We start from the raw sequence: 72,089 nt of genomic DNA, 5'->3' as shown, positions 1-72,089 counted from the left end.
AAGAAATCAATTCGCACACCACGCCAGTTAAAAGAGATTTCCCGTTTTGAAAGCGATGCCAAGAACCCGAGCAGAACTCTCCAGTAAATTGGATCAATGCTCAGTCTTTAAAAGCCGAAAACAGGCACCTCTACAGACCAGCTCCAGCAAGCTCTTAAAATCAGCTGCTTTCACCATGCCTAAGAACCCACAGACCACGTCATTATTCATTGGACTTCTTGCATGCCGTCCCATCTATTTAATTGATGTAGGCGGAGGAGTATCATAAATGTGCCAGTGTTTAGCCATTTGAAATAGAGCTCTGCAAAGGCCGAGCCGTAAAGCGCAGCATCAATGACATTGCCAGCGCACTTGAGGCTCCCATTCCTTTGAGCCATGCCCTGGGCATTTTACATGTATGGCAGAAAAAGACAATAAGCTGTGCATTAGTATTCCCTCGGCTGCCTCCTGCCTCCTTTTCTTTCCTTTGCAATGAGCCTAATGTATTCCTTTGCAAATGCATCCCTCGCCCACTTGATAATGTCAGCCTCACATTCTTTACCAACAATAAGATCAAGTGATATCAGGTGACGGTTCAGAATGCTCACAGAAAGCACCGCAAGAGTCACGAACTGGCAGCAGCCGTTCCACTAGCAGGCTATGGGTGCTCAGGGAATGTTTTCATCAACTGTGCTCAATCTCTTCAAATGGCTAATTACACTCCAGCAGGTGTTTACAGCTTCTGAGGTTACCCAAGGACGGATACAGAGCAGCCAACGACAACGTTACCGACTTTCGATGTACGGATGCAAAAAACGTCTGCTAGCAGATAAGCTGAGGTCCGTATGAAGCATAACAACAGGATATTCCTCCCGGAAAAGGAGCTTTCGGCTCTTGCTCTGCCTCGGAGCCATTCTGCGTTCTGCGTCCTGAGTTTCTGCAGTGGCTTCCGCATTGTAACTCCCTGGGTGTGTGTTTTTCAGAATGGGCTTTGATCAGTCTCAGATTCTGGCACTGTGGTACGCTCCTCCAGGCCTTCTCCTGCCTGCCTCCAGCCCTCCCTCGCAGATCTGAACAACAGCCATTTGCCCTCCAGGCCCCAGTTATTGAGCTTGGGGGGAGACAGGAGAACTTCTCTGGCTGGAGCTCAGCAGCCTGGCCCCTTATGTACCCCCCTCTGGCCTCCGAGGTAAATCCCACCTGTAAACCACCATCTTTAGTTGAGTGTTTGCCATTGTGTAGGTGTTTGTGTGTGTGTGTGTGTGTGTGTGTGTGTGACAGAGAGAAAATGCTGGAGATCAGTCCTGGTGGTCTAGCTCAGCTCTGGTTACCGCTAAAGCCGTTCTGTATTTTCTGTATTATTTAGCCCCTGCCCGGATGCCGGAGACATTTAAGTCTGTTTAATTGAGTGCAAGCGGTGTCTTAATTCCAGTTAATCTACTTCTCCGTCTCCCCAGGTCTCCCATTATTTATTTATTTATTAATTCATTTATCCATGAGAGTGCAGTAACCGTAGTGATGCAGCCCTGCCTTGGCTTTATTCCCTTTCTCCCACAGCCCTTAAGTGAGAGTCTGGCTACATACCGGATGTGCAGCTGTTTGGATCTGTGTATCGGATAATGTTCGCTGACACCCTCATAGTAATCTGGTGGCCAGGTCAAAGATTCAGAGCTACCTGTGGGTTTAGCCCATGCAGTGTCTCAGGCTGGGTTTGTAGATTCTGTTGGTAGAACACATGTAGAGTCACTTGGTGACTGGTACTAGGTATAATGACAGTTATCTTCTCGCTACTGGTCCCATTTTCTCCTGCAGGGTTTGTCAGTGAAATAGAGCTACAGGTCCTTGTTCCCAGGCCTAGCAATGCCATTAGACCTTGAGAACAGACCCTTCACTGGGCCCACTGTGTAATGACCCTCCACTCTCCCTCCTACCAGGAGTTCTGAGCTCCCTTATTAGCGACTCATTACTACACCTAGTGAGAGAAATTAATGTGTTACCTTTTCAAGGGGATAATGGCCCTAATCACAGCGGAGAATGTATTCCTAAAATAAACCCGATGAAGATGGTGATAAAGGCAGAACAGAAAATTAAGCAATTATACAGATTAGACAACTGCAATTAGGCCCAGGACAAAATAAACCCTTTATCACTGGTCTTCATGCACTGTACATTGATAAGAATTTAGTTACATCTGATATATGCATTAAATCAGTTGGAGTTTAAATCAGTTGCAGTTAGCTACATGCATGCTATAGTGGACTGCATGTTCATAATATATCATTTCTTTCCACTATTAGCCCAGCTTTTCTGTTCCTATCACGTGTTGGTGCTTCACTACTCTTGATGCAATTCATCTCATTTCCATTGCTAGAAGATGTGGTCTGAGCCTGTTCTTTCAATTAATAAATTTGCCAGTTTTAGCAATGATCACTCTGCTGATTCAGCAATCAGCAGCCGATTCATTTTTTAAACTTGTGTAAAAATTGTGCACAATGTGCTAGCATTCAGTTTGTGCATTTCATGTGAACTAAAGATATATGCAAATCTTTATAACAAAAAGATGACACTGACACCGATCTCGATTCCTTGGTTAAAGCAGTATTCTTGTTAATAAAGCAAAACAATCAAAAAGATGTTCAGGTCAATAATCAAACATGGCAGGTTCTCTGAAGCCACCGTTTGTTGTTCACTGGCCAAAACTGCATTAAACACAACTACAATAGACACTGAATTCTTTGCCAGCCAAGTGAGCATGATAACAGCGCACAGTCAAAACCCTGACTGCAGGGAACCAGTGGAATGAGACTGTCTATCAATGAAAAGTATCCCTGTTAATTTGAATGCATGTTATGGATGTCACAGGACCAAAATGCACGGTTAATGACATACTGTTATACACAATGGTAACAAGCTTTGTAAAACAATCCTCCTGCTGAAAAAAAAAACACACTTTGCACAGACAAAATCAGCAGCGCTCCCACATGGCAAAGCCAGAGTGGCAGACTGTGGAAGAGTCATCGCTGAAAAAAAAACAAAAAAAAAAACAAAGAGAAGATGAATAAAAGGAAAGCGTGACAAACCTCCAGGTTGCCATGAGACAGGGTCCTCGTCACCACTTTACGGGCACATGCACCACACGCTGCCGAGGCCCCTCTCTGTCTCCCGATCCCTCTGCTCTGGCACGAAGGCGCCGAAGAAACCTCTGAGAAACGTACCCCAATCTTTCCCCATCTGCCTGAAAGCGCGCAGCCCCTGAGAGAAGCTATTTTCAATGTATGAAAACACGGGGAGAGGTATTGCCACGCTTTGATTGGTTTCCGCCTAATCCACTTATTGCGTTTTCATGCTGGTTTATTTATAAGTGACATATGTTGCCTTTCGCCGGTGCTGCGGCGGACTGAGGTAACGTGAACTGTTTGCCAGCGGGGTGGGGATGAGCGGGGCCAGCGCGAAATCTGTTTACAGATGCAGGCTCTTTAATTGAGGGAATGGGTGCCTGGATGTAAACAGACAGTCCACTCAGAGTACATCAGTGTAGAGCTCCAGATTCAGTAGTCCTGCGGGGGGTGGGGGGGTGGGGGGCAACAGAGGGACACACAGCAGCAAGGGGGATAGCAGATGTCCTGTGTCTGACTCCAAATGGAGACAGTGTGCTATATGCACAGGGTTGCGCGCTTTGTGCCTGAGTTGAAACAGTGCTCACGTCTTTGACCATTTAGGTATAGAAACGGACAGCAATTTAAGCACTGCACTGAGGCGGGTCCTCCCCTTGGAGACACTGATACAGAATGACTAATGGGTAGCGGAGTACATCTTTACTACAGAGCCGTTGCCATAAAGACAGCCGCCCTTTTAGAGACGTGATGAGTCTGAAGGGGAGGCGGATGTCCTCCAGCTTGTATCTTGTCTGGCCAACTATTGACACTTGCTGCGCTTCTTAATGTTGCTGACTCCTTATGTGGCTCTTTGCTTGTGTTGCGCTATGCCTCACTTGTAAATCGCTTTGGATAAAAGCGTCCACCAAATGAATAAATGTAAATGTAATGTAAACGGATATGGCACTTCCCTTTGAAATGAATTTTCCATACGCCACCTTTCAGTAGACCAATTAGAACGTAACGGGCAGGATCTGAAAGGCGTGTAACTGCTCCCTGTAAGAGGGATTAACACCCTACATGTGTGAAGCATTTACTCTTTGTTCAAGGGCTTGACCCCCTGTGCAGGCAGAAGGGCCAGTCAGTCTGGGTCACGCAGGGCAGGGGTTGCCGTTTGCGTGCGTGTACGAAGGGTTAAGACGGAGAGGCACGGCGGAGGAAGTGGGCGGCGCTGAGAGGGAGAGCCGCAATCGAACCGATCCGTCGCGGCCAGGGTACCGCATTGACAAGCTACATCAGTCGCCATGGCTACCGACTGCACTGCACGTCAAAGCTGTCACATTTCAACGCGAGGGAGCCGCGCGCACGGGCGGAGCGAGAATGGGAGAGAGCGGGGAAGGAGTGAGGAGAGGCTGCCAGTGCGGCAGCCAGAGCTGTGCACCTGTGGTTGTTCAAAGAGAAAATAAACCCAGGGAAAGTGCTTGACTGGCCATGCTAAATATTTATGGATTGGCCTAGTAAAAATCAATCTTGCAAACTTTACATGTGCCTGATATAAGCTTGACATAAGCAGCTGAACACTTTCCCCAGGGTTCACGTCCCGTTCTTGTTGACATTTTCTGGAAAACTATGACTTATAAATTTTTCACAAGTTGAACTAAATACGTTTTTCACAGAACTGTAGCTACTGCGTTACCTCCAGCATCTGTGTAAGAGTAAAGGATGGACGAGTATGGCTAAGTGGGTCTAAGCATGTCCTGTGACTTAACCCCCATCTCACCAACAGAGTACCAGAGTTTCTGTGCTCCCTTATGAGCTGCATGTAAGTCAGCTTTCCACTTCCCACCATGCAAAGCACATGGGTCACACCATGGAAAAAATGCAGTAACACCAAGAGGAAATCCTTTGCTGTGAGATGCTATGAATCAGCTGTGGGAATTTGTGGAACCGTGGTACCCAGAGATCACCACATTTGTGTTGCTTTTCCTTCACTTTTTCTGGGCCCTAGAACATGACAGGCAGGCTTTAGGGGGACAGGTGGATGTGCTAAAAAAGGAGCAGGTGTGCACAAGAAGGTCACAATAGTGCAGAGAGGGTGGAATCCGAAAGTCTCTGGAGATCCAGAGATGCTGTGGACACTGCACTGCATTGGTGTGTGGGGGGGGGCACAGCCCACAATTTCCATAGAGGATTTCTGGTTGGCTCCCATTTTCAGCTGTTAGCTCAAAGGTAAAGTTACTGTGGTTTAAGCTCCGCTGCCCAAGGGAGACCACGGCTGTGCTGACAGTTGGAACATTTACTTAATTATCATTTTGGATTCGGAGAAAGGCAGCATCGCAAGATGGAAACTGCCACAACAGCTTCCTGTGTACAGATGGTCTACCCACCGTCCCGCCCACCTACCAAACACAGGACTTTATCCATTAACAATAACTGCACATGCTAACCCAAGTCATTACAGTGCAGTACAGCATGAACCACGATAACAGAGTGCTGTGTTCACGGTGCAAGATGAAGAAATGTGTGTGTAAATGTAAAGGCTCTAAGTGTGTGTGCAGCAATGTGCCAGAAATAGACTGCGCTCAGCACTGCGCCCTCCTGCAGACAAAGACTAATAAACTAGCTCACTGAGCTAGCGCGCTCTCCCTGTCACGCACATAAACACACACACACACACACACACACACACACACATAAACACACACCCAAGATTTCTTTCTGTTGTCCACTATTATAAACTAGTTCACGGGGTAATACAAGCCTCTCCAAAAAGGAAAATATCTAAAGATACCTAAAACAAAGATATGGAGGAGAGTCTGCACTTTCCCTCAATACATCAGAGACTTTGCAGATAAAGCAGGGATCAGACAACCTTCTCTGTCATTTTGCATATTATTATTATTTTTTTTTTTTTTTGGGGGGGGGGGGGGGGGGGGGTATTTGATATTCAATATGTCAGGGAATAAAAAATGCACACAGAGATACAGAAACTGGGCTCCCGAACTCTTGTGAATTACAAGCCATCAACGAGATAGAAATGATATGCTGACAGCTTTCACCAACCATAAGATTGCATTCATACTCTTCCGCGTATACACTATTACCATAAAAATGCACTGAGTTTGAGTACTATCCTAATAAAGCACTTTGTAAAAAAGAACAAAACCTGAATGTTTTCACATTTGTCATGCATCAGTTGTGACGGTCTGCTGGAAGATTCCTGTGCTGTACTTTCTGGGGTGTTCAACAGTGCGCCTGTGACTGCCGGTGCAGAGGCCAATGGCAGAGGCAGTGCCCTGCGTTCCAGCTGATGTCTCTGTGCAGCTGAGTGGCATCTCTCCACATCGCAGAGCCAATCTGAGCTCAGCTGCACAGCTCTCCAAACAGACATGCATTTTTAATAATGCGTTTTTCAAACGCAAACTGTCAGCAGAAATTAAGCTAGATGAAATTAAATGTAATAGAAAAAAAACAAAAACTTATAGCGATGTTTCAGTTCAATTAAATTAAATTCCACTGTTATAAACTGTACTATCATAGGTGAACAAGTGGCAGCTTATAAGTACCAGCAGATGTAAGACATACAAATGGAAATGTTACCTGCATGCCAAAGTTGAGACGCTGAAACTGAGTTTGAAGAGCAGAAAGTGCAGAGCGTGATTAGCCTGAATTTTTTTTTACTGTACGTGTTATCATAACAGTGTTAGGCAGCCTGAGACTTGAGACCGAGTAGTAAGCCCTTGTGTCCATGCACTGAGGGCCAGCAGGAATTCAGGGAAGATGGGGAATTAGATAGCCAAAGAGCTCTGGCTGTTTCTCCATACTAGTAACATCACTCAGAGGAGTCAAATACTACAATCCTGCTCCTGGTGTTTGACTCCACAGATCCCCCTGCCTCCAAAACCAGCTCCCCCCATTCCATGAGCACTTTCAGGTTTTTGGGATGCCTGAGTAAAATCGGGGGGTATCCTTCAATCTCCCTAAATCTGCTCAGGGACTCCTATCATTGAAGCGATTTGCTGGGAACAACCTTTTAGACAGTGCTTTGAATTCATCATGTGTGACAGCACCTTCAGATTCATATGAGACAGCACCGTGAGCCAGAAACACTCTAGACCAACGGCGAGAGGGAGAAAGCATCTGCAGCACAGTTAATAAACATGGACACAGAGCACGAGTCTCACTGGGGTCAGGTGGTCGCCGTCTCATGAGAGTACGAAAACTAAACAAAGAGAACTCCACAGACAAACAGTTGTCCACTGAGTCAATGAACACACTCCTAGTTCGTAAGGAGGACTTTCGGATGACTGATACATAAACTGGTAGTGACAAAGACTGCCATTGTTAGTTTTCTGGAGACATATTGATAAAAATAGCCTCTCAGCGTTCAGGAAGTCTGTTATTTTCAGACCATCAAAATGACATTTTTTCTGAAAGAATGTTTGTTTTTACAGACAAACCAAATTGCTACAAATTGGAACTGTGTATCACCATTCATCCCCATTCTATAAAAAGGACTTTCTACTACATTTACATTTCACACAGCTATGTCAATGCAGTGATGGCGACATGTAGCAGTGATTTATACCGTCCTGGTTCTTGTTCATGCTTTTCAAACTTCAGCGGCACAATTGACTTGCTATTACCCACCTATTCACATGAAACAACGCTGTACAACTACAACTACACGCAAGAGTTTCTCTATGACTGGCACGGACACTGCGTGCACACAGGAACAAATGCGCAAACAGACACACGCGCTCCACCCTGTGTTGTTTTATGATCGATGTTTCACTAATGGACCATGCATGACTCGCGAGTCCAGCACGAGTAGCAGGTAATCAATTCCTCTTTCTTAGGAGTCCGATGGTCCAATCTATTCATGAATCAGCCAATCTGTCTGCTGGTGCAGCCTGCTCACTGTCACAGGGCAGGGAATGTTTACGACCAGGGAGGGCTGAAAATCGTGACTGATATGCATCATCTTTCTCCATCTCTCTGTGTAGATTTGCGCTGTTTTTTTTTACGTTGTTACATTGCAGCATTGTCAACAATTACTACACAGCATACAAGGAGACATAAAAATGGGAGGTGTATTTGAAACGGACAGCGCATAGGGTCAGAGCACCTCCTGACTTCTGTGATGAGATGTGAAGCGGCTTGACACACGGATATCGTACATCCCATGGATAGGAACCGAGCCTGCCACAGGGTGATTACCCCAATTTCTCATACTGTAGGGGGCCATGCAGGGAAGCAGCGGGTACCATTTTTAAAGACTTTGGAATTACCCAGCATGGGAGGAACTCACAAACCACCACAGCTCGTCAGACTATCGAAACCGCAGGGGTATCCAATCGTTCAGGTAACACAGACCAAGATGTGAAGACAGATAAGAGCGCTAAATAGACCAGTTCCCATGAAGTGAACGCTACTCTCATTCCATCAACTCAAGGATGGAGGAGCAAAATCCTCCAACAACACAGAGCGGCAGCACAGCAGTTCCCTCGGGTCCTTGTGCAAATAAAGGTGTTTACTGCTCTGAGTTATCTATATGAGCCTGGAGTAAAAATCGCACAAAAAATCCTGTCCCGAGCAACTCTGCCGCTGCCCTGCAGGGGTGAAAACAGAAGCAACGGAGATGGAAGCACTAATTCATTCATTAAAGCGGAAAAAAATGACAGCAAGACCACCAGAGCTAGAAGTCACCTGGCAGCTACACAGCCTAGAGATGGAGAATCCCTGGGCAAGAAGCCCTTTTTCTCCAGATGACCAGCCAGCTAAACAACAGCATGTTAAGCATTCCCCATCAACTGCCAGGAAGCCAGAAGTGTGCGAGCAGAGATAAGTGGATCCGAAGCAGCGTCAGCGTACGAGAGAAGCACTGTTAACTGCATCAGGGATTCTCAAAGTCCTCTCTGTCTCTCCAACTCTGACTCCGACAGAGGTTGTCAACCCCCCAGTCCCTCCTCTTTCCAAGCTCTCAGACCCGTCCACCCCCACCCAAGTGCACTCTAACACCCCAGATTGACTCCAGAAAGACAGAACAGAGCAGAGACAGTAACCATAGAAACACACAGCTGCGGCTTACCTGCTCCTGTATGAGCTGAAACAAGGAACTCCTATCCATATACTGGCCAGGAATTTGAGAGGGACCACCGAGGACGAGGGCAGAGGGAGAAGAGGTGAGAGGGGGCTTAGGTTGGGCAAGGGTCGGGGGGGGGGGGCCAAAAAAAAAAAAAAAAAAAAAAAAACCGTCAGCTCCCTGAATGCTGTGTCCCAAAGAAAGACAGAAACAGAAAAAAAAGATGATTCCTAGTTCGCAGGTCAGAGAGGCCCTCTCATTCCCTGGCTGGAGGAACAGCAGCACGAAGACAGGCAGTGACAGCACGGGCAGTGCAGGGGAGAGAGCCTGTGCAGAGCCAGCTCCTGTAGCACTCGCACTCTCTCCTCTGCCCTCCACACACAGCGCGCTGCCTGAATACCAATGAAGCAGGGGAGGGAGGCGGCCAAGCTCGGCCAATGGGATCCGGAGGGGGGTGTGGTCCCCGCAGCTGCAGCTCTCTGCTCTGGGCAGGGATGGGCGGGGGAGGCGTCTTGAAGAAGCAGGGAGAAGGAGCCAGACTGCGGCTTCCGCGCTGGCCCCCCGTTTTAAGAAAGGTGCTAATCTCTCCGTCAGAAAAACACACACAGACACACACATGCGCATGAACGCACACACATGCACATAGACACACAAACACACACATGCATGCACTCTGTCTGCTTGTCTGGTGCTCCCTGTGTGCTGCTATCGATATTGAGACAACCTACATTGGATAGCCTGATGCTAAGGATAAGATAAGGATGCTGATTATGACTTAACTATATATTACAGAAGCCTTTGTTAAAAAGCTCTGTGGTAATACCTTGTTTAAAACCATGGTTTTCATTGGAGGACCACATAAGACTGTAGCTTTTAAGCCATTGAGCTAAAGCAACAATGAATAGAATATTTAAAATAATGCTGAAAAAAGAGATTTGGATAGAAAGATTGGTACAGGCAATAAGGCTCCTGCTTCACCAGCTGTGTTCCCTGCCAGAGTGACTGACCCCATCCTCCTGGGCGCATTCCTGATGCCTCAGCTGAACACCTCTCCTGACACCTCTGGAACCGGGCTCCAGACTGCCTCCTGGCCAATGTGGCACTATGTCTGGTGACAATGTCACCTGCAGACACAGTAATGACTGGCACTCTGCACTGCCTATAATTACCTGCTCATATTGCCCGCTGAATTAAACCTTTCTGATTGTCATACTCTTTTTCGGTTTTATAACCCACCATGAGTAAACCTACATAAACAAAGAACAGCCACAAAAAACAGGTTTTTGTTCATGAGATTCTGGTGTCTTGTCATGTCAATTGGCATGTGTAGACTGAATTCACTTCCCTATCTTATCTAGCCATTTTTACCTGTCAAAATGGTATATGTATATAAGTACAAACAAAGCACAAAACACACTGTGCAAATGCAGCTAAATTATAATCACCACCCCACGTTACCCCTGACTACCACAACAACACTGCCACCTGTCACTGTGAAACCATGAATATTACAATGCGCAGAATACATAGACGAGCTCAAGTAACCCCCTGGGAGATGATCAGTTTACACTGGAGATAATGTACTCCTGATTGAAAATGTGCTCATATGAAGAGGGAATATATGCCAATACGTGGTAAAATACTAGATGCAAAACAAATGCTAAAGAAAATCACCAAAGGTGCGAGTGCCTGACAGCTGTTTCTGAGGCCTCTTCATAAATGCACACCTGACTGCAAAGCACTCTGCCCCTCTCTTCTTAAACCAGGTGAAAGCAGAATCCTGCAAACCCAGCAGTATGTGCTAAGGGCTGCTGAATCAGACCTGTATTGTTATGCCATCAGATAGGCTTCCCATCTGAGGTAATTCTTAATCTAACACTATCTTCCAGTTGCTAAACAATGGTTAGATTTATTGTAATATGCATTTTATAATTCTGTTTCATAATTTGATCTGGTGTTCACTTTCTGCCCACTTTGTTCATTTCTGTCACTCCCACAGAACAAATATTTAAATGAATTAACTTCTGAAATACTGCCTGTCCTGACTGAGCAAAGGATTCAACAGTACAACAAAGACTCTGGGGAGCCAGTAGGGCAGTGACAGGAGTTGGCAGGGGTGTAATGAAGAGAAATTAAGCCTTATCGGTGTTGCTAACAGGTGAAACTGGGGACCGCTACACTGTCACAAGCACTATCTCTCCTATGAGCTCTGAGGTGGAGTGCTTTCCTGTCAGACACAGCCCTTCAGCTATAGGTCCAGGTGAAGGGAGACCCCCTATAATGGGGTCAGATCTAGGGTCTCAGCTTGAACCTGCAACTTGTTTGATTTGAGGGAAATGAGTTTAAGGACAATAAGTGATGAGGGATTTTTAACTAGCTCTTAATGTATGTAGATCTATCTATCTATTCCCTTGTTCAAAATGTTGCAGCACCTATTCATATTTGTTAAGATTAACTGCTTGCATAACAGCATGGGAAACATAAACAAGGCTAAACCATGGATGGGGGCCCAGAGAAAAATAATGTGGGTGGATAACCACACCACACTTCCTTGTAGTAAATCATGTCTAAAGGCTTAAGTAAAAGGTAACGCTATGTATATACAACAAAACAATGGAAAGCCCAAACCTGACACAATTCAAACCTCAACGTCAAATTCTCAATGAGACAAACTCATGCACGTTTGGTGATAACATGTGAGGATATACTGGATAAGATTCAGGGAGGTTCAAATTAGGTAGACACAAGAGACAGCCCCAAATCAACTGGTGACCAAATCAAGAACTGGCAGAGACCAGATGTGGTAGACCCCAAAAAACCCACTCATCACGCAAGACCCCTTGATGACTTAACTAGTATCCAGTTAAAATACCAGTGACCCCTGTCAAAGTCTGAGGTGCAGATAACCTATGCAATACTTACAGACGCAGGCAGCCAAACCCAGGGAAACCCTTTCATGACCACCTTTATCACCTACTTCACTTGTCTTAAGGAGAACATACCCCCTGTCTCCACATTCACCCACTCACAGGTAGCTATGATTCCGAGGGTCTGTCAGGTAACTTAATGCTGGGCTTATGAAATGTCTTCAGCAGCATGTCAATCCTTAGATATGTTACAAATGCCTCTCAAAGGGTGTTGGATGTGTCAATTATGTATAAAGATCTCTTACAGTGCAGGAGTATTTAAGAGTTTGAATAATGATGGCATCAGGGAAACATGCTTGCACCGCACCTGTTTACAGGAACTGATATTCAAATTATATGACAAGGCCAGCTCTGACCCCCGAGTGGTGCTCCACAGAGATTGGGTGAGATGTTGATGTAATGTAACAGCTTGGAATAATAGCTGGTATTGTATGCATGAAAGGCTGCCTGAATAAGCTACTGTAATTTCGAAATTGAATACACAGTTGTTCTCATACCTTGCCAAGCAGTCTGAGACCTTACAAAATAATTGAGTGGTGACTCATGCACGAAATAGCTACTTTCTTCTTATTTTTAAGGTCTGATGGGGAGCTGTGTTTTTTCCTTCTAAATTTCAATTTGATTTTGGTTGTTTTGGGTAATGCAGACATTTCAATTATCGGCAGCTGAGCCCAAAAGGACAAGGATATGGTTGCTGCAGATTGGCGATGAAGGTGGTTCTAGGCCAGGTATATCACATAGCAGCTTTGTCTGAAGAAGGTTAAAATGATAATGCAAACAGAAATATCCAAGTGTGACAGTAATACAGTTATACACTGCTGTAGTTCCCACAGTCTGAGATGTTTCAGTAATATTTACATGTGTGTGGGTGTGTGTAAATTTTTTAATAAATGAACATATATGAAGCCAAAAATGCCAAAACCATACATCAGACTATCCTAAATAGTTTAGGATAGTCTAAACTGTATAGTCTGATGCATACTGATTTTGCATACCACCTCCCTACTTAATGAGCCTCACTTGCCAAGACCTATTACCCATGGTTATAAATTCTTCTGAGCTTGACATTTTTATTAAAAAAAAAAAAAAAACATTCATACAGGAAAGGCCTACTTGGAGAATTAATTGTTGCTTTAAGATTGTTACTACTAAGATTTCAAACCTGGCACCTTGATTGATCACTTTGTCCCAGTTTTTTTTTTTTTTTAATTTGCAAGAAATATCAGCCAAACGGTCCTTCCTGGTCAACAAAATAATTGAAGAAAATTACACCTTTAAACAGAACTGCCATATAAATGACTTTCATCAATTAATGCATTGGAATTTTGCCATACAATTTGTTGCAGAATTTTCCCCATGGATTTGGGAGAACAGAACTAGAACTCTAGCCAGGACTACAAAGACACTTTCTAAAAGTAGCTGATATATCACCAAACAGCATAGGGAAATGGGAGTGCCTTATTTGCATAAATGTAAGTAATTTACACCTAAATATTGAATGAGCAGCCAATTTGGGTCAAATAAATATTTTCAATCAAAGAGGCCTAATGTGAAAAATTTGAACACGCTTACATTTATGAACTTCAGACCCCAATACCCGCTTGAATTATATGCCCATTTTCTATTCCCCTTCTCTGTCTTGAGAAAAGGAATGTCTTCTGCTCATAATGACTAAAACTCCTATTTGCTATGGTTCAAAGAGATACAAATAGTTGAACTGTGACACGACTGAAGAAATCATTTAAAGCAAATATTCATGGAAACAGGGTTTTTAATGGTTGCAATATTTTTTTAAAATTTCATCAAACATATCATCAAAATCTTCAGTGAACAGTTCCTTCATATTTCTTGGAATGTGAATCACAAGGCGGTCCACTGGACTATCAGTTAATTTAATAGGTAAACTCCAGGGGAATTCAAAATGTGTATTGCTAAAGGGCCTGATTCTGAGAAAAATGCATTTCTCATAATTGTGCTTCAAGCCATGGAAATATCTAGGGTCTTCAGTAAGCACATGAAAGACAGACTCTTAGGGGAAAATTGCCAACATATGCATACATGTAATCTTTTGTTTCAAGACCTTTATAATCCTGACCTTTTATATTGCTACTTCTAATCTTCACAGCTTGCATTTCAATTGCAAATATAAAAAGATAAAGAGATAATGGCAGTCCCTACCTGACACCTTTTGCTAATATAAATCTTTCCAACAAATGATCATTACTTGAAGGGTAACAATATAGGCCATTGAATCAAAGATTATCCAAATGAAAAAGCAGACACTTGTACATGAAATTCAGTTTTACATTATCAAAAGCCTTTTCAAAGTCTGTGATGAACAGTAAGCCTGGGTTTTCTTCTTTTTCACATTTTCTAAATTCAGTGGTTTCAAGGAGGATGTTAGACATAAACATGTTTGGTCATAATCAATAACATTAACAATAACATAACCTCCTCAACCTGAAGGGCAATGCACTTCCAGAGTCTAAGTATATCAATGTAAAAGTGGTCTCCAATTTTTTTAAGATTCATAGGGGATTTATTTTGGCCTTGTGAACCCTGTTTAAGCGACAATGAAATCATACCTTGCTGGGTGCCAGACAGGGTGCCATGTTCCAATGAATAATTGAAACAGGCTTGTAAATGGGTTTTAACATGTGCATAAAATTCTCGTCAACTCCAGCCCGAAAGCCATCAAGGTTTGGGGACTTACCTGGCTTAAAAGACGAAATTGCCTGAAGATGTTGTTCCGCAGAAATTAAACCATCACAAGACGTTTTCAGGACAGGGGACAGCTCTCTGGGAAGAATAGGTCACAATTTGAATCAGTAAGAGAGGCACAGTAACGCTCAAATGAAAATCACTTGAGATTTATTTCTGAAGCCAAAAAGTCCTCTGATAATACGTCTGCTCATTTTTTGGATGCTATTTTGGATGAAGTTATTTTTGGGTGTATTTCCAGTAAACTTATTTGCTCTTCATATGACCTTTCAGGATGCTATAGAGCGACATCAAGTACATTATCAATATGAACTAAAATGATGAATCAATAGAATAGAAACTTTTGATTTATCAGATGGCAAAGAAAAAAAATCTATGAAATTTATTAAAAAACATATTTTTGCTTGAACGACTTAAAAAACAATGGAGAATTGTGGATCAGATATTTGGCAGGATCAATAAATAAATAATGAATAAATAAAACCAATTAGTTCCTTTTTTCTGCCATTACAAAATGTAATGCTTTAATCTGATGATCTGTGCACAGCAAGCCTACCGTGACTGCCTTATATAAGAACATAATCCATACAGCAGAAAATCAGTAAATATCTAGTGGCAGAAGACAGTACGAATAAAGTAATTTATGGCATCAGACACTCACCTGGCATGTGCTCAACAGTCAGCTCATGCAATAATATTTAGAGTAAGGAGTGAATGACCGAATTCATTTAAGTGAAGTTCTAGGACACAGAGCTCAGACCCTGCCCCGGGATTAGACTGAGAGCTGTTCAAGGTAATGTACTCACATTTTACTGCAGAGAGCACGAGAGCACGCGCCATTAAGCACAAAATTGAGTTTACTGAGCGAGCCGTGCGCCATCTCTGAAAACGGGACGCAATACCTGTGCATTTCAGCAAAGCGTATCAACCCGTTCCTCGGGCTCTGTCTCAGACACGAATCTCCCTCATCCGTTTCTGTGCCTCTCAGACCAGATCGGCTCTGCACAGCGAGGAGCTGGCTATCTGCTTTCTAAGATGCTGAGTAACCCGAGGGCCTCGTTATGCTCTGTGTGGAAATATGCCCAGACTGCGGCAATCCCTAGTTTACAGAGAGAGGGTGGAGAGGATGCAGTCAGTCTGTCTGCTACAGTGTTGGTCCTGAGTCATACATTTAAGCACGCATATTCTTAATTCTTCCAGTCATCGCATGCTCGCAACTCAGTGAACTAATCAAGAATATTCGCAAGAATAACATGTAAAAAAATGACAGATGAATAATACATAATATGAATGAATAATAATTTAAATTCATTACTCAAAGCTCAGGACAAAGTGGAGTAGCAATTAGTTTGAATGTCTCCTAAGTCTTTATGAAACAAGACAGTGCTCAGGAAGTAAATTTAAAAAAAGTATTTCAACCAGGGAAGAGAGTGACCGCGTAGAGAGCGACAAGAAGGCACATGGCATTGATTCCCTATTAACTACACAACCTTTAGTTAATTCTCTGAAACCAGCTCTGAGGTTCCATCTGCAGAGAACTGTCAGAATCAAAGGGAATAATTGTGCTTTTGTTCCCCTAGAAAGGTCTCCAGAGTCAAAAAAAGAAAAATTTATATTGTGTCACCCTGCTTGCAAAGCCCTGAGTGCTACGCACTTTAATTGACAAGAGGAGACGCGAGAGCAAATTGCAACAATCCAGACACTCTGTTCATGTTGATAAAGTCTAAGAGACAACCATCACAAAGCGTGGGTTTCTGCCCTTAGATAAAGAGAATTATGCAAGTATTAACTGAACCATTAACCAGTTAAATGAATGAATGGTCTCTGCTGACACAAATTCACAAAAATGGAGAAGACTTGTGTTAGTTTTCATGACATGCACAGCTGTGAATCAGTTCTCCTTCACCACATGGGAGAGAGACAGGGAGGTAGAGAGCAGTGGGAACAGAGATCACACAAAGAGTACTCTTGAGTGAACAACAGCTCGGCAATCGGTAATTACAAATCATAAAATTTACACTCAGGCGCTGGAAGGGAATGAGGCGGGTGCGTGTGTGTGTGTGTGAGAGAGAATGCTAATTTCGTATGATTGATTGTCTAATGAGGTTAATAAGTGGTTGACAGAGGATATTAAGAGCTCCATGTCAAACAGGCAGTTATGAGGACCTGGGTGACACTGTGAATGATGGAGGTTGGTGCTGGCAAGCAAACCTGAAGGAGCGTGACCTGCTGGAGGCTGAGGGGATGAGAGGACGTTGGCGGTGTGGGGGTGATATCAGAGCCCAGGGAGAGACCCGTGTGCATGCTGCTGTTTAGCAGAATTGATCTGATCAGCGCTGGCACCGGAGACTGCAGGTCCGCTGCCCAGATGGACTGAGCCGAGTCTTTGTGAAAACAACCCGATTCTGGCATGCTGTCAGATATTCCTGAAATTCATCACAGTCATTTGCCCTGTGGAAGAAGGAACTGTGGCAGAATTCCTCATGTGTATCTGCAATTATTGTAGATATTGATAACTGAACTGTCATGTTTTTGGCAGTCTGAACAACTGTACAAAAAATGGCACAGGAAATTGTAACTTTCGATTCTGCACAGACCATAGAATACAGACACAGTCTTAGTGTCATAATAAAGATTTTTACATCCTCCTTTATACTATTGATTTGTGGAGGATCTATGTATATTATTCCAATTTTGTAAAACATGAGTGTACACATTTCAAATGCAGACTTTCCATATTTTATTTCATTTCAGCTGCTTTTTGAAAAGTTGAAATTGAATTGAAAGTTCAGTTCATGTTAATGCACAACATCAGCAATTGTAGTCAGTTGTTGATTCAAATCCTGTGTCCTAGAATAAGGTGCCAAAATTGAATTGCTTCCGTAAATATTCAGCTGTATAAAATGGGGAGTGTGTAAAATATATATTTCTCTGGATAAGGTTGTCTTATAAATAAATAACCATATTGGTCTGCCTTAAAATAGCAACAAGTCCAGTCATGTTCAAGATACTGGAAGCCCAGTGAAAGCCAGTGAAGTCATTCACTATACTTTCTCAGTGTATGGCCCTGGATGTCTGAAGAGGAGGTTACACACACCAGAGGTAGAGGTCCTCTGCCATGTGTTGAGAGACTGTGCCAGAGTGGAAAAAGCCATCCCATCACTACCCTTAGCTCAGATACCTCACGGCAAACCTCTCCCTCAACTACGATTGCCTACTACTGTAGGAAACAGGGGAGCAAGCTGTCTCTAATGGTGTGAGTGTTGCAGTCAGGAAGTCTTTGTTGCTCCAGATTCACATTGCACGCTGTGGTGCTCTGCTCCTTTTTTTATACTTCCCATGCCACTGCTGCCCTCTACAGGTGAAAACAGGTCCATCCACCACAGAGTCCCACAGAGCACTGAGTTAACAAATGGCAAATATGGATGGACAAACTAAATAATGGGTTTGAGCACAGAGGAGCTATTCGATTTGCAATTTTTTTTTTTGCAGGTAGTACACAATAAAGCCAACAATTCTTACAAACAGCCATCTCCTGAGCAACCTCTACCTGCTCCATGTGCTGCCCTCCAAGTCAGATAGAGAAGAGGGAACATTTTCATTCCAGGGTAAAAAATAGACACACTCATCCTTCAACCAACATATGACAATGACACAGAGAGGACAGCAACACCCTCCCAGAAAGTCAATACCCAAACGTAGATACAGTCATATTTTCTTGCCCATGCACACTCTGACTTGCTATGTAAAAACAAACCAGCAAGAAACACCTTATCTGCACAATTGTGCCACAAAACTGTATCAAAGCAAATTCCAATTTTGATCTATATACATACAGAAAATATACAGAAAATAAAATACCACATACATTACATACATAAGCTAGAGTTGATAATCAAAAATAATTAAGGTTAGATCAATTATTTCATGTTAACTCTTCTGGGTAACACAAAAAACCTACCTCTGGTATATTAATTGTGTTATCTATTATCTTGCAATGACAGGGATTTGAAGGATGATGATATTAATTTTATTCATATTATTAATATGGATATTATTAATGGATTATCCTCTGATGACAGAGAGGCCACAGTTGCTGTAGAAAGAGTGTTCATTGTGTCAGCCACAAAGCCCTGTGGGAGGGGGCAGCAGCTGAAGCAGTTAAGTAGTTACCTGTCAATGTCCCCAAATACTGACTGTGTGCTAAGTAAGCCTGGTCCAGTGGGGCCCATGGAACCATACAGAGAGCACTGAGGTAAAATGGAACAATGCAACTGTATGCAGCTGGGCCCCCAGAGTGGCACCCTCTGCCCATTATGGAGTGGGGAATTCTGGGAGAGTTATGCTTGGGTCAGCAGTCCACTTGTTCTCTATCACCTGCTGACATGAATGTGGTTCTGGAGCCCGCAGTCACCTGTGTGAAACACAACACACATAATTTACCAGTAGTACCTTTGTTTTTCTTTTTTTTTTGATCAGGAGTGCTGTCAACCCTGCTTTTCACAATAAACAAGCTGTGATATACAGTGTAAATCAGGTGACCGGAAAATAATGCAATCAGCCATTTGTTGATAGCCAATTTAAAAGGGCAACGTGTGCTTACACCTAAACAGTTAAAAAAGAAACTTGTCAAGGTGACACAAAGGCATAGATAACTCACACTTTGGAGATTTTTTTTTTTTTTACTTTCGCTCCATCTCTCTTTGAATATAAAGATGAAAAGCAGAGGAATGTGAAAAGCGGAGGGACGGTGGTGCTGGCCTCGCTGTCCATCAGAGTCCTGGAAGCAGAAAGGGTCATCTAATGGCTCAGTGAGCACAGATTCAGACTCTCTCCCTCTTTCTGCCACACACACAAACACACACACACACACACACATACACACACACACACACATACATGATACACTCCAGCTCCTTGTCCCCTCTGGTCTGTAAGGCTGCCTCTCTAACATCTCCATTTGTCATTGTGAGGCAGTAAATGGAGGGAATAAGAGACCATTGCACCTGCCACACTGTCGGCCCTGAGGTGTCTTGGCATCTGTATTTAACCCATGCCTGTAATTCTACTATAAGAGGATTCTAAAAACTAATATACCTCAGATTTAAACATGCATCTGGCAGAAACCTAAACATACTGCTCTGTGCTTAGAATATTATTTGGACACTTGAAATAGCTTTTAAATAAATACGTTCATTTAACACATATCAGTCAATTCCTGGACCTAAACAAATGCACACTGCCATGTGCACTACATTGCAATGCCCTAGTGGAGGCACTAAGAAATTGCCCCCTGTTGTTTATATTCAGTAAAGTTGAAAACAGTGGTGGTTAACTATCAAAACCCAATCCACCACGTCGGCCAGAGCCCAAATCTGAGTCTGTGAAGAAAAGATTGCAACACACACACACACACACACACGCATACACATGCATACACACGCATACACACGCACACACATGCACACACACACACACACACACACACACACACACACACACACACACACACACAGACATAATTAAAACAAGCTGCTAAACTCAGGGTCCTCAGGAGATGCCCTCTGAAAACAAAATAACAACAAGAAAGCAACAGCATTCAGCATAAACTGAGACAGGGGTTGGCTCTGTGTCAGTATAGGCTGCATCTTAATTTAAAAACCCTACTCTTGACAGGAAAGTTGAAGTGCATTCCCCCGACACAGACCTCAAACTAGCATAAAATTAAATGGCTTGTGGACATTGTAGGAAGCAATGCTGCTGAGTGGTGGACACCATGGTACTACACATCCCATCTCACACGATGGCTGACGGTGGTGTGCAGGGCAATCACTTGCTCTTGTTTTCTGTTTGTGTAGGTGTATGGTCTCAGTATTAAGCTGTTATGTGTCAACGGTTTTTTGAATACAGGATGGCTATTTTTAAGTCACTGCCAATGGCCAAAAGTCGTTGGTAAATGAGACACAGGTCAAATTTTTCACATAGTATATACAGCGAAATAGCCAAGATGAACCATCATGTAATTTTTGTCAGTATGCTGACAGAAGCACAGAAGGAAGCAAAAGACATTTCTGTCTACCTTCTTTCAAGTTCATGTTACACCATATTTTTAGCCCAGACAAGCAAGTACAGGTAAATAACCTAAACACCTAAATGTAGACAAACTGTGGTGCATGCACGTTTCTTTGAATAAACCCTTTTACTGATGCTCCTGAAAACGCAGAAACCAGACCTGCTGTGTGTTGGCACCTCTCCTAGCGAACGGAATACAGTAATGAAGTATTTCAGCCCTTTAACAATCAGAAATGAGTAAAGGCCTCAAATACTCTAAACTTAAATATGATTAAATGCAGATTGGTTTTGATAATCACGTATTTATCAATTATACGTTAGTCAAATTTTAAGGTTATAGCTGATTTAAGAGTAAATATGAGCCACGTCACTCCAGGTCCATGGCGGAGCTGTGTTAGTTAGAAAACAATATTGGTACATTAAAAACAAAACTGACAATTTACACATGCTGACTGCCATATTATCGCTACAGTACTGATCGGTATTCCGAGAGCATTAAGCATTTTCATCGGCGGTTCAGTCGGATTGTGTTGAATTTAAACGAATTATGTAAAATTAAACTCATTGCGCTGTGCTTCAAGCAGGTTTTATGGAATAAAAGTTTATCGGGTGATGAACTGTCTGGACGCTCATTCTGCCGTGAAGCCCAATATGTTCACTTTCAAGTTAGGCGACTAGGTGGACCTATATACACCCGGACGTCGGTAATTATAAGCTACTTTGAGGACGAAGAAACACAACCCTACAGTATGGGTTTACCGAGCTCGTTAGAGCGGCTTCTACTGCGTTCTCAATCACGTCCGCGCAGAGGCTTAATAAAGTCTCTGACGCGCTGCGAAACGGGTGCGTCTATTGATTTGAACGCTTTGAGCAGCCTGGCCACAAGCTGAAAAGGGTTTCTGTGGAGCATAAAAGGACAAAAAGTGAAACTGGTACACTGGGAATTACTTGGAGTTATAAGCGTTGCCTCTCCCTGTGGGACTGAAGGTGACATATCCAGACAGGGCATTTCATCATGACAGAGACAGCAGCAGCACCAGCTCAGAGGGCGAAAAGGGCTAAAGCCTCTAAAAAAGCGGCGTCGCATCCCAAATATTCAGAAATGATCAAATCGGCCATCGTTGCCGAAAAAGGTCGTGGAGGTGCTTCTAGGCAATCAATCCAGAAGTACATTAAAAGCCACTACAAGGTAGGCGACAACGCTGACTCTCAGATAAAGCTGTCACTCAAGCGGCTAGTGGCAACCGGGGTCCTGCGTCATACCAAGGGCATGGGGGCCTCGGGTTCCTTTAAACTGGCTGCGGCTGACAACTTGAAGAAAGTGTCCAAATCTTCTGAGAAAGCTAAAAAGAAGCCAAGAAAAGCCGTGAAGCCCAAGAAAGTGGTGAAACCTAAAGTGAGCAAAGCTCCAAGAAAAGCTAAACCCAAAGCGGTGGCGAAGAAGGCGAAGAAGACTATAGAGAAGAAGAAAGCAGCAACTAAGCCGAAGAAACCGGCAAAGACACCTAAGATCTCAATACCGGCAAAGACAACTAAACCCAAAAAAGTTAAAAAGGTGAAGCCCAAAGCAAGGACAACTGTCAAGAAAGCTGGAAAGAAGAAGTAAATGGAAACAACATACAAAGGATTCACAGAAAAACAACATTGTAAATAGATTAGGGAAAATGGGAACCCCTACCTTTTTATATCAGGCGGATTGTATATATCGTTTTTCAAGTCAGGTTTTAAGTTCATTGAATCGTTCAAACGATTGTCTTAAGTACTCACTAGGTGCTCTTATCTGTGGATCCAACAAGAACTTGCCTCCACTGTTTTGTGGATAATTGTACCTTTTAAAAACAATTTAATACGCTAAAAGATCATTGTAAATAATGAATAGAATGTGTCTATTTTTTTCCACGCACAGGAGTAATTAATTGTAAGTGCATTTGGATTTAATAACTAGTCATCTGAGTTCACATGTTTAAAATAAAAAAAATATATATTCCGATGCTGCTTGACATTTTTATTCATGTTAATTGCATTCAGTTCTAGTCCATTAAAATACTTTTGAAAAGTCACCAAGGTCTTATTTTTAAACATTCACAGTGTGCTCACAACAATTTCTCATATTTCCAGAATTTCTCTTGTGGACTGCCTTTTATTGACACTAAACCAAGGTCAGACCAGATTTAATGTTTTCCACGGACAGTACTTCTCCGTCCAACAAGTGAGGGCATCAGAAATTCTGTTAACATACATGCCATAGTGCTACTCCCCGCGTAGGGCGCATCAGCCGACTGATCCCGAGATAACACTAGGCCACGTGAAAAGTTACAGATTTGAACTTGCAGATTGTAATATTTTAGTTAGTAGTAAATTGTTCATAAAAAGAAAAACAATGTATAGCTCGTTTCCATATTATCGGGGGGTTGATACAGAGTATGCCTCACTGTAACGATGAAGATAAACGCAGCAAAGCAACACAACAATGTCACTGGGCCGATTCATTATATAATTTGCAGGCACATCTTTATATTTAGCCTACTGAAACTATTTGCATTGTATAGAATTGTACACGAAAGACGCTTTTGATACAAAGCAAAACCTGTTAACTAGTGTGTTGCAATATTATTATGAATATGCATGAATATGAAAAGCTATTATATAAATAACTGATAACTATAATGAAACATTGTTTTATTAATAAAGTTATTTAACCAGGAGAGTGAAACAAACAGAATGTTGCCTTCAAAATCTGACTAGTAAGCATAACAATTACAGCTCGTCAGATAGTGTAAGCACACAATCACGAGAGGGTTGAGAACATCAAACGGTTAAGAGTTCATATTACATCTGAATTTATTATTTAACCACCCAGGGAATGCAAAGGACTGTGTAACCGATCACCTGTAAGGGAGATAATCAGTTGTCCACATGACGCGAACCAGTTTGGGAATTTGACCAGGACCCTGGTGTTAACACCCTTACTTTATCAGTAAGTGCCTTGTGATCTTTAATGGCCAGTGAGTCAGGGCTTTAGTTAAATCCAGAAGACTCTTCAACAGCACACTGTCTCCATCTCTACAGTGGGACACTGATTTTCAACCCTGCTGCAAGGTTTTTTTATCAGTCAAAGCTCTCTCCTGTAATGTCACATCCAACTCACGTTTGTGGAGCAGATTCTTCGTCATGTCAAATGTGGCTTGGAATATGGAAAAGGTGAGTCCTTCTTCATGCTTGTAATTCAGCTGTAAAATAAGGTGACCCATCCCCCCATCCCCCACCAAACACACACACACACACACACACAAAGAAATGAAAGAAATGGGAAGCGAGCTAGTTTTAAACCCCCATTCCAACACACACACACATATACTGTATATCTGAGTGTCAGCAATCAGTGCTGCAGACATCAAATACTTGAATATTTTTTTCCAATTAAAAGAACTTCCTGGCAACAGTATATAAAATGTTGTTTGATAAATATGTTACTGCAACATTACAGATTATAAAAATGTCTCCCTTCCTTCTGTAAATAATTGCTGATGCTACTGTACAGACTGTGGTAGAATATCTCTGGTTTCCTACAGACAAATGCATGAATGATAACTAGAAATATGTAAACATGCCAGTTTATTTTTATAAGCCTAATTGGACAAAGTCTAATTTTACCACAGATGTGTTTTTCAAACAAACCCACAAACTGTATTTAGAGCTGAACCCAGAATTGAACTGAACCCTCTGTGCATGTCTGCACATACCCATTCTGAAAGTGAGGGCCTCGTCCTTGAAATGAATCTAATTGAAATGGAAACAACAACAACAAAAAAAAAACATATAAGAAAATATGTATTGGTACAGCCACTGACAAAATATTCAGGTAAAAAAAGACACCTACAACAAAGCAGTGTTACTTCTGGCACTCTGTGGCCATCTTGAAATAAATGCTCTCATATAATAATGAATTCTGTGTCATTCTCTGTCATTCTTCTGAGTTTGGCAAATGAATCTAAAGCAAGTAAAGCAATTCCCACAGATTACCATGCAGATCAAAAACAGAAACCAATCCCACTGTGAGACACAAGACAGACTGGATGTACCACCGTGTCATACACAGACCCTGATATCTCCATTTATGACATTAACAAGAAAAATAAATTTTATTTTACCATTTGCATACCTTACAAAGAAACTGACATACATGAAAGTAAGGAGTGCTTCTTCCAGCAGGCTATGGCATACAATCCATAGCTGGTTAGTAGTACTTCAGCTGAAAAAACCTGTCTGTTAAGATGTATGGCTAGACTAAGCCACCATTCGGCCACAGCCTGTGGGTTAATACAGTTCTTAGAATGCACTGAAGATGTCGGCATTATAAGGCCACACTTTTAAAATACAGTGGTTCTCAGAGCAAGGATTATTGTCTGAGCAAAGGATGTGCAGATTCAGCATCTTTTGTTAGACAGACATCTTTGACACTCACAGGCAGCCCCACAGAGATATGGTAGAACATCACTGATCCTCCACTATGTAATACTGTTTCACCCTGATACTAATGGAGAGAGGGCTTCCGGGATTGTCTCACTGCTCATTGGGCAGGACATTAAAAATTACATCAAGCAGCAGGATCATCCTGCAGACACACGGAAAAATCTCTTCAAAGCATATTAAAATGTCAGCCCTTAGAGAGATTACTGGGAATAGTCTGTTCCGCAACAAACAGCTCAACAAAAAGCCTCTAAAAACGTGCTTTACTTTTATTCCCATTAAAAATGAGGTGTAGAGTAGAAGGTCATCTACATCATGAATTACTGCATGTTGTTACAATACAATGTTTGAATGTTCCAGTGGGAGGCTATCCTCTTCTGGCAGATCAGACATCAATCTGTTCCTGTGTGAGGCAACATGAATACTTCACAACAAGAGCTGAGCACTTGGTACTTGACTTGAGGAGCCTCCTTGTTGAAATGTCTGTGTTGAGCCAGGGCTAGGTTGAATTCACAGGTCTGGCAGCTCATTCTCCTCTCCATCTGCCCGTCTCCACCAAGGAGTATCAGCTGGTCAGTTTCTCCTGGCTGGGCCCCAACAAGCATCTTCCATGGCAACTGTGGGGCTAATCTTCATTGATACCCAGACATGCAAATGGTTTCATAGTCACCATGATGTTGCTTTAGTGACCATATAATGGACATGTTCCCTTTGAGCTTTGCAGTTTCTCAGCTGACTACTTATTCATTAAAATATATCTGATGTTTTGAAAAGCCATCAAGTCTACTGTTTCTACAAAGAAAAGTCTTTTTGTTTACCTTATGGGAAAAAGGCAACTGATATCCATGTGAATAAATGGGTAAAGTTAAGTGGCAAAAAAGGCTTTGTTTTTTCTCACCTCAAGCATTGTAGCCAATGTTAGCACATACCAAAGTGTTGTTCACAGTGAGGTAATTTTTTCCCCATTGTGTGTGCTTTAAAAGATGACTGTTTCTTCTGCCCTTCAGCTGTGATGCTATTCTCCGTCCATCTGCCTCACACACAATGCAAGGTGTAGAAGGGGTTCCAAGCTCACAGCAGCAGGCAGTCTGCGGTGAAAACAGGGGGGTGGGGGTGGGGGGCTTTTGGGGTCTATTTCTGTCTGATGAAAGCTCTGTACAGTGTGAAGCCAAGGACCGACACAACAGCTGCCCCCAATGCCACTCGCAGCCAGAAAGAGCTGGCACTCATGTCCGAACCGTTGAGATGTCTACCGAAAGAGAGAGAAACGTAACAACAGAGGTCAGCGGATGTGAACGAAATTATCTGGAAGTACTTTCAACGTACACGGCTGGAACCGGAGGTCAGTCATAATTACAGGTGTGAATTAACAACAAACACTACTGTGCTGATAATAAGCTAAAATATAATTACAGGCACTTAAACTGATTAGCATTTAAAATAATAGACGGAAGGAAGGAAGTAAAAAAGTGATACTATATCCACTATAGGCATAATTTTAAGCATGGTAAATGGAGATTTAAGAACATCATCAGTGACACAACTATGAATGACCTCAGATCTTTTAAACTGGTAAACACAGAGAGAGTGCCTACGGGAACATGGCTGCCCAGGCCAGCTTGGAGTAGATGGCGGTACTGGGTGCATCCTGGCTGTCGCAGGAGAAAGGGAGGGGGGGCGGTAGGCGGTGCTTGTAGCAGAACTCTGCTGGGGAAATGCCGTGTTGCTGTTTCTGTTCAGGTAGGTCTGCCTTAGAGGCCACCACCACACAGGGAATGCTGCTGTCCATGTAGTGTTGCTAAGGGGCCACAGAGAGAAAGCAGGGAAAACTGATAAGACAGAGAACTGCCACACCATGGTGGTCACTGGGCTCAACACATCTTCGGCTTCAGCATGGCTCTTTCTTATTTAAGCATGTTGATATTTACAGATTGTACTGAGTCAATCTCACACACGGAATCATTCTACAGCAATTAATAAGTTAAAAGTTAACTAGTTAACTAAAGAAGTTAACTAAAATAAGTAAGAGTTGAGTCGGTTGTTTGTAATGGCAACATAATACATACAACACACAGTACTGTTCTAACTCACACAACAGGCGTGACGAAGGAAACAAAAACTCTTTCAGACTTCTAGCACATGTAACATCCTGTCATACCACACCACACTGTTGCTTAACATATGACTCCTGAAAGCATTTATTAATGGATGTCTGTTTGGTTCAGCCTGCAGCCTTGCCATCATTCAAAGTAACTTCCTTTAGGAGTGAAGGCATTCAGCACATCCATGGCCGAGCTGGCATTTCACCAGCAGTTGCGTTTTTATAGATCAAACTTTCATGCTCACATCCATGTAAACTGGCGCGTGATGCAGTTTCTCTCTGCATTGCAGAAGCTGCCCATCCCAGTCCAGACGCAGCGCCTCACCTTGTAGATGCTGGCGCAGTAGTTGAAGGACTGGGGGTCGCTAACGTCGTACATGAGACAGGCCACGTCGCAGGCTGCGTCCGAGGCCTTGAGGAACTCCATGTCCACGTCCACCTCGTATAGCTGCGCACACACAGGGAGAACGGGATGAGGATGAGCCCTGCACTCACCTCACGCGCGGGGGCGCTGCTGCTGAGGAGAGGGGGGCGGGGCGTGTACTCACGATGAGGTACTTCTCCTGGTTGTTGACTGTGACTGTGTTTATGGTGTAGAAGGAAAAGGCACCAGAGGCACTCTTCTGCTTCTGGGGCACACGAGGAGCAAAAGGAGACACAGAGCTGATGGATACACATGCCATACACTGTAGAGTTTCAGTTTAACCACTGTATGATCTATCAAGAGGAAAGCTTTGACAATACTGAATTGTTAAAATACTCCGCGTCAGAATTTCCGCATTCTGATTTTCAGCGGATTGGAGATCGACAGTTTTGAGGCACATCAACAGTGGCACGTTGGACTTCCCAAAAAAAATTATGTTTGCAAGTCTTGCAGCTTAGGCCTGGTGCACTGCACACCGCCTAGATAAGGGCTCTCTCACCGATAGGCTGCGGCCCAGGAAACCCTGCAGGAAGGCGGTCTTCCCCGTGCCACGAGGTCCAATCACCTTACAGAGGAAGACCGAGCGCTGGGTCTGCCCCTTCTCCAGGTCTACGCTTTTCTCTCTCGTCACTGCAACAAACGAAAGCACTCACTCTGCAGCACACCAAAATAGTACAGCCTCAAACCAGTGGTGTTTTTGTACTATCTTATCTCCTTCCCTGCACATGGAACTGCAGTGTGGCTGCCGCTCACAAACTATGGGCAAACAATGTTGTGGCAGTACAGAGCAGGGGACACACCTGTTATTGCTGCAGTCTGGGACTCCTGCTGAGAGAGGATGGGGTAGCCCAAGTACCCCAGATACTCCAGGCAGCGATGAACATCCAGGTATGCAGCCAACCTGAGGTGGGACAGTCACAGGACAATTGAAAGACTAACAGTGTGTGACCAACACTATACCAATGAGGCGTCGGTGAGGAGCAGACCAATGCGGGAGATAAAACCTGCCGTTTATGAGCTGGGCAGCAGAGGACATGGAAGGGAGACCAGCCCCCGGAGAGGTTCTCATACTCACGTCCACTGACACAGGTACCCGTGCAGAGAGATGAAACCATCCTTGTTAGTTTGAACTGCCATGTACACGTCCTCGCCCCAGGGCATGTAGGGAAACACACTGAACAGGTTTTTCAGCTCTGCAGGAGAGAGGGCCGAGTCCTTGTCCTGAGAAGAGAGAGAGCAACATCCTGCGATAAGCAATATTTTGGCCCTGTATGTGGCTACTGAACTCAAAAATAATAAAAATAATGACTGCCTCACAACAGAGAAGTTCCAAGCGCTCAATCGACTGTGACTGGATACAGAAATCCCTTCCACCACCTATCCACAGGGTGGCCTGTGGTTTCTGTCACTCACCTCATCATACTTCTCAAACAGTTTCTGCAGGAACTGATAGCCAAGATGATTGAGCTCTGTGCTGCAACCCACTGGAACCCGCAGCCTGACACACAGATGAACACAAATCTCTCATCAGCACTGCACACTCTCACATCTTATCAACAACGGGCTGCTTCAGTAAACATAGCCTTCACAGACCCAAAGTTACACCTAACATTTGAAGGTCAACACGCTAGTGAAAGCAAGCACAGCACTGAGAGGACAGAGCAGAGGTAGCGGGCGTACTGGGGGTAGAGGTAGTCGTCTGTCAGCTCCAGCGAGTCGTCGTAGCCAAACCTCCTCAGGATGGTCCACGTGGTCTCATGACGGCCCCTCTGAATGAACAGGGTGTTGAGGAAGAGGAAGCCTGCAGATTGGGGGGAGAGCTGTCACTCAGAACGTTCGCACCAACAGCTGTCTTGTCCCATCACTTATGAGAGCATGACCACACGTTAGGGAATAGCAGCATTCCTGCTGAGGTTCTTACATCAGTTTCATTCTCATGTGCGTAAGCTGTACAACGTGGTTCAGTGACCCATTATGGCTGATCCATCACAGAAACATTGGCTCCAGTACAGTTCAATGCTCGTCACGTTTCTTAGTTCAGAATGAATGTCTCCGAGCCTTCTGCTTCTTGCCTTACCATTCAGTGTCAGCCCATTATCCTGCACGCCATCGCTGGTGTTCTTCCACACCACCGTCTTGACGTCCTCCAGAGCTTGGGGCGCCAGCGGGTTCCCGAAACACGATTTCTGAGGAGCAGAGGACAGTCCACAATGCATAAGTGATCTGGCTCTCCAGTTCCAGTACAGGCCACATTTAGTCATTTTACGAGCACCTCCTAAAAACCCGCGAATGAGAATGCGTGTGATGCAACAGGTAATTCAATCATTCAGCCGCACGCCCTTGTTCCTGACCTGAAAGCTGTTGAGTTCACTGTCGCTGAGAATCCCGTCACTGTCTTGGTCTGAGATAGTGAAGATGCGGCTAAGGGCTCGGATACACATGGGCCTCAGCTGAGAAAGCAAAAACAAACAGCCATGCTGATACTGATAATGGTGACATCACTGCACAAACAGGGGAATCCACCACTGTGGAGCATCTGGCGCAGATGTGACACTGTGTGCCCACCCAGTGCGGCCTAAGCACTCCTTTCTTCCTCTCCAAATAAAGAAAGAGTTTCAGTCTCACTGAGAGGGCCCACTGTCTGGTGGGAATACCCTGCACTCGCCAACTCACCTGTTTGTCTTCTGGGTCGTAGAGAGGAGCAGTTGGGTGCAGCACAGCTTTCTGGGCGTAGTAGAACAGCTCTGAGATGTTCTTCAAGTTCTTGGCAGAACACTTATGAAGAAAGGGAACATTTATTTAAATCACTGCAATGCAATGTTTAGCTGTTCAAAAATTTCCTTCTTTTAGCTGACATTCTTAAATTTCTTCGCAGATGCCGTATCCAGGGTGAGCCTAAGGTTAGCGTTTTTTTTAAACCATACTGTCCATTTATGCAGCTTGACGGCTTGCAGTGCACAAGTACTCTGCTCTGTGGTACAATGCAAGGGCCACCCCCCGCAGCATTCAGGTTACAGCCAAGTAAAACTCACTCACAGGACAGCCCCACAACAGAAATGCCTACATTAAAGCAGCAGACAGCGGGTGCTCATCTCAGGTAACGTGGAGCGCGCTGCACTGCGGTGCATTACCAGAGGAGAGGACGGATCACAGGCCTCACCTCCACGCACGTCTCGATCTCGGAGAACTGGTTCATGATGGGCAGGATGGACTCCATGGCGCTCCCGGAGCGCAGGTCTGACTTGTTCCCCACCAGGATGATCGGCAGCCTGCAGCACCAGCACACAGAGATGCCCCTCTAGCTCCTCTACGCTCTGACAGTCCTGGCTATATGGCTTTCATCTGCACCAAGGGTTTCTTATCCTTTCAGTGTGCAATAAGAAACCCTTTGATGTTGTTCAGAGCTTTGTCAATGCCTCCTTTCATGAGATTTATAGACCAGTAATAACACCAATTGCTTCTCTCAGAAAAGGCATGTAATGCGTATTCTTCACTACATACAGAACTGTGTGTCCTGATAAAACACTGTAGACTAAGGCTGTTTTTGGGGCCTGACCATAACCTAAGGTGAAGAGAACCATGTTAAGGAGATCTAATCAGTACCCAAAATAAATAGCAAACTCAAAAACTGTTTCCCATGTTTGAACATTGCAATTTTTCATGTTGTGTTCAAAGTGCAAAAACAGAATACAACACACAGAAAACCCTAAAATATGAACTCCCATTTTAAAGAGATTTTGTAACCATTTGACAAAGTACAGACTGTATAATAAAATAACCTGTGAGTGATGTTGTATTGAGTAGTCTTTCTTTTCTTTTTCCACTTGTAATTTCATTTATACTTGATTTGAATTGATACAAAATTCTAATTATCTGTGCTTGCATTCTATATTTATTTATTTCTATACAAATATAAAACACATCCTACTCATCACTGTGAATTTGTTGTATTAGAGAGAGTAGAGACAGGCCAACCCATTACGCATGAACAAGCAAAACCAGCTATGTGTCCATACTTGTTTGCCTTCTCCACTCCTCCATTCACTAAGGGGATCCATTTTGTTCGAATCTGGAAAAAAAAGAAAATTGGTCATTACTATAAAATATGTATTAAATGTGAGTTTAATACAATAGCAAGATGATGTTACAAAGAGAATCTGAATGAATATACATGACACTACAGGGAAGCATTATGGTGTAGTGGTAAGGAACAGGGCTTATAACCCTGTTACCGGTCTGATTCCCAGATGGGCACTACCTTTGGGCAAGGTACTTAACCTGAACTTCCTCTGTAAATCTACAGCTTTATAAATGAATACTGTAAAATGGTAAAAATGGAATAGAAATGGTAAGCTATGCAAGTCGTCTGATAAGTCGGATAAGCATGTCTGCCAAGTAAATGTATTTTAACATATTTCTTTCACTGAAATCACACAATGAGAACAGTTCACTACCATTTACTGTAATGTGTGCATGGCCTTGAAACAGACATAAAGAATACAAGAAATGCCCTACTACCGTGTTACAGTTCCATATATTCAAGTACTTTCTAGTTTCAATATTCCTGAGCAGAGGTTTCATTACAGCAAGGTTTTTTGATAGATGTCATTTCTCAGATTGGGTCAGCATCAGTGCCCTTTATGCCCCAAAAACCCAGTGCCTTGAACGGCCAAGCCCCATGTTTCCTGAATGAGTATGCTTCCACCTTCTGGCCCTCACTGTGTCTGCAGTGACTTACCTTTTCAATGGTGTCCTCCTGTGTGATGTCGTACACCACACACACCACATTGGCCTGCAGGGGGAGGAAATGTCAAGCCTGGTCAGAACTATTCTGGAATGTCTGTCAACAGAAAACATTTACTGCTTCATCCTTCAGTACAGGGGTAGGCTCTGAGATGAAAGAGCTCGTTCAAGGTTGGATTCACTTCTCATTTATTCAGTACACTGTATGACATACTACCACAGTGTGAAGACAATGCAGCTCTTATCCTCTGCTCTAATGCGCTGCTCAATAACATTGATTTTGTATAAAACACTACAGGACTACAATACATTTTTTCTTCAAATGATGAAATGCTTTACTCATACCTTTTGGAATAAAGATATTTGGCAAATGATACTGAATATAGCAACTGCTACCACCCTACCATGTCACAAGAATTAAAAAGTATCCATCTGAGCCTGAACATAAATATTGTAACCAATAATGCATTTTAATGTTTCCCAGCACAATATCACAAAATGTGAAATAAGTTACTTGGATAACCGAAACAGCATTTAATAGTATGTCCACAAGAGGGACACAGAGGCACAGATTTGTACTAAGATAGCCTTTTTCCCAAATGTTCCAAAAGTAAGTAGCTGTTAGGCTGAAAAATCAAACATCATGTACCCTAAGTCCAACTAGATATAAAGGTATTTAAAGCAGTTACAATGAATATTCTAATTAAATGCACTGGCAAACTGAAGAAACTCCAATTTAGGAATAAAAACAAAAGAAAACAAGCCAATCCACTTGGCTAGTGTCCAGAGTACTTCCAGACAAGACTTCTTGAATTTGCTGGTGTGAAACAATCTTGCAGAGCCACCTGACTCCGGGCACTGCACCATATTTTCCAGCTTTTTCATGCTATTCATCCTTTGTTTCCATTTTCTGTAACCCTAACAAGGTAACGTCTGACTAACTGCACATTCTGAACAGCCATCTTTGTGGCAGGGAGATACAGAAGGTCTTACAGAACTCACAGCTGACAGGAAGCAAATTAGATTCACTCTGTGCTGTCAGTCATATCGTGTTTCAATAGTCAATCATCTTTAAGAAATTCAAAATCGATTAAAGTATCAATTATCAATTAAAAAAAGACACCACTATTCACTTGTTTAAACACTGAAAGAAGAAAGGAGAATTGCAGCTATACTTGACTTACTATTAGCGTGAATTCAAGTGTCTCTGCCAAATGCATGTGGCATTTTTTTAAAGCTTTCTTGTCTGACAAAATGTCGCAGTGTATCAAAACGCAGGGGGCAAAGCAGAATGATTCACACCTACTTCAAAATCTGTTTCTAGCAGAGTGACTAACCCTCCAGTGTCCTTCCCCCAGGTTAAACATAACTGCAATAACTTTGTAAAAGTCCTGTCCTCTGATTGAAACTAACATATGTCCAATCCATCCCATGACTTCCTGGTGCCTTGACAGACTGTGTCCCTGTATGGGACTGGGATATGATGGGGAGTTCACACAGTGGCAGTGGGGAACATGTGCCCTGACGGTACGGCAGCAGCTGGCCCTCCAAGCAGAGCCCTGACTTAATCCTCTCTGAGTGGACTTCAAAAAAAAAAAAAAAAAAAAAACATGCCGAGCTGCTCTAAATCTATCTCCATAAACGTTTCAGCCGCAGGAGCACCGAGTGTGACAGACCTTCAGACAGACACTGAGAGTGCACGCCCATCAATATGGTTTTTTTAAGCAAATGTAAACGCTACTCACGTCAACCAACTCAGGACTTGATAATACTCCTAACAGAGAACCTTATACCCTGGAGCCAAGAATATTTTTTTTTACCTGAGTACACAATAAGTACCACTTCAACAGAAATGGGCAAGATTGATTCTTGCCTAAGTAGCTGCCTGAGGGGACACAGCCAGCAGGAACACATGCAATGATGGAACTTGCACTCTTACACACTGAGCCTTTTTAGGCACAGGCTAGCATCAACTGTGGGCTACCAACACATACGTATATTGTAGCCAGCATTGTTCCAGTCAGCTAATACTATGAAGAGCAATGTTTGGTTGGCTGCAAAAAAACCTTTCCTGTGCTGACACTTCTTAGCTTAATGTTATGCTATATTGCCTAGAATCATCAGAATAATATCGAAAATATTTCTGTACTTCCTGAAATATTAAAGTGCTTGCACACTAAATGCGCTGCAGCCAATCATTTCTTAAGACTGGCAACAAAGATGCTGTTAACCCCAGTGGCAATCAGGGACCCTACAGCACATTAGGTCTTTCTGCCATCACCCTAGTTACTCTAGCTAACACATTTTAGCTTTGCTGGTCCTCCATTCCATTTGGCGGTATAGCATATTTATGATTCAAAAATGATTAATGTTTGACTGAAATCTAATCTGACTAACCAGTGCCAAAGCTATCTAATTTATATTCCTACATACGCTAAGCAGTGAACTTCTCCATACTGTGCAGTGGACTTTCCATCCCAGTAGCTGGTAAAGCAAGAACTTACTTTGACGATCTCCTCTCGTAACACCTCATCTGTCTGCTCGCTTTCTGTAAAACAAGAACACATCCCACTATGTGAGGAAAAAAAACAACCCAAAAAACCTAGGGAAAGCACCTGGATGTGCCACGATTTTACAAATCTGACTTGTTAGGGGCTGTGTTTGACAAAACCTCTTTCAAGAAATGTATTTGTATTTAAAGATGCAAAGAAATGTACATGTTGTATTATAATTGAAAATTAACAACACATTTCTCAGTGAAAAGCCCTGGGTGCCCTTCAAATATGAGTTACACATTACCAGGGAACACACATTACCATTTCAAGGGTTACTGCTCAGAGCTAGCTCTCCAGGGCACCACTTCACTGTCCCAACAGCTACTGAGATGCATGCATTAACAGTGCAGAGTGGCACTGGGGCGGTTAGGCCGCCATGTACCTGAGTAGTCGACAATGTGCGTGGGCACCTTCTCGGGCGTGACGTCAGCAGGGATGGTGATCTCTTCAGCGCGAAGGGGCACCTGAGGGCACCACAGGCAATATCAGTCTAATGCGGTACAGCAAAAACCATGAACTGGGAACAGCCAAGCAAGTGCAAGTGTTTCAAACACATGTAATCTATTCTATACGGGGAAAATTCATATCTGGTACCAAATGACAGTTTAAAAGTAGATCAAACAATGCATCTTCCTCACAAACAAGTCACTGAATACTACACTGATAACAATGAACATCTCTAGCACTTTTGAACTGATATAGTACTGATAACCTACATGAATGCTGGAGGAGTTCTGAAGGCAGGATTACATGCTAGGGTTTTTGACTTGGATTGGTAGCAGTGTAGCATAGTGGTAAGGAGCTGGGCTCATAACTGAAAGATTGCTGGTTTGATTTCCTGCTGGAACACTGTTGTTGTACCCTTGGGCAAGGTACTTAACCCAGGACTGCCTCAGTAAATATCCAACTGTATAAATGGATAACACGTAAAAATTGTAGCCTATTTAAGTTGCTCTGGATAAGGGTGTCTGCTAATTGTCAATAATGTTGATTACAATGATTCCTCCAGATGAAAATAAATAATCCCAGTCATATTCAGTTCTAATATGCGTCAGGAAAATACAGCTGTCATTTTAAAAAGAATAAAAGACGTTACTCCCCAAGAAAGCTATCCCAGAATGGCTCAGGGTACTGTGGCAGCATAGTGGTGTTTTGTGAACTGTGTGGGGGAGGGTTGGGGAGTTGGGGCAACATAGGTACTGACCTCTTCAGGGAACTCCTCCCCTACCAGAGACATGATGAGTGATGTTTTCCCCACCTTGGCTACAGGCAAAGGCAGAATGACAAGCAGGTGAGAAAACCAGGAGGACAGGTACAACATACAGCTGGCAGTGAAAGCAGCTTCATTTGCTAACACCTAGTTCCTCGTTGAGGACAGTTGATCTCTGGTGCTTCCCTACTATAACACCTACATATCAGCACTTTATGATGAATGATGTGAATAGCTGTTGCAGATCTAGTCAGACCTAGAGTCTACACACCTTTATGACAATTCATCTTTTAATTTTTATTTATTTATTTATTTTGAGGAGAGCTAGTTAAGGGTTAAGGACCTAGCTGGGAATCCTGGCAAAGGTAAGTAGGCCGATAAGGCACAGCCGTATTCAAGAGGAGAGCTGAGCCCTGGGCTGGACAGGGAAGTCCACACCCACACCACAGCACTTAATAGCTCATATTGCCATGTTGACGGTGACTACGTGCCGTTGCAACACACTCCAGGTGTGCTGCCATTCTCAGGGTCACCATTAGCAGGTATTTTACCAAGCTTTCTGCTCCACTGGTTTGGTATTACCAAAACATGTACATATTTCTACTCACTGTAAGAATGCACACAAACAGCAAGGACAACTAATACAATGAGGAAATATAACTATCTCGCTGGTGAGCAGGCTCTGTTTTCAAACCGTGCCGGAGTCGAAAGGTTACGCCTATCTGCTCATTCTTCAAGCAAGCTAAAACGGTTTAGTCCCAGCCTTGTGTCAGATTCCGGCCGCTGACACTTGCTAACAACATAGCAAACTATCTCAACTCTTTCCATACGATCGTCAAGCTACATTTAAGTTACGGTATTAGAGAGATGGCAGTCGCATACTTTAGTCTTTAATACGAAAATGTGACGTAGCTTCCCAGCATAATTAGGCACTGGAAACTCTCAAGTTCAGAAATTACGTTAGGTAGCTAGCTAGCTAGCAACATTTTCAAACTGTCAAACTCAACTTATACAGTGCACTAGCTAACGTCAGAACACAAACGCACTATTCACATTTACTGACAGTTCAGACCAAAACAAGATATTCTCAAAGAGCCATCATTAATAGATTTAGTACTGATTTAATTTTACGACTTAAAATTATTTTCGCGACAGCTGGGTGACATTTTTCTCGCGGTTACGAATGGCTAACTGTTACCTGCCTATCTGTAAAGTTTTCAACAGGAGACAACTAGCTAGCTAGTTTGGCTAGCTTAGCTTATGTTACACACTCACGTTCTCCCAACAGCAGTATCCTGACATCTCGTTTCATGTTTCCTCTCACTTTCTTCCAAGCGTCTGTGTTGACTGCACACCAAGGTAACGTGTCTCGCAAACTGGCTATCTGTAATTGTTTAATTCAACCACCAGTTCACGTTTCTGCCTGACGTCTCTTCCATTCTGACTCCCTCCAAGGAGAAACGCGCTCAACTTGCTTCCGGTTTCCCGGGGCTGTGCTCTATCGACACCTGCCGTCAGCGGAGGCGTACTACATGACTGGCAATAGTCGCTAGCTATTAACGTTAAAATGGGTAACGCCAAAGTCAAAATCATATTAGCAATCTATTTTTTTTCTTTGCCTGTGCTAAAGAGCTAGAAGTAGATACTGGATGTTAGGCGAAGTAAAGTTTGTGTATGCTGAGTGAAAACTAAAAATCTTTCCAGTAATACTGCGTATTATTTCTTTTCAAAACTGTAAAAACCTTAGTCTGCATACATTATAATTTACACAGCATTTATCTGTTTTGAGTATATTTAGCTAACATGTAAATGTCTCAGGTGTAACATCAATAATTGATAACTGTACTGTGAGACACCACTACAGTAAGAATTTTCACTAATTTGAAAAAGATAACCTTTAGAGGCACTTCTCTTTTCAGCGTGTCAGATCATTTAATGTATATTATTTCAGCAAGGATTACTCTGGAAAACACTAAATTATTACTACCACAATTTTTTCATTCCCAACTTCAATCAAATAAAAGATATTGAAGCTTGATGCTTGGAAATGTTTTAACATTTCCCCCTGTATAGCAGTGTAAACCTTTCAAATATATATATATATATATATATATATATATATATATATATATATATATATATATATATATATATATTAACATGAAAAAAAGAATTTTGATCATGGACTCAACTAGATATCATAGATGAGATCCTGAAAACAAAATATGTTTAATAATAAAGTCAAACACTCAAAACATCCTTTTAATATGTCTTTGACATTTATGAATTGTAGGCTACTTATTATTACAACCACTCAATAGCAATACCCTTGCCATGCAAAAGAATCAGTTATTTTGCATTTTAATTTTCTTATGCATAGAGAAACTAAAACTAGGAAAGTGATATCCAGCAGTGTGTGAAGTGTAGTCCAGCTGGGCATGTCGTTAAGTTGAATTGGGTATGTAGTGCTATCCAACTGAGTATGCTGCTGTCCAGCTGGGAGCATCTCACTTTTCAGTTTGTTACATTGTGCTACCAAATTCACTATGCATCTAGGGCTTGCATCATTCAAGGAACTATTCAAATTATCATGCTGTCTGAGCCAGTCACAAAGAAGAGATCATTACAAAACAGAATTCAAGATTCTGATGTTTGGTCTCATTGTCCCATTATAAAAGTCCTTTTCCCTTCCCTAGGGCTTGTGTGTGTTGTTGTGAGCAGGTGGTGCCTCCCTTAGCAGGACCTTTTGGAGTGGGACATGATCCACCTGCACTGTGACTACAGATGAGGACATATCCTCAATAGTCCACCTAAGGACATCAGAACAGGAAGACAGGATGACGCACATGGATCACAGAAATGAAGCTCTTATGGGAACAGACAGAGGAGGGAGAAGACTTCCCATTTGGACCATGTGCAGTGGAAAAGCCCTTGAAAGAAAAGCTCAGATATGTTGACCAATGGGGCTTTTTTATAGTGGGACAATGGCTTTCTTAGTCATCTGTCAGCATTAGCAGGATTATCAGTGATATTGGTTAATTGTCAAATCAGGTTTAAAGCAATGAGAAGATCTTGTGTGTGTGGCTAAGAGGCACCTATACCTACTGAGTGCAAGGATTCTTCCAGAATTCCATGGATGCCATTGTCATTGAAATTCATAAGAAAAATCAGTCATAAATACTCTGCACAAACATGTGTAAACAGACACTGGTCCCCTGCTAAAAGAACAAGTAATTGAATAATTAATTTGGCTCCAGCTAGGGTTACAATTTGGTATCAAGAAAGGATTTGTCATCTTTTCAGCACTGAACTGGTTTTATGTGGTGCCACTGTCATCTTATGAAAGCTCTCAGTGATAATAATCTTGATGAATCTTAGTAGATGAAAGTGAGCGACTGAATTCATTTTTTTCAGACAGTCTCCTTAGACAGGCTTGGATGTTATCTTCCTCTTCATTCTGTCCTCTGAGAAGTGAGAATGGGCAGAATTCCGTTTGCCACATGACACACAAGGGTGAAAAGAGGGAATGCGGGACTCAATTCAAATGTGTCTGTGTGTTTTAGTCTGCCTATAGTTTTGGAACTACTCCTGTTTAAATACAGAAGGTAAGCAGTAATCCAGGAGCTAATGATGACCTTTCATCCAACAGATGCCCTTTCACTGACTCATCCATCAATATAGAAAATATGCATTAAAAACAAAACAGCCCATGTTGTATGTAATTAATATTAAACCAGGTCTTTCACGTAAAGCCAGAGATTTTAACAAATTTTCAAGATGTGGTTCAAGAGCACCAAGAACAATAGCTCCGATCTGGGAATTGTACCTATAACCTTTTGGTTACAAGCCCAGTTTCTTGTCCATTGTCATTGAGTGCATGATGCTACTTGTCTGCAGTTATACCATCTTTGCCTCCTTAGAGAATCACTTGACCTGTGATTCCCTTCAATAGCAGTAAAGATCTTATGTAGGCATTAAACTCACACAAACCATGATTTTGGAAAGGTCACTATAAGGAGACAAAGAGAGACTTGAATGAATTTCTCTAAATTCTACAGACCTGTGGTTCTGCTCATGAATAAATCAAAATTAAAGCTGTGAACTTGCAACGTAGCCATTATATCTTGAGGTAAAAAGTTTAGGTGTATTAGGTCTACATACTTTTTAGCAACAAAATACAATCTAGTATGACAGTACATTTACTGTGTGTGGTGTTTGGGTGTGGTTAAGGTTCCTTTGTCCTTTTAGAACAATATTACACACTGTAGGGAACACGTGCCATGACAACTGTATAAAAAATTTATTTATTTAATACCCCTGAGAGCTGATGGAATAAGGGAGTGTCACACCGGGTACATTTTGCAGAAAAAGATTAGAATGATGAAGAAACTTGGCATTTTACATGTGTTCAAGGGTGGTCCCTTCCATGTTTTGGTTGTGTGGCTTGTCAGAAAGGTTAAAACAGAAGTGTCAAAATGGCCCATGAGGGCAGATCCAGGGGCCTGACAGCCATGTGGAATGCAAATGAGTGCGCTGCCCTTCTCTACCCCGACATCTGAGCTCCTGAGAGCACACTGAGCATCTGCTCCCCCCCCCCCCCCGTTCCACACCTGTCCCCAGGCGTCCCCTCCCCAGTTCACCCCCTCTTGCACAGTCAGATCCTCTAGCTGGTGCTGCTGTGGATCAGCTACCTGCACCCCCAGCGCAGCAGCACTCCTGTGCACTGGTGCCCGCATCGCTACACACCTGGGGATATACTTATATAGAGCAAGTCCCAGTGGACAGACCACATTCCTCACGTGCCATTACCATGCACGTTTCCCAGGGATCTCAGCATAGTGAAATAACTTGAGCAAATGGTCTCATGGAAGTCTATAGGCTAAGGGTCGTCTATAAAGAGACTATATGACTCTTTCCTCTTTTGGATAGAAGCATCTTTAGCCCAGGAACAGTGATGTATTCCCCTGTGCACAATTCTACAGCATGATCAATTGATGATTCTGCATTGTTATATGGAATGTTCATACTATGGCCTGTATGCTGATGGAACGATGATCCTCTGCAATCAGTCTGAGAGGCACTGTTGACTGACTGATCTCAGGTCATGAGAAAGACTGAGGGGGCTTGGGAAGCAGGCATACTCTCCAGCACCAGTTAGCATATGGGTTTATAATACATTTCATATATCTTGATAAATTTTTAAAACCGTACTTAACATGTACCAGACTTCACTGTATCTCAGGTGGTGGTATCTATGACCCCTTGTAGCCAATTTCCCTTAGGCTCTTCACACTAGTGCCTTCCCGGATGCTGAGACCCTCCTTGTCTGCGAACACCAGGCTGAGCTAGCTCCTGGTGCTCTGAGTAACCTGAAAACCAACACCGCAGCTTCTTTGCTATAGGTTTGGCCATGATGTGTGTATATACAGTACACGCGTGCGCGTGTACTTAAAAGTGTATGTCAGCGAACTACAAACAGGAGGCATATATATAATTAAACAGGACTATAATTAACCTGAACATGTTTTCAATTCTTACCCATGATTAAGAATAATTCCAGTTCTTATAAGGGTCATCCATTACTAGTGGAAACCTTTTCACTTGATTGCATCCTGAGTGGTAGTTCTTGATTTCTGCACTTCACATGTAGTAATTTTAATATTTATTTCACCAGCACCCACTAGTACTTCAGGTATCTGAGAAGCTGGCTTATCTTTTCAAGCTGGTTTAGAAAAATACCGATTAAAGAAAGAAAAACTTCAAATTGACGCCTTAGCCAGTGCACTGAAAAAAACCTGGGATGATTGACTTTTTAGACGGGGCAGGCCCTGGGGTGAATACTAATAAGGAGTGCTGCCACATTCACCTGAATCCACAGGCGCCATGGAGACCGCAAAGGGCTGCCCTCAGGGCATGTGTGGTGGAGCGGGACATGGTGCTGCTCATGCTGTTTACAGCGACCCCAGACCCTGCACATAACAGAGACAAATGAGTATCATCAGCCTCTAATGTAAAAACCTCTTCAAAGTCAATTTTAGGCCCTTCGTGCTCTACATCCACATATAACCCCAAATTTTTGTGAGGAAGCATTTTCGGCTTCTCCTCATAAAACTTTAGGGTGTGTGTGACTTTGGGAATGGCAGCTTAATCAAAGCGTCCGGGAGAATACGGCGGTTTGTTATTCACTAGTAAACAGCCCTCTGCCTCACAAGCTGGACTGCCACATTACAGCAGACAGGTGAATGTATTGGCATACACCACAGGAGCACATTCAATTCCGTTTCAAAGCAATGATTCATTATTGCTGCTGGCAGCATTCACTCTTTGCAGCCTGATCACTTATAACATAAAACAGTATGAAAGTGCCCTCTGAATCAAGAGCAAACACACAGAACACAGAATATTAATGTTCCTGGGCAAAGATGTACAGGTTGGTCTGATCTCACATTCTCAAGCAATATGCTGCATACATGTATTTTATATCAGCTAATCATTTTGGTTCTTGTAACAGCAATAATGCCATTTTCAATATAAAAGCTTTGCGTGTCCCCTGACCCCAGCTTGTTTGTGATGGTAACTGTGAGGGGCTTATTAATATTGAACTATACCCTCCAGGCACATCAAGGCTGCCAGTGCAAGACACAGGCACTCCTGTGCACTGGGATGAATACACATTTCTCTTTTTTTTACTTTTGTAATGTTTCCAGGTGAAACATAACAGGCCTTTTTTTTATATCACCCACCACCTGTGGAGATCTATAGAAGTCATACTTTTTTGTCTGTGCTTTTAGCTACCCCAGCTGCAGCAGAACCTTTAGGGATACCAGCAGATTGCTGGGGTTAAGAAAATTGACAAAGAAGTAAATTATCAATAAGACAACCTTTTTAACAAATAGTATTTGTATATTACTTTTTTTCCTGCACAGTGGTATAAAAACAGCAGTACGTCACTGGGGGGCATGAACTCATTTTACCAGTAGAATATCTTCATTTGATGGGAGCATCAGCAGGAGCCATGGCAAGGGACCATTCAAAGCCTGGCACAGTGAAAGTGAAGGTTAGCACAGCTGGACTATAGCGCCACACTTAAAAGTTCCATTTTCCCATTTAGTCCTTGGACATTGACAAAATGGAGCATGGTGGTACTGCCCATTTGTGAGCTTATCCTTACAAAAATGCCTGACTTCAGAATCTATGCAGCAATGATATTGCAATATTCTAATCATTTGTAATTTTGTAATTTCGTTGTCCTGAACAATGACAATAAAGCTCTCTTGTCTTATCATTCCACAACGATGAAAAACAATACCTTAGGTAATGATAGTGATAATTGTCCAATTCTTCCTTTTTTGTGTGAACAGAACATTGCTCAACTCAGCTACTGGTGTGGAACAGTATTTACAATTGTAATTGAACTAAAAGCATAATTTAAAGTAGCTATAATGCTATAAACCATATATCTGCATTGCACCTGTATTGTAAGTTATTCAGTACTGCTGGGAAATTAACATTGTAGGGATTGTTTTAACTGACAGTGTGAAATTAAGTTGAGACTGAGATCCTTCCTTTGTTTACACTGCCGGAACTGAACTGATAAAAGACCCAAAGATATTGATTGGAAACTTGGTGTTTCTGGAATTAAGTCAGAAGTGAGTCAGTTCAGCAAGTACAGCAGCTCTTCTGTTGCACCAGAAATCTGTCATCTTGATGAATTTCATCAATTTTCCTTCTCATAAACCAAATCCTTTGTTACTGTATAATGCATACAGTATATGATGCAAACCTACAGTCACCCTATGTAAGTATCTTTAAGACTGTTAATTGACAAGGCACAGGCAAGGACTCAGGCGCGGACCACAAGAACTCCAGAGTCCAGGCGTTTATTAACAAAATCGTAGAATCGTAGAGGCAGTCCAAAACAGGCAGGGTCAAAATACCAGGAAGGCAGTCCAAACACAGACAGGAATCAAAGCCGGGGACAGGCAGGGTCAAACCAGGTAGTCAGGAAGATCAGGTGAACAAGGCAGGACAGCAGGCAGGAGCAAGGTCAAAGAGCAGGCAGGGTCGATTCGGGGAATAGCGATCAGGCAGAAAACACGGCGGGAACGAGACAGGTAAAGGCACACTGCAACGAACTGGCAACAAGACAGAGACAAGCAGGGTAGATATAGGGCTGGGCTGATGAGGAGATGGGAAGCAGGTGTGTAAGCAGGCAGGAGGGGATGATCGGGTGGGCGGAGACAGGGCGGAGAGTGGGGCAGGGCTAGAACACAAGGAAAACAAAAGCACATGGACAGGGAAGAACAAAACACAATAGCTAGGGGGCGGGAGCACTGACAGTTAATGTTAACTGTTACATATAAAACAACTTCTACAAACAAGTTCAATCAAGGTTAGTTAAGACTAGCTCCTGATTGACCAAATTGGCAAGGTCTTAATGACCAGCTGAGCCCCACAGCCTAGGTTTCAATCTGTTGTGTCACCTGCCAACAATGAGCAGGAGCCCATAGTGGCAGAGCAAACTGGCTTTGTGTGGCTATGGGTTTGGGGTCGGGATTTCCTCATCTCCATACTCCATACTCATCTGGCAATTTGTTAGCTTCAGGGGAGTAGCACTTCTCCTCCAATGGGTGTGTGTAGGTGTGTTATCTGACTTGTGGTGTGAAAAAAATTGACTGCATTTATCAGAAGATTGCATTCATTTCACTTTAGTACTCCTGAGTGCAGAGCTTGTTGCAGACAAAGTAAGTCTTGTGTACAATCGGCGATTTGAAGCAGGGTTGCAAAAACGTGAAAAGGCATAGAAAAATTAGTTAAGGCTAAAAAGAACACAGTTCTTTGGAATTTTATTAACAAAAATGACCAGACATTAAGAAGAGTGGTGAAATGTACATCATTATATGGATTATCAGGTAATATATGTATGATGAGTATATGACCAGTCAAAGAGCACAGGGGGTTGATGCTACAGTGAGGCACTACTGGAATGGTTTTATTTGATAAACATGGCAGTTGAGCAGGATATCTCTTACTCAGATTGAGGTTGTCTGATAAATGTACATAAGGACCAAAGTCTGCCTATGGACTCCTTGTATCTTCAAGCATAAGCAATCAAACCGGGTTTGGGGTTTTCTGAGTCCTCTCCAGAGCCTCAATCTTCCTTCATGCCTTCATCCCCAATGCTAAGATTTGGTTCAGAAAGGTGCCTCACATTGTGCTGTGTATGTGGCCGGTTGGAGCCACCTCAATGAAGTGCACTTGAGATGCTTTCACATATCCGGGTAGACAGTTTCCACTCTCTCCTTGCACTCTTGGAATCACTCTTGGATATTGCCATCTACCATCTCTCCCCTTGTGCCAAACAAATCAGCAGGCAATGTTGCTTCACACCCATACCCCTGATGTGATATGGGTGAAATTATGTGTGCGTAACTGTGGTAGACGTTCTTGCCAGTCACACCTCTTTTCTGGTGGGAAGGTCCAGAGCAGACCAAAGAGTATTCTATTGATTTGCTCTTATTCTCCACTGCCTTGTGGGTGGCATGGCATTGGTGCGATGTTCCTGAATTCCACAAAAGTGTATGGGGCTGGGGAACAGGCACTCAAAGAAAGAATCGCTTTTGTCTGGACTTTGCAGCTGTGCTATCCATCCTGCTCCTCCTTATTGGGAAAAGTCTGAGTATATTGGGATGACAAGGGCTGCTTGCCATCTGAACCACACAGCTATCAAACAACTGCCTTATTTGAGCTTGTGAAAGCCTCATACTAGGAAGTAGTATTGCCAATGATGTAAAGGCAAGGTTCTCTGGATGAGCAGCTGCTTCCTACACCATAGCACCTGCTGGAATACATACTTAAAATTCTTCATGAGCATTTTACTGAACCCAACCTTAAGCTTTGAGTGGTGATGCCTGCTCTTTGACAGTTTGGGATAAGAATGTCTGATAAATAACGCTGTGCTAATGCATTCATCCAGGCTTAACTTTTTTTTTTGCCATAGGTCTGACACATATTTCCTTTTCCTTCTTCAAGACAGACTCAAGCCAATATCATACATTTTAATGTGATATGCTATTTGGGTTGCATAGCAACATCCAGATAAATGCACCACATGGTTATTTCCTTTATTTCTTATGAAACGAGGATGTACCACATGCTACGGTTTTGCTGGCTCAGGAGTGATCAGATCAGAATCCTGTAAAACAGCTCTTTTAAATCAAAAGAAACAGAATCTCATTCTGTTCTTATGATTCGTCCTGATGGGTTTCCTGCACAGAACAAAGTGGCTGCTTGTCTGCCTGTCTGTTTGCCTGCCACTCACTCGCCCCCACTCTTTATGCTGCCCGTCACTTCCCTGTGAATCAAATGAAATATAATTACATTTTATCAATTGTAATACAATAACTGATTACTTTCAGAATCTCATTCATGCAATTCCTTAATTAGCCTGTAATGATTAACTGAATAAATAGCTTTAGAAGGGAGAGAATTGACTACACAATACAGTCTGTTTTAACATGTATTTGAAGATCCAGACAAACTGGACAACAGATTTTACAGAGCTTTACAGTACAATAATGTACACATATGACATTTACATTTTATTTGTAACCAATGTATAGAAAGCTATTATATACAGCACATACAAAAATAAAGCTTCTCATTTCAGAAAACATTCAATACAAGCAGAACACCAGGAAAGAACAAACAAATCCAATGCAACAACACAGCTGTCTATAAATAAACTACATAAATGCACAACGGTTTGCAGCTGCATAATTAAAAGTGTTGCACAATTAAATAAATGAAATAAAAACTTACAAGCATAGTGCTAGACACCACAATTTCAGGCAATAACAATATGAGTAACAACAATGAAGAATGGCTCACAAATGTATATATTGCTGTACAACAAAACATTAGGGATCATGAGAAAGACCGTGTCATTTCTGTAATGTAAGACAATCGAAGATGTTAATTACCAGCCAGAGAATTAAATATGTATGTATGCATTAATATATTTAGGGTAGACAGCACTGTTAAGTTGACTTTAAGATTTCTGAAAACAGGAGTGCCCTGTTGCCTGGGCCATGCACTTCCACTAACATCAGCTGTACAGAATTATAGCTAACTAGTTGCCTGTAGTAACATTGGTTATCTTCCCTCTCATCAGCATATATGCTTATGTACACATAGTTCTGTAAAGTGATATGCAGTGTCAGGGCTAAGGCAGGATGGTTACAAGATGGGGAGTGGCCTAACTATCTGGTAGTACCCTCTGTACCCACACCATTTTATCTTACTCTTCCTACTATACAAAAAACTCACAGTTTCACTATGACAGATGAGCAACTTTTTCAACAAGTTTGTTTTATGGAGTTTCTTAAATTATAAAGTGATTGATCCAAAATTTATGTGAGCTGTGCACTTACTGAACTCAATGAAACATATTGAGCAAATGCTTTGGTTCATTTATTTAAAATGTCACGCTGGATTTACTTCAAAGACAAGGTCAAAGTACTGGACTTAAATTACTAGACTTAATCTGGACCTTAGTTTAATGTTAATTTACTCATCCTGCTATTCGGCACTACTTTCTTTCCTCTGCATCACAATCTGTGAAATATTTCCCTATTTTTGAATATGGGGTCGATAACTATGTCTGAACTCATTAATGTGGAGATTTTTGGAAAACATGCAAGGAAAAACTCAAGCAAAAAACCCCAGCTGGATTACAGTGGTACTTTGAAATCTTCAGTTCTGTGCCTCCAGGGTTGCCAAAATATTTACAATACCTGAGATGACATAATGACATTATTACTGTAACTGGTACTCTTGCTCTGACAGGCTGCAGTTGTGTGAAACACCTCTCAAGATTGATCTACCCAGCAGCCTTCAGCCAAAACGCATTAAAACAAGAGTCTCAGGTAACTATTATTCAAGGCATCTTAAACATAAGGGGTTAATTATACTGTAACAAGGGAGTGAGTTTTACAGCTATGCAAGCTGCAGTCCTCTATATCATTAAACACAACATCAAACAATAAGCAACCATAATTAACAGATAAAACTATACTCAGCTGAGAGAATGATCACATTAAGCTTCTCATGATACAACTGACAACACAACTGTATGGGTGTATGGGTGGAATGTTCATTTCTCAGCAAATTTCCAAAGTCAGAAAACAAGTAAGGTTTGAGATCCTCTTTGAGAAAATGATTTTTTTTTTTCTTCCAGTCAGAGCAGCGTGTGCGACAAGCTCCTCTGCCGTCTCTCACTGCCTGCAGCAGGCCACGCCCACCTCCATCCTCCAGCTGCGCAGTTTCTTCTGAAGCTCCGTCTTCACCTGTGGCACAGAACATGTTACATGACCCACTTGGCACAACCACTCCCGCTACCAGATGGTCACTAATCAGCCCTTCAGTCTTTAGATGAGTAATCACAGAAGACACGCTTTTGTTTTCCTCACTATCATTTTGATGATGGCCAAAATGAGCAAACGATGGCATGTCTGGAATGAAACATTCTCAAATTCACAACAATTAAACTAAACTAACACTGAGCCTTTACCGATAAAACTAAAACTAATGCTTTAACTCCGTACAGAGAAGAACAAGTAAAGAAACTGAAGAGAGGACATAGCATAAACAACTGTCAATCTGGTAGGGTGGGATAGAAGATGCAGGTTTAGTACTACATATGAGTGCAGTGCAAGGTTAACAGAAGTGCAGTGCAGTGAGTATGAAGATGGTTAACACACCTCTTTATTGGAGTAACAGTACAGTACAGCGACCAGGAAACCCTGCATGCAAGGAGAGAGAAGTTTAGACATTTGAGAGGACTGGGTGTGGGAGCAGTGCTGTGGATGTAGGTGTCCCCAGAGGAGCTCACCTGAAAGGAGCTGAGGAAGAGGGTGAAGAAGACCTTGATGTAGCGCAGGACACCAGTGGTCTGTTCATCGGTGGCAAAGATAAAGACGACCTCGTGGATCCCAAAGAGGGGGATAAGGGTCAGGGTTGCTTTGGCCAGCCTGACAAACAGGAAGGGACAGTTCAATTGCTTCTGCTTCTCTCTGTGTATCTTCCCTGTTCCTCTCACTCTTTTTGTGTTTTTTCTCTCACTCCCTCTCTTTCCCTCTCCTCCACTCATTCCTTTTCCTTCTCTGCTTTCTTTTCTCCCTCCCTCTCTTTCTCTCACCGGAGTTTGTAGTCAGGATACCCGTTCTGACTGTTGGCTCGTAGTTTGGAGAGGATCACCTTCAAGATCCTCACAAAGATCACCAAGTTGATCTGCAGAAAAGGGGTGTCCGTGCAATAAGAAACCACAAGCTCTTCAAGGATAATTACAGAAGCACACAAAATTCCAGGTTTATTTAACCCATTCACCAATGTAACATGAAATTATTGTTAAATGTCAAAACAAAGCATTTACAATATTTACTAAAACATTCTTCATTCATAATTACTCCTCAAGTATAATGGAAAAGGTTCTTCTTGAATACACTACAGTCAATTTTGCATTACCAAGTACGGGAGTCACACTCACCAGTGAGGCAAACAGAATAGGAAATCTGATTATCCACCAGTAATTCATGTTCTCATTGACTGCCCAGCACCTGGAAAAACACGCAAAACTAAATCAATGACACAGTTACAGCTCTACAGACACTTTAAATTATCAACCGAATTCCATGACTGGGGTAAAAGCTTGTGGGTCTTCACATTTTTGTTCAAGAATATATAAAAAGGAACCACATCCTAAGGCATCAATGTCTATTAGTAAATATCTAGTATGTACAGCCCCTTAGTTACATCAGCAATGACATTTGAAATACAGACACAGACTTAAATCACTACAGCTTATCCTGCCCCAAAGATTCATCTTTCAGGGACAGAAATTGTAAGGTGTCATTTTAGAGCAAATACAGAATACATGTATATGCCTTTATCTTGTGTTGAGACTCACGCTGCAATATTCCAAAATAACATCCAGAGACTGTATCTGTATCACACCAATGTCCATCAAACACTTACTCTTTGTTTTCCTTAAGTAGTTTGGCAAGCGTCCATGGAATAACAAATATGATAGGAGTTCCTGCATATAAAAACATAAAAATACCACTTAGTTAACAGACAAGACAAGCCTCGAAATTCTTAAGAATTCAGCCAATGAGGAAGAATACCTACCCCAGCCGAGACAAATATAGGCAGTGTATTTGTTATTCTCTAAGAGCACAGAGGCAATGAGCACTGTGTACAGGTAGATGGCCTCTCCGAAGAACCAGTAGTGATTGGCCAGAATACAATACTGCATCACCACCTGGGCAATCCGGCATCCAATGGCAGCCTATGGATGCAAAGACAAGCAAAACATGACACAGGTTTGTTTTTTTGGTCCTCACACAACATTATATGCACTTTCAGCAGTTTCTGAAATGAGTGACAAATGTGTGAAAAAGAAACAATGTAGGATTCTTACAGGGATAAAGAGTGATCGGACTGATGGATCGAAAGTGGAATACTCATGCTGTAAACAGGTAACTGTACAGGGTAACTGCCAGTGAACACACCTGGTGGCTGAGCATCTCTCCCAGGTCGGCCTGTCCCATGATCTCTCTGCCCCAGTGGCGTTCCAGCAGAGCATCCTTCACTATGACTGACAGTGCTCGCAGGATGAATGACACAAAGAGGTTAGCATGGATGTAGTTCCGGGTGCAGTGCAGTTTCCTGTAGGAAAACGGATTACAGGAGATGGGAGTGTAAATTTGGATAGTTTACCCAGAATGGACCAATTCTATGAATGGAGCAATAATTTGGTCTGCCTCGTCCAATAAGCAATAATGCTAGGATAGCTAGTCAGGTGAACCATGGTCATTTACACCAGTGTTTCCCAAACCTCTCCTGAAGTACCCCCTGTCCTGCATGTTTTAGATCTCTCCCTGCTCCAACACAGCTGATTCAAATGATCAACTCGTTATGAACTCCTGAAGCTGCTTAATAACAAACTGATCATTTAAATCAGCTGTGTTGCAGCAGGGAGAGATCTAAAACATGCAGGACAAGGGGTACTCCAGGAGAGGTTTGGGAAATGCTGATTTACACTGCCTGCTAGAGGGTTACACAGATTTTTTAATTTTGGAATGCCTAATGATTTTCCCATATTTCCACATTTTACTTGATGTCTCAGAGTAATTTTAAGCTTCACTAGAACAGCACATCATCACTAGACAAAATAAAGACTGAAAGAGTAATTGGGCGGGGGTGGCAGTTCTGACAGGTCTCCAAGTGTACTGCTGTATTTCTGGGGTTTTCATCTGTATTTCATGTCACAAGGCTTTTGTGTTCTCTGTGTGCCCCTTGAGACTGGAGTGTTATCCTGTTCAGATCCTGAAAGGCCACTCGTGTCAGTTTTATTCTGTTTGGTTCCTGGAGGGTCACTCACATCAATTGGTTGGCTCCATTCCTTTATTGTTATTCTTTCAAGGCAGCATCACAGTAGCTAATGAGAACAATTTATCTTTGCGTCAGCACATACTCCAGGCTGATTATGTAGAGTGATCAGAAGATCTGACAGCTGTAGAGCACCACCGGTAGTCACACAAGTATTGTTACAAAATTTAGTTTCTGTGTTCTGTTTTTTTCCCATAAAGAAAGTACATGTAATTCATTTTTCCCATTTCAATGATGTTATTGTAGTTTTATTCAGTTAAACTTCTCTTTAACTGAAGCTCCTCAACTATGTTGAGTGTAATTCTTCAGCTAATCAGTATTTGAGTAAATTTGAGTAAAACAGCTGAACCTGTTGCAACTTTTCCTTATTTCAAATTCAATACATTTCCAAGGTTAAGCTGCTCTGAACCAACACCGCCTCACCTTCCCTGATCCAAAATATGTTCGTTGTCCCTCCCACCATGGTTCACTGGTTGGTTTGCTAGGTAGTAGTGGGTGACATTTGGGATATTGAGGCCTTGAGGTTGTTAATTTTACCCTAGGTTTTTCCCCAGTATAATTTTTTTGTGGGGGGGTGTTAAGATGCAGCATCTAGCCATCCCCACACAGGAGTAAAACTGTCAATTTGTTGCAATTCTCAGAGTAGTCGGATATATTGGAATATGAGTTGATGAGCATAATGACCTAATTATGGAGTGATATGGTCGGGTTTTGTAGGTAACGGATGACAACATCTGCATAGAGGTTAATCTTGTGAATTGAATTCATTGTAATATCAGTGACATTATTTTATTAGATATATATTTCAATCATTATCCTTCTCATAATTCTGCAGTTCGTTCAGCAGTGTTTAAACAATTGGCAGAGTCATCTCATTAACTATGCACTATTATAGTGCATAATTGTGACAAGCATGAATGGCAGAGCAATTCCATCAGTCAACCAACTTTGTCAGAATTATTTTCTTCAGACAGCCAACTTGCATAAAAACAAATTAAAAGAACTGATCATGATATCTGACTATATCTACAGTCACAGACAAAGCAACAAATGGGAAAGATCATTATGCTTTACATATTGTAGTTATTCTGCAAGACAAATTCATCACTTGCAATCTGAAAGGCATCCTTGCTGACACGGTGCACCTCACCGCTGTGAATTACCCCTAAATTGCAGATGTCATCAGAAAAAGCTTACAGGATTTTGAGTTTGATTTTAATAATGTGGCTGCATTTGTGTCAGACAATGACCTATATTTTAAAGGAATATAATGACATCCTCTGAGGCTTATGAAATACACAGCTCAAAACATCTAAGGAACACAATTATAGAGAACTGTTCCTCCCTACCAAGAAAACTACCCTGAGAACCATGTAAAATTAGAAGGGACACTTCATGCTGCTGCAAAGTACCATTGAGGGTACACTGACTTTTATCTCTGATTTGTGAACATGGATATGAATGTAAAACCATGCTGTTGACATAGCTCTAGACTTTATTGAAGAACAAGGGGCTGGAGAAAAAGGTTGCATTGTTTGTAGTGTATGGCAAAAGTCTACTTGACATAATACAGTGGTTTGAAAGTTGTGACATAAGAATCCACAATATATGTGATGAAGTTGGACAGCTGACAAATAAATGTTGGGCACTGGCCCAGAAACCGCACAGCACGGACAAAACAATCAATGCCAACGGCTTAAAACATTTCATAAAGTTACCATATTACAACCCCGATCAACTATTTTCAGTCAATGAGCTCACAAATTAATTAAGGCTGTCAGGATTTCTGACCGCCCAAAAAGTCTAAATGTGGAAACATCTCCCGATGGATCCTATTCCAAGTTTTAACAAGGACTGCATATATTTGAACTGGGCAAATACAAACTGTATACACAAGCAAATGGAAGTGCAGTGGAAGTCTTTGAGTGAATTCTGGAGTCTGAAGAAATGGTTCCAAGTCTAACACAAAAGGCAAAACAATACTTGTTTGTTGTTACCAAATCTGTCAATGCTGAAAGATGTGTCCCTTCTTATGGACAGGTTTTCACTCCACATTGTCAATCGATGACAGAGGAGACCATAAAAAAACCTAGTATGATCAAATTTAATTGCATTTTCAAGCCCTGAATTTTCACTGTGACTGTTACTCACCATTTTCATGTCAACCAGACTCTGCCAGTTTATTTGTTTACTGCACGTATCCCTGCTGTGTTTTTTTTTCCATTTTTTATTATTTTTATATTTCACACTTGCATACATTGTATGTAGCTCTAAATAGTCAGACTGAACTGAAAACACGCGACAGTGGTTAATTGGTGGTAACTCACCTGAGCTGATTGGGGCGGTGCAATCAGATTAACTGCTTAAACTTGAAAAACTGTCTTGGTATTGGAGAACTGAACTACATGCAAGAAAGCAAGTAAAACCGAGGGGTCTAAATATGGTATATATAAATGAAACCAAAATCCCCAAAGTATATATACAAGATGGCCAAAGTTAACTAAGCTCATTTTTGCAGATAGACTGATACCTGCATATGGGTCACCCCACACTGGGAATAAAGAGATACAGGGTGAGGTAACAAAAGAGCCCAGCAGAGACTTAACACCATATCCTCTATAAACCTCCTTGTAAGAAGTAAAATAAGAGAACAGCATAACGAAATATATGAGGGTTACCTGATTCCCAACAGAATGACCAGAGCGGAAACCAAGGTGAAGAGAGACAGCGAGTACCCCACCGTGTAGAGCATTCTGAAGCTCACCATCATTTGCTTGAACCACAGCTGTAGACAGAAAACCAGGCAGAGATGGCACAACCCCACAATAACAAGCAGTGGTGAAAGTAAGTATTGCAGTGGGTAGGTTTAGTTGGTGGGTTGAAATCTGATGACTGGGACATTCTGTAAGCTTGGTAAAGTATGTGCCGGTAAATAGCACCTGCTACTAACATTGGATGGAAATGCATTGTGCTACTGAAAACAATATTTATTGAAAAAGGAAAAATTGACCTCAACATAAAAATCTTCCTGTTGAAATACCACAGTATGTGGTTCAAAAGGAAGGCAAACTACATCAAACTACTAAACTAAGTCAGAATAGGGGCCAAGTCACACTGAGGACAATAACCACAACAATAAACCACGAGGATAATAATGTATCATCTCCTAGAAGTGAAAGCCTCAATCACATTTTTGTTCAAAACACATCAATCAGTTCCTTTCAAGTACATGCTTCATTCTTTTCTTCCAAATGGCACTGATTGGTTGGACGTGCCTAGAAACCCTTATAACATCTTCGACAGTGATCCAAATGATTGCTTTTATTATGACTGTTTAAATTATTGTTATTGTTTATAGTTACTCTCTCAATTATCAGTGTGGTGTGGTCAGCTCCATTAATTTGAATTTAAGTCATTTACGTATTTTATATAGTTATGATATAATCATAAAACACCATTGTTTGAACAGAAACAGGTGGCCACACCAAAAGGATAACTCACACTTGTACCCACAGGTAAAGATTTTTTCCAATGATGCTCCATGGGAATATCTTAACTAACTGAACTTCAAATAAGTGACACATAACCAATCAGATGAAAGCAAGAAGAGTCAATTTTTTTGAAATATTATGGTGGACTTCATTTACAAGGAAAGAAAAATAGGCTGAATACAAACTATATGAAAATCTGTTGCTGGCTCGACAAATTATTTTAGCTAGATAGCACAGACATGGATATATTGAATCAGCATATAATAAAATTAAACAGCTCTCTAGTAACTTGACCTGTAAGCAGCTATGACTAGCTTCACAATTGCCAACTTGCTAAGAATTACATGAACATTATATTGCATTGTATTAGCTGGTTCACATACAGAGAATAAGAGAGAGGAACTGATTGACAAGTGTGGTGAGCAATAACACATATTGTGGCTGCTAATAGGAACTACGCCTACATGTCGTTATGGCTTTTGTTCTGTGCATGATCTGGCCATAAAAAGCAACTGAGGACCAGACCCGGCCTCCATCAAGTGCCCACGTGCCCCACTATCCTGTGAGTAGCTTCACAGCTTGCACTTGCACAGTCTGTGTGCCAGTATGTTTTCGCAGGCAATCAAGAGGCTGTTGTCACTGCAAGTGTGCCTCAGGACACACTTACATGAAAAATAACTCTGATGCCCTTAGGGAGCAATACAAATCAGTTCTTTTCATAGCGCAGTACATGAGTAATACCCGCTAAATGTTCCATCCACCAGTTAATGCTGAGGCCTAAGATTTACAACACTCTTCACAGAGAAAGCATTTTTCAATAAGGAATTTCTGTTTCCAACATTCAACGTCAGTTCAAAAAAAAAAATCATCAATTGTGCAATTGTTCCTCAATTAGCACAGTACCTCCTGAGATGTTACTTCCTGCTCTTCTTCGCACTGTGACATGTCCCTCCAAGGCTGCCCGCTGTCTTCCTGGACCCACTGACCGTCTGGACCGCACTTGCGTCGCACCACGCCCTGATGCACTGATACATGAGATATACAACCCATAAACAGAGACACACAATGCACAGTCAGGACAGAGCTCAACTGGCAAGGTCCTATGAACCTTCAAAAATATGTCAAACAAGACTTTGATGTGTTAATAATTAGCAACAGTTACATTTCAATGTGGTTCTCCCGCTATTATGACAAGTTGGTGGGACACGTTTCATTTTAATCTTGACCAATGATTTCTGTCTCTGTTTAAACACAAGCAGAAGAGTGTTCCACCATACTTATGTCCTTTCATTTGCCTTAACAAGCAGGGAAAAAAAGAAGGCATTCCATTTGACAGCTATGGCATTTATTTTCAACTTTTAGAAACTAATTTAAGAAAGTATGCATTCTTAAACAATATTTTCATATATTTCAGTAGGATAACCGCATGATTATATGTATGAATTTGAAAAATGCAATAATTTTGCTACTCAAATTAAAAACAAAGTGTCACACCAGACACACTGAATGGCCCCTGGGTCTGCCTGTGGATAAAAACAAATTAATATTACAACCTGAGCCTGCAGGAAAGAGCATGATTGATTCCTCTGATTCCAACCAAACACAAAACTGCTACAGTAAATCACCCTCTTGCAGGAAACACCAGATATAGCAGTGAGTGAATGGAGCTGTGGACTAAGAAACGACAGTCACCTTTCTCAAACCAGGGGAGGTAGGAGGGGCAGGACACATTGACCAGAGTCCCAGGCAAGCCATCTGGCCAGCAAGCATACCTGTCAAAGGTCCTGTTGCAGAAAACTCCTTGAAATGAAAAGAAAAAAGTAAACATTTGGCACGTCAGTGTGAGCCAACCAATGCCCTGAATTAGATCAGATATTTAGGGAACAGCTGGCAATTTCAGTCCCAGCTGGGTGGACTGAAATCCCTGACTGACTTGAAACCCCTAACAGCCTGACGCATCTAAAGTGTTTCTCACCTGAAGGATAAGGCTCACTTTCAATCAGCTTAGTGCAGTCCTCTTGATACTGCATCCACTTTCGGTAGGTCTCCTCTAGCACTTTGCCAAACACAGCTGGACACTGCAGGCAGCAGGAAGAATGTCACCTTATACGGCCTTTAAATCCCAGAGAGTGATGAGTGTGATGGTCATGATCAAAGCACCCTTACACACACACACACACACACACACACACACACACACACGCACACACGTACACAGGCACGCACACATGCACACACGCGCACACACAGGCACGCATACACATGGGCACACGCATGCACGCACACACACACACGCACACGCACACACATACACACACAAATACAAACACACACACACACACACACACAAGCACATAGGTCAATAAAAATTCCAATTGCTGGGCAGAGCATTCGGAACACTCAGGTAAACAGAGCCATAATTGTACTGTGGTTCCTAATTTTGTCAGACAAATTTTTACATCAGTTCTAGCATTGGAGGGCCTGAAATAAAAATGAATATGTGCTCCCCAGCTGGAGAAATATCACCTGAGCCTCTGATGTTGATTTCCGTGGCAAATGAGAAAAAGTTCATGTTGGTCATACTGTAAGTCAACGTACTTAAGGAGAAGATAAAAAACCGACAACATCAAAGAAGCTGCTGGATCTAGGGATGCAGTAATAAATTTGCTTTTCTACTGCACTGCTTGTTCTGCCTTCCTGCCTTGTTTGGTTCAAGCACCACTTTTGGCAACATGTTTTGAATCATTCACGCTAATGGGAAACTGTGGGTTCAGTCAGTTTTCTGCATGACAGACTCATTTTCTTAGCTGAAAGTACTCTGGCAGGCTTGTGCCCTGATAGTGACAGTGTGTGACTAATGCTGGCAGGGTTAAATTCCTTTTCAATACACATACCTATCCACGGCATTAGTACAAGCCGCAAGACATCTGCCTGCTCTTATACACTCAGCAGTCTCCGGGCATGAAATCTCTGGACGTGCCTTACGTGTCTGTTCAAGTGCATGAACAACCATCCCAAAATCGGTTAAAAGATACAAATTTTTGTTTGTTTGTTTTTCAGATTCCAAATGTCAAGATGTCCACCAACTCCCATTACGGTCAGCTTCTGATGCGACTCTTGTCTCTCCACATTGGGACTGAATTCCCCCCTGCTGACGGATAAATGGCACCGAAATTAAACCCCACGGCAAAGTAATCATACTGGGACCGGGCAGACAGTTGTCAAAACTGTGAACTGTGGCTGAGGGTACACACATCAGTGGGTGTGTGCAGTGGAGCTCGGCACTGTGCATCTAGCCAAGATGGCAGCTTAATAGCAGTGCAGCACAGAACACAGAGTTGATATCTACTGTCCCGTTGTCATCAGCTACAGGCAGTACAAATGTCAGCTCAAAAATCTCTGTAGAGAAAAAGTGGAGGAGTACATCTGGGTTCCTCCAGATTGTTCAGTGGCTGAAGACGTGAAAAACACATGGACGTGGAATTCTCCAAAGGACTCCAATAAACTAAGTCAAATCTGAAAAATGGCTGATAGCTTTACACCTCTGTAACATTGGATTTGGTCACCCTAGACAGAAAATAATTTCAATTCAGAATATCACAATTTAACAGAGGTAAGTACACACTAAACAGAAAATACAACCGCTTTTGTAAACCATGCAAATCAACATAGGTTTTTCTCCCTTACGTTTGATAATGTATACTTTACGAGCATATGGACATTTCACTTTGTGAAAAACTGTATACCAAAAATATACCACTGTATACTGTGCTCTTTTATATATTGGATTTCACATTCAAATATATGTCACCACACTTTTTTACTGCTGTCCCTCTGCCTCAGGGCCTCCATCTCACCTGCAGTAGAAGCAGCCACGTCAGGACGTCCCACACCAGCCGAACACAGCCCCTCCTCATGTTCCTCATGTCTCCATCTGCTGGCCAGCCTCTGTGGGGACACAGCACGGGGGTGTCAGTGTGTCCACTGCTCTCACACACTGAGACTCTGCGGCTCATCCCTGCGTCACACCCCCCATCTGCACAGCGCAGAGTGCTGCAGGATCATGATAATTGTGCTGTGAAAAGCAACAGCTCTCACACACCTCCACAGGTGGGTAACTAGTTAATGTTTCTAGCAGAAGTTCACAGCTGGTTGCCCTATCATGTGTTGATGCAGCCTATAACAGACTTTAATTTGGACTTCATTAGCTGTGAACTAAAAAAAAAAAAAAACTCTCATGCAAAAATGTTAATTCACAAGATCAAGTACAAAATAGATCTGTTATTAGCAGTCTTATGATGGATCAGTCAAGGACAAAAGAATGAATTTTCTGGGATAATTCTGGGAGTACATATTCAAGACTATGTTTCCTTATCTACACAATAACAGTGTAATGGTGAAATTCAGCTGTTGTGAAGCAGTGACACACCCATATATTATTGGCATTCAGCAGATGCTCTTATCCAGACTGACTTGCACAGGCTACAATTTGTTATCCAGTTATACAGCTGGATATTTACTGAGACAATTCTAGGTTAAGTACCTTGCCCAAGGGTACAGCAGTAGTGGCCCAGTGGGAAATTGAACTTGCAACCTTTTGGTTACGAGCCCTCTTCCTTACCACTATGCTACACTGCTGCCCAGTTAAGGAATTTGAGATAACATATTTTATTTCCTATAAGAAATTGGCTAATACTAAAAGTTGGATGCCAATGTGTGTGCATAATGGGATATGACATGAGCTATACTTCATTCCATATATTTATATGTATACATCTTCCTTGCATGGGAGGCAGTGTTTTGTAGTGATAAAAAGCTGTGTTTGTAGCCTAAAGGCTTGCTGGTCTCTGGGTGGGATTGAATTGTCTCAGAAAGGAACTGCAAGCTAAGCGAGTTGTTCTGGATAACAGCATCTACAAAGAAAATATAATATTTACCATTTTGTATTTGTGTCAGCAGCTTTGCAGTTCCCATGATAAAATGAGTTAATTTACAGTTTAAAACATAAAAATCGCATTTCTCTTCCCAAAATCCAAGATTATCATGTAAACATCCTTCAGACTAAACTAAGAGATGCATTTGTCTGGCTATATTTTATTAAGACTGCTCAATTGAGTTCAGAAAAGTATAATTATTAATTCAATAATTTTTAAAATTAAATAACTAAAAAATTCTTTTCAGGTCCTTTTTGGTATTTCCTGTTTTCAGAGAACAACTGTGGAAGGATGCCATTTTGCAGTCTAAAAAGGAAAAGTACAAGGACAAGCATGCTGCATATATACATATTTTTTGTGTGATTCCTTTTTCTAAGTTTGGTGCAGGCATGACGGCATCACACTCCAATCAGCAGGGCAGTCTTTACACCATGACTGTAGGGAGCTTAGGACAGAATGGGCTTAAAGAGGTAAATGAGTAAGCAGCACTTTCGTGATTGTTCTTGTGCACAGTACATTGGTGTGATATGTGCCCCTCTGTGGGGAGGAGTAGACACAGCTTGATCCCCTAAACACAGGCAAAGAGACTCAGAGACACGGAAACTCAGAAATTCAGAGGCACAGACAGGAGAAGCCAGTGCATCTGGACATGATGAAGGTAACTGGTTTTGTAAATGTGCATTGGCAAAACATCTTCAGTTCACAGTGAAGAAGAGGGAAAATACTGAGAAAGCAAGAGAAAAGCAGGACAGCAAAAGCCACGAGGAAGCATCATGCTGAGTGTTATGGTCACAGGAAGCCTGAAAAGGGAGTGTGTTTCTGTTTATCATCTTTAATTTTGTTATTCTGTCTTTGTTGTAGTAAAAAAAAGAACCGAGCTGCTTTTCTTTTGTTCTATTGTGTTCTACTGCTGTACAAAAAAACTCCTGAGCCATTGCTGTATGGCAATCAATTCAGTGGCACATGACTTCCACAACAGCCCTATACTAAGAAAATCCTTAGAATAAGAATAATAATCCTAAGAATATTTTTTCGTTATAGTCATGAACATCAAATGCTAAGAATTTAACTTGTCACATCCCTATGTTTATAGGTACAAAAATGTTAATTATTCTCATCTCATATATTCTATAACCTTTCACATTTTTGCATTCTGTGCATTTTATTTTGACTTTATTTTAAATACCAACATTCAAAGCTCTATAATTGACATCCAAGGTTAATGAGCTCTTTCATGGATGGTGATGGCACTTTTTGCAAAATGGAAGAGTATCAGATGTAATGTCCTGATATGTCATTCTGCTACATCAGCCAATGGTAATCACCTAGGATTTAGCCTGCTTCCTGAAGCTGTGAAGAAGACTGGCTTAAGCCATTTTAAGACAGTTCACCAGGACTATATCCATACTTACGCACAGCACTGCTCTGAGTGCTCAGACTACAAGTGGACCAAATTCCTGCCATTTAAGATACAATTTCCATTTGAAACATTCAACATCACCTTCTGAACCTTCAAATGTACAGTACATACTTTTAATAACACTTTATAAAACTTATACTGTGAAATATGTTTGATAAATTTGTGAGCAAATCATAGACCACTTGTTTCTTTATGAATAATGGTATAGCGTTAAAGCTAAAGTTAGATTGCTTGATAGGGCCTGCAAAGCAAGAGGTGGGCCATTTTTGAGATATCCCACAGAAATAACCACAATGACCCTGAGGTCTACCTCAGTACAAACTTTTACTTCTATATTATCTAACCTCACTTTAAAGTACAGTCATAAGACACAGTGATGCAAATGGCAGAGATAGCAAATATACTTTTTATCTGTTGTGTAGCCATGTCTAATTCCTACATTCTCTTGCAAAAGTTCTGTCAGATTAGGCTTGACAAGGGAGGTCCCTAAAGTAGCAGCTCATGCCACCCACTTGAGGCCTGTGTTTAAAAATCTGCCTTGATGCTATACCTTGGCTTCCCAACCTAAGCATAACTCACCTTCCCTTACATGTGTGATTTTATTATAGACCATTCTGTAGTTTTCCTGTACGTTTTTTGTAGTTTTACCATAGGATATGTGGCATTGAATGGTATGTTACACCGTACTTACATATCGAAGAATATCAAAGAATGTACATACTAGTTATTATATTACTTTGTAAAGGACTGAAACATGGGAAACTTGAAACTTCTGTCCTGTATGTACTGTCTTTCATGCATCTTTATTAGATGCACTTTGCACTCATTCTTGGCAAGTCACTGTGGATAAGAGCATCTGCCAAATGATAAAATGTAGATGTAAAAAACCCTCTCCAGTACTCTCCTCCAAAGTTGCGATATACTGAAATGAGAGAAGGTCAAGGATTTTGAGGAGGATATGCCAACTATCCCGGTGCCTAATACTTTCATAGGAAAGTAGTTTGCTCTGCTGTGGTGTAGGGTGGGGTGTGGCTTATCACCTGCTTATTCAGGACCACAAACACAGCCATACAGCACAATTTCCACCACGCCACCACAGGCAATCATCATCATCACAGGCAATCACCATGTGGACGTCCTCAAATGACAGTAGGTACCTTGACAGAGGTTGAGATGCCTCAGCGACGACCTTACTAAGGCTTTTCTTGTGCTCTCTAATCCTTCTAGGCCTGTTTCTACAGAGACCACTGAGGATGGGGACATGCCAACAGCTGAAGCACTGCTCCCCAAGACATGTTCAAGACGGACCAAATGCTTTACTGCCCGCCGTTTCCTAGCTTCTGTGGCTCACTTGTTCCTTTCGCTATTTTTGGATCCATCCATTTTCTTGTTTGCCCTTGGCCACAGTTTGTAATTTAATTTGTTCTTCCCCTAATTCCCAGACAGCCACTGGGAAATAAACAGCTGAACTACATATCTGGCTGTGGTGTTGCCTCTTTGGGTCCAGCTGGGTCTGTTGTATCCACCCTACAGTGTCCCATATGCATTGCTATATGTACATATATGCTATCTAGCCATATCTGTAAAGAAAAAAATACATGTTTTGGGAAAAAAACTAGTTTTTACATCTACTAGTTTTAAATGCTTATCAGCTTGCTAGATATCAATGAGCACGTTCCCACCTAACCCTAATATATGACACATCACACTAACAAAATATATACAACCATGATATATAGTTTACGCAATGTAATGTAGCTAGGGAATTATCTTACTGGTAAACTAAACATAGTTGGTCATACACAGTTATACTGCCGGTAAACTGGTATACTACTAAAATTGCCATACATAATTTGAGTTTCATATTTGCCAACAAGCTATGAGTATCAGTATTATTCACCCATAATAATCTAATGACAGCACCAGAAATAAAACAATTCTATCCCATTAGGTAGGAATGTACCATACCTGCCCCCTAGTTTAGCATTTTTTTTAACAATTTTTGAGCGCATTTTGGCTTAAAAATCACACCACCACAGCATATTAGAGGTGGGTCGGATAAGTAAAAACCGAAGAGTCAACCACAAGCAGCATCTTGTTTTTTGTGAGATTGCCAGATACTCTCACAGCTAACAAGGCACAGATGTTCTGGGAATACTAAGACCCCATGCTACCAGTTCTTTTAAAGAAAGTAGTCTTCAATGACTTTCAACAAATCCAAAAGTCTACAGTAATTCTCAACCTCATACTGTGCCACAATCAGTTGAACACTAGAAGCACTGTGAATTCTTGTGATTTCTTCACTATTGGTGTGGAATGTAATTTCCCAAAAGTACTGATTTTTGTTTATATAATCTGAAACTCCATCTAAGACAACTACCACAGCCTTTGAAGCTTGGCAAACAGAACAAACCCATAAATCTTTATCCTCACTATCCAGGGCTGAAATGTAAAGACCCATCATTTGAGCTGTTCCTTGTCAAATAGTTGTCAATTTGCAAATACAGTTACTGGTGTCATGTTTACTATCACGATTGGTGGTCCTGATTTTCAGTGAGAAAATGCAGTAATCATTACTTTTGGCTTCAACTTTTGATGCACCAGACTTACTTACTTGGGAGACCAATTAATGGTATTTTGTGGAACTTAGACAAGGGATGACTTTGGTTCCACAGTAATCCAATTCGGCTTTTGTCATTTATTTAACTCTATTTTGCAGATTTGCTGTGACTTCAGGGTACAGTGATACAGGGGTTGTGCGAGTTACAAGCCTCAATTCTCACTTGATCCAGAGGGCAATGGCACTGTCAAATACAGCACGCTCCACCTGAAGAGTCCACTGGGTTCTCGGTTTCACTTTGTATTTGAGGGATAGTAGTAACCATTTTCTTCCAAGTGAAGATGATGCATATATGTAATCCAATGAACTGCATGCAACAGGTTGATAAGTAAAATAACAGAAGAGTCAACTTATCAACATGGTAAGGAACAGTGTGGGTGTCCCTGATTTGACCTTTTACTGACATTTCCAACAAATGCTATCAAGACGAAAAAAGATTTTAATTTAATTTAACCCCATTTCCTTTAGTTTTTACTTAAAATCAAAGCAGCTCCAGGTACCACATTCACCTTATGTGCTAATAGATAATATCTAATCATCTGGGAATTTTTATGCAAAAGGTTACAAACTGTAATGAGCCACTAAAGAATTTTACTTCGTATCTCTTACTGCTCCTGATAAAGTTAACAATGTGACAGACACACAATACATGTATTAATGATAAAGCTAGCTGGACATTATAATGAAATCATTTTCAATAATAACAACACTTTCCACTCTTTAATAGTAGCCACTTCTTCATCTCCAACAGTAATATTCGCTGGCATGAGGGTGAAAAAAAGTACTCCTCGGGCTGTGATGTAAGTACCACCATGCATTTCGAATTGGTACTTTTGAATGCACGAAACACTGCATATTGTCTGAAATTTGTGTGCATGAGATTGTTTAATTAACAAGGATAGCAATTTGAATAATTAAGTGACAAGTAATCCCAAAGATTTCTCTTAAATGTTTCACATTATAGCTTTCTTGTGTTACAAAAACGGAGCTAAATTTAGTTAAATTGATTTAAATTACTGAGAATAAACTTTTAGGTTAGACTGAGTGCAATGATCAATAACATTTAGAACTCAGACCTCACAAAAGCTGTGATGTGTCATGAGCATTTAACGTAATTTAAATTGATAAATGCCATCCTTGTTAATTAAACAATCTCACGTTGTAGCTTTCACAAGCACACAAACTACAGACAATCTGCGGTGTTTCGCAAGCATAATCATTTATTCTAATTACGCGATTGGTGTCGATTATTCTGTGATTTATTTGTTTTATTGCTAATCAAGTAGGATAAAGGGGAATAGGTTGAAAGTAATGATAGATTTAAAGGTAGTGTTTGGGCTTCTCCTGTTTCCAGCTCACCCGCTGCAACTGGATACAAGTGGCATTTTTCCCCCCGGAAGCATTTCACATGGACTCAGAAAACTGGAGGTGTGCTCCCGCATCAGGTATGACTAAAGCGAAAACAATACGGGAAGAATCCTAAGGCCACATACCGGGATAGCTGTTATTGCGCTAACAATAGCTATTTGATATATTGCGACGGCTATATCGCCCAGCCCTATGTGGAACCTCACTGGGTTCACGGCAATGCAGCAGGGAGGGCAGTTATTGAGAGAGTATGGACTGCACAAGAACAATGAACTAAGTTTCAGCATCCACTGGTAAAAACATTTAAACTCTGGTCAGTAATGATGCAGAGAGACAGGAGACAGTGAAACACTGTGTCCTTACTGTTTAGAAAGTTGTGGCAAACCTCTGTAATTGCCTGTTCATCCTGGGTGGGGATGCTGCACAACTGGAACAGCACTGGATCATTAAGGACAGGCCTGAGAAGGACAGTACACCTACCTACCTGTGTGTGATACCCGATAAGCCCATACAACACACCATGCTTGCTAACTGCCTGAAAAAAATGTCATTAGAGGAATGTAGAGAAAATTAGTTGTATTTAGATGAAACCAGATAAATGTTTAGTAATCTTCATTATTCAAACATGATTTCTCTGATGTTATTAAAGATTATTATTATTGTCATCACAAAATGGCGGTGAGCTGCACTTCAGCACATTGTTGTAGTAGCTGACATTAATTAACATTAAAAATTCCATATTCCAAAAGTATGCATTTCAGTTGGGAAAGTTAGTATGACTGAGGATAGAGCTGATCTGATGCACATATATCTTTAGGCACCATATGACCACTGAGATGTATGCTCCTACAGATCACTATTAGACTGAATGCACATGATACTGTAAGATAGGTATGCAGCTTTTTTACTCAGTAATGTGTTTACTTTATTGCTATTTTGGCCCCTGTGACATACATTTCATGTATGTCATGTACAAGATCCTTGTAATACACTCTGCAAAAGAACTGTAATAACGCTGTGTGTGAGAGGAAGACTGCTCATTGAAGGTGTGCGTTTTCTCCTGTTGAGCATGTCTGCATTGGCATCTAACCTATCATATGATTGTCATGATTTGACTACAATTTCAGTTAAAATCAATACTAAGGAGCTGAATTAAAGATCGAAAATAAGGGGCAACACCCCACCCCCGCCACCACCCCCCCAATCCAAAAAAAAAAAACCCTAACAATTTAATGACAACTGAGAAATGAGTCAGACCCAGCCCCACCCGTGGTGTGCGGCATCCAGCCCTGCAGTAAAGGCCTGGGTAGAGCAGGAGGGGGGAATGACACTGTGCCTCCTATGAGACCCCCAGACCAACAGAACGGCACCCCCTCCCAGACAGGAGTGATTAGCAGGTTAGAGGCTGCAGGGACCAGAGGCTGTCAATCACTGTCATTGCCTCTGCTCCCCCTGTTCTGCAGATGATAGCCTGGAGCAAATAAACCTTTACCAGACCATGCAGACAGGACCCTGGGGACATGGCTGACTCCCTCTGCACCCGGACTATTTATACACAGGGATATCTGTGACTGCTACTGCTGCTGCTACACCTTGGTCCCTGACTTCCTCAAGACTTACTAAGGGTGCACCAACTCGGAGCCACTTCTTGATTGAACGCTGCGGACACTGTGTATGACCATCCCTGTGTTCTTTCAAAAAAATTCCCACCGTGTCCTTTCCGTGTGCATGTGTATATAATTTTGAAGTGCAATTTTTCTACCACCTGAAGAGCGCAGAAACCGTTAATGTGCACCACGTCGTGATACTTCCTTTGTGAGAACAAAAAGGGCCTGGTTAGCTATCTGCTTTTAATCTTGACTTGATGGAGAATTTAAGCCCCTTCAGGAACATCCCCCTGCTGACGACAAAGTGTCCCGGTCACGGCATTAGGGAGCTCCTCTAGAGAAAATCACAGCCAAAAGCATTTGCTTCCACATTCGTAATGGAACTCAGTGTCAGGAGACATATTGTACCAAAAAGATCTATAAGGCCCATGTATACTACATCAAAATACTAAGCCTCACTCAAGCTTTACCTTCATACCACTGATGCGTGCTCCATATTATTTAGCAGTTTAGCATTCACAATGACACTGACCACCTACCTCTCTCCCCTCTCAAAGTCACTCCACAGTTGAAGCCCTGCAATAATGGGATGCCAGGCAGAGAACGGGCCCTCTAGGCTTGTCCTGTCAGATATTGAGCCACTCACCACCCTCAGCTTTAACAGCTATTACAGGAAACAGAGGATTACAGATGGCATACACTTTCACAGGAAAGAGCTGGAAGCAAATGGGAGAGAACAGGACTTCCTGAGAGAGTCAGACTCTTTCCCTGCCCCACTCTCCCTCTTTGATGGGTGTGGTGCTCAGACATAGACCCAGTGGGTTGTATAAATGTACAAACTGACGTCTGTAAACTATATGGGTTTCCCTGAACAATGGTATCTCTAAACTAATAGCAGCATCTCATTTGGGCTTTTTGTATTCGGATGGTGATAAAACTTCCAAGAACTTAGAATAATCTACTTTTAAAAATTATGGTGAAAGAGTTCTCCAGCTGTATAGCAGTTTATGTCATGCACCAATAATATTTCCATGCAATGTTATTTATTTAATCCAAGTAAGCTCAACATGTTTTGCTTTAACAAACCATACATCAGTCACTACATCACAGGATCCAAAATACATCGCAATACTACACGTAAAATAAAGAGCAATACAAGTCGCAGGTGTTAGGGGGTGAGGATTAAGGTGGAACCAAGATGCAGTCTGAAGAGGTGGGTCTTCAGTCTTAGCTCTTAGTCTTGCGATTAGACTAAGACCTTTGTTCTTTAAAAACTTGCTGAGTATCAGAATGATACTGCAGATATTTTGAGTGGGCGGGTGATGGACAGGAGCCTGCACTTTGCATGAAGTGGCACGGAAATGCCAGACTCTGTAATGAGGCCAGCCAGGGAGTACAGAGTCACAGACACACCAAGGTGTACAGGGTGGCTTAAACTAGTCAGACAATTTGATTGATCGACTCTGGAAATATTAGAAGGCAATTACGTACATCATGCTTTTAACATGGCTGAAATCAGAAGCAATACAAGTTTAAAATCCTTGACTTCCATGGAAAAGGTTGGTTATGGTCTGGATGCTCCTTTACTTAATTTGTCCATAAAAACTAGGTTTGCGTCCTACTGCTTGAGAGTCTGTTTCAATTATTCCAGTCTTTTAATTCTGTGAAGAAGTCAGACTTGGCTAACCATAATCTGACTGGTTTGTATGTTTTTGGCATAGAAAGAGTTCTTCCCATTTGATAAAAATATAACTCCAAAAAGAATTTCACTTGACATTTCAGCTTCTCCAATTGAAATCAATGAATCTATTTATTTGACTTTATAATAATTCCTTAGGAGTTCTAATACAGCCTAGAATAGCATTTAGTTATCTGTTTTGACCATTTGTCTGCCCATAGGCACCTAGGGTCCTGTAGTTGTATTGATGGGTACTCTGACTACTATCTGTTGCACTCTGCAGTCTTTTTGAAATCACCAATATATCTTTCACATTGCATGAGGTTGCCATCTCATGCAATGTGGACTAAGAGCAACGCACCCCTAAGACACAGCCCATTCTTATTAGAGGGAAAATTAAATGTAAACTTTAGTTACATGTAACTATAAACCCTGTGTAAGGTGGAGTTCTTAAAGCTATATTCATGGGCCTGAAGATGTTGGATACTGCTAATAAATTACGTTCTTGAAATTAATCTTGAAATTAATTTCTGATACAGTACAATGCTGGATGGAAAGGTATGAGTTACCACATAGGACACATTCTGCAGGTCCCACAGGCATCTAGTATTTTCAACCAAGTATTATTGCTCAGATACACCTTAAAGAATTCATGACAGGAAACCCACAATTTAATAAACAACGTCGCTTTTCCAAACCAGAGGCCTGCGAGAATACAACTCTGGGCATATTTTCTATTTGAAAAATAGAGCTCAGTGCTGAACAAACCATTATTTACTTACCCTTACACACAGCCTCAGTGTCATGGTAATCTGAAATGGATTTGCAAACAGGCCGAATGGCAGGAAGAACAGCTAGATAAATTTCATAATATGGTGCCAAATTTAGGACATACCCAGTCTTGCCTCCACCCCTGCTGTACCACCCAATAAAGTCAGTCCTCTCTCAGCACCTGCATCCACCTTCAGAATATTACTCAATCCATCAGCAAAAAACACCAGCTCACCTACACCACATTAAAAGTGGTAGCCTCTTTGACTTCATTTCCTCAGCTTCCATCTCAGCCTTACCACTCATTATTAGATCTATCAGCGTTATCAAAACTCTATGGGCCCCAGTTTTGTGGCGCCATCTGCAAATATTTTTATGATCTTGACATAAGGGCAGTAGACAAAATTGACAGCCCTGGAGAATGCAATTTTTGTTCAAATAGCGCTCCTGCTTGCCCAGTGTAGGAGGGTGTCGGATTGCGGTCATACTATCTAGGGCATGGCTGTAAATATTCAGCCACAGAGGTATTTTAGGAATAGTGCGGTAGGCAAGCCATTGTTCGTTACTTCTTTGTCTGTCATCAGCTGCCATCATCTTCTTCCTGGTCAGGTTCAGCTCGAGAGTTCTCATGGCAATTGCCCATCTGTCCCTACAGTTTGTGGTAATGCCTGCTACGGTTGCTACCTTCCACTGTTGGGAAAATAACTTTGTGCCATGTACACAAGTACAATTGCATGAATATGGCCTGATTAGCCAGAACATATCTCTTCACTGAAAATTTTTTCTTGGCCCACCTCCCTCTACTGTTTCTGTCTGTGCCAGGTTTCCAGTGTTGTCTAGACTGACCCCAACTCTTTTCATGACTTACCACAAGTCAGTACAATAGCAAACCAAACAAACCAGTGTGTTCTCAAATTTTAAAAAGCCAACAACATATCACCTCAATATAATAAAGCAATATAAAATTAAAATTGTCTTGATTCAAAATATGAAACGATCCAGTCCCTCCACTTTTCAGTACGTTTATACAATTATTTATGGGAAAAGCAAAAAGACCACATATGAGTCATGACAGTGAATCAACCGCATACAAAGGCTGCTCAAACTGAGCTCTCAGCTAGGGCACTATGATTTGTAACGCTAACAGAGACTGAAGTAATGTCTTTGTTGCAGCCTTTTTATTGTTTTAGGGAACAAAATAAAAACCATATTCTGAAACCGTAAAAAAAAACATCTTTATTGAAAGGTCTGGTTAAAACACATAAAAACATGTGACTATTATGGCATTTTTAGTACTATCCATGTGGCAATTTAAGTGTCATGTGTGCTTATTTTAAGCTTTTTTAAACAAAATTCTGCTTAATGTTTTATTTTAGTGACTGTCTTGATTTTTTTTTTTTTAAATATGGTAATAAGCTTCTATTAAAAAATTTGTGTTTAAAGTTTTATGCCGTATTTAATATTTTGAGATTTTCATGATGCAATTGGACTTCCAATGAAGATGAATCACTTGCTAAACAGGATACCAGGCATAGCATGATGTGTCATGAATATTTCTGTGTGTACAATCCCCGAATACCTTAAACATCATATAAACTGATAATACTGTTCTGTAACCTCTCAACAGCATCAAACAGAACATTCCATGCTTATGTATGATATTGTCAGTGCTTTTCAACATCAACGTATTTTTTGTTCCTAAAGACAATGCAACAGCGCTGGAAAAATGAACTATAATGGTGCCACAAAAAACAGGGAGCGGCAATTAACTGTAAATTAACACTGTAAACTCCGCCCCACACAGACACACCTCGAAAATGGTTGCCTCAAGAAAGTGCACAGAAGAAATCCACATCTGTTTAAATATTTTCTTCACTTAAAGTAAAAGATAAAATACAGTTTTAACGTTTACTTGATTGTGCGATATCCAATTCCACCCGTACAGGTGAACCGCATAAGACCATTAAAATAGGCAATTACCACAATTAAAACCCAACATCGGTGTGTTACAGCAAAAAGTAAGCTCGGGCGTCGGAAAACTATAGTAGATCCATCTGGTATTTGAGAATCCCTTTTCACAACCTAACAGTCGTGAAATCGTCCATAAACGACTCAGTTGCATTACACAAACTATCTAAATGCACTAGGTACATTTTCTGAAATTAACACCTCTACGGTTACCTTCAAACGCACAAAGACACTTATTTGTAATTTTAAACAAGTCAAGGAAACAATCCCAATTTTGGACAAGTAACTGATGTTTTGAGTTACTAATATCCGCGACTTACCTTGATTCTCAAGAATTCGTTCAGATGGTGGAGCGTTTTGATCTTCGTTTACCGGCGTTAAATTAAGCACGGAGAAAAAA

The 72,089-nt window shown here is 41.7% G+C and overlaps 4 protein-coding genes across 6 annotated transcripts in view; 1 reads left to right on the top strand and 3 right to left on the bottom strand.

The window, feature by feature from the left end:
* Nucleotides 1-9,204, bottom strand: part of LOC118795087 (rhomboid-related protein 1) — a 42,351-nt gene extending 33,147 nt beyond the window's left edge. For 2 of the 3 annotated variants that reach the window (XM_036553445.1, XM_036553447.1), the window contains exons 1-2: nt 9,166-9,204; nt 7,711-7,713 (exon numbers count right to left, since the gene is read on the bottom strand). In XM_036553445.1, coding sequence (XP_036409338.1) covers nt 7,711-7,713; nt 9,166-9,204 — 42 coding nt within the window. The remainder of the gene's footprint in view (nt 1-7,710; nt 7,714-9,165) is intronic. The other variant, XM_036553444.1, reaches the window with a different exon arrangement.
* A 12,509-nt stretch (nt 9,205-21,713) lies between these two features.
* Nucleotides 21,714-22,771, top strand: LOC118795100 (histone H1.0-like). The gene has a single exon (XM_036553460.1). It carries the CDS (start codon nt 21,895-21,897, stop codon nt 22,483-22,485), a length of 591 nt encoding a protein of 196 aa, XP_036409353.1. The 5' UTR covers nt 21,714-21,894; the 3' UTR covers nt 22,486-22,771.
* Nucleotides 22,772-25,081: 2,310 nt separating this feature from the next.
* Nucleotides 25,082-37,751, bottom strand: LOC118794178 (mitochondrial Rho GTPase 2-like). Its single transcript, XM_036552372.1, has 19 exons — nt 37,658-37,751; nt 36,377-36,435; nt 35,555-35,636; nt 35,122-35,165; nt 32,613-32,666; nt 31,891-31,943; nt 31,035-31,143; nt 30,548-30,649; nt 30,226-30,324; nt 29,952-30,060; nt 29,555-29,675; nt 29,288-29,372; nt 28,950-29,095; nt 28,675-28,775; nt 28,374-28,504; nt 27,999-28,079; nt 27,776-27,898; nt 26,945-27,147; nt 25,082-26,598 (listed from the first exon to the last, which is right to left on the bottom strand). The coding sequence occupies exons 1-19, from the start codon at nt 37,692-37,694 to the stop codon at nt 26,481-26,483; spliced, it is 1,857 nt and encodes a 618-aa protein (XP_036408265.1). The 5' UTR covers nt 37,695-37,751; the 3' UTR covers nt 25,082-26,480.
* A 10,906-nt stretch (nt 37,752-48,657) lies between these two features.
* Nucleotides 48,658-59,339, bottom strand: LOC118794619 (glucagon receptor-like). Its single transcript, XM_036552874.1, has 13 exons — nt 59,181-59,339; nt 57,299-57,401; nt 57,016-57,123; nt 56,227-56,348; nt 54,511-54,617; nt 50,953-51,109; nt 50,570-50,729; nt 50,417-50,477; nt 49,929-49,998; nt 49,581-49,672; nt 49,275-49,413; nt 49,144-49,185; nt 48,658-48,729 (listed from the first exon to the last, which is right to left on the bottom strand). The coding sequence occupies exons 1-13, from the start codon at nt 59,337-59,339 to the stop codon at nt 48,658-48,660; spliced, it is 1,392 nt and encodes a 463-aa protein (XP_036408767.1).
* Between the last annotated feature and the right edge of the window lie 12,750 nt (nt 59,340-72,089).

Source organism: Megalops cyprinoides, chromosome 19 (assembly GCF_013368585.1).
Source record: "Megalops cyprinoides isolate fMegCyp1 chromosome 19, fMegCyp1.pri, whole genome shotgun sequence".
Taxonomy (NCBI): domain Eukaryota; kingdom Metazoa; phylum Chordata; class Actinopteri; order Elopiformes; family Megalopidae; genus Megalops; species Megalops cyprinoides.
This window is presented reverse-complemented; position numbering and strand designations above follow the sequence as displayed.

What these genes read in the sequence shown, in the direction of transcription:
- LOC118795100 (XM_036553460.1), top strand. Translation starts at nt 21,895, where the DNA reads ATGACAGAGACAGCAGCAGCACCAGCTCAGAGGGCGAAAAGGGCTAAA.
- LOC118794178 (XM_036552372.1), bottom strand. Translation starts at nt 37,694, where the DNA reads ATGAAACGAGATGTCAGGATACTGCTGTTGGGAGAAC. An exon ending in GATACTGCTGTTGGGAGAAC is followed by an intron (nt 36,436 to 37,657) that starts GTGAGTGTGTAA and finishes CTTTGCCTGTAG; the next exon opens with CCAAGGTGGGGAAAACATCA. An exon ending in GCCTGGGCAGCCATGTTCCC is followed by an intron (nt 26,599 to 26,944) that starts GTAGGCACTCTC and finishes CTCTTTCGGTAG; the next exon opens with ACATCTCAACGGTTCGGACA.
- LOC118794619 (XM_036552874.1), bottom strand. Translation starts at nt 59,339, where the DNA reads ATGAGCCGCAGAGTCTCAGTGTGTGAGAGCAGTGGACACACTGACACC. An exon ending in CTATATTTGTCTCGGCTGGG is followed by an intron (nt 50,478 to 50,569) that starts GTAGGTATTCTT and finishes TTTTATATGCAG; the next exon opens with GAACTCCTATCATATTTGTT. An exon ending in ACTGTTACTCCAATAAAGAG is followed by an intron (nt 48,730 to 49,143) that starts GTGTGTTAACCA and finishes TCTGTGCCACAG; the next exon opens with GTGAAGACGGAGCTTCAGAA.